The sequence below is a fragment of the Quercus robur genome, chromosome 12 (genome assembly GCF_932294415.1).
Source record: "Quercus robur chromosome 12, dhQueRobu3.1, whole genome shotgun sequence".
In the NCBI taxonomy this organism is placed as follows: Eukaryota; Viridiplantae; Streptophyta; class Magnoliopsida; order Fagales; family Fagaceae; genus Quercus; species Quercus robur.
The window spans coordinates 27,056,023-27,128,111 of NC_065545.1; the positions used below are offsets into that span (position 1 = coordinate 27,056,023).

Genomic DNA, 72,089 nt, shown 5'->3' on the forward strand with positions numbered 1-72,089 from the left:
TGTAAAATCATCTAAAAATTTCCATGAGCTACAGTAACCGTGCATATATACACGGTTACTGTAGCTCGTCTATACATTATTATAATAATTTCTAATTTCGCTCGTTTTTTTCTCTCTCTTCTCCATCTGCACAACCAACAGTACCATCATCATCAACTGCTTCTTCCTCTTATACACACTCCCACAGTCAAAATCAAAAATCAACCACAAAAATCAAAAATCGACCACAAAATCAACAACAAAATCACCCAGAAACACCACAAAACCAAACACACCCACACACAGACACACCAACAGAGACAGAGAGAGTGGATCGAAACTTGTGGCAAATCGGCGTGCTTGGATCGGCGTTCTTCTCGCCATGCTTGGATCGGAGTTCTTCTCGCCGTGCTTGGATCGGAGACAGAGAGCGTGGATCGGAGTTCTTCTCGGCACCGTGCTCCCTGCTTGGATCGAAAGTTCGGAATTTTTGGAATAGAGAGGAGTGACCGGGTATGGAGAGATAGATCGTGAGGGAGAGACCGAGTATGGAGAGATAGAAGAGAGAGAGAGAAATCAGAAAATATGATGGAGAAGGAGAGAGAGCGTGTATTAAAACCGGTGAGGTGAGAGAAATAATAAAATAATTAAGTAAATTGATTATTTAAATAAGAGGGGTGGTAGAATAGATGAACTGATATGGGTGTTTTGTAAAAGTGATAGTGTAAAATAGAAAAAGTAAGTTTTTGGTGTAAAATAGACGGAATCTTTTAAACGAGCTGGTGTGAATGCTCTAAGACCTGGTAGCCAAAATATTTTCGGTTAAAAAATTTAAATCATTGTGATAAACTAAAACTATCTCCACGTCAATCCTTTGTTTCATATTTTAAATTTTCTTACTTTTTTGGGTAAATTTCACTAACTACCCTTGAGTAGCTACCCCTGAGGTTTGGGGCAATTGGTAAAAACCAACCAATTTGGTCCCAAGTACCACTTATGGTTTGTTTGGAAGTTTAGAGAGGGAGGAGAGTAAAGGGGAGTAGAGGGGAGGAAAGTAGTGGAGAAGAGAGTAGAGGGGAATAGTTATCCTCCACCTTGTTTAGATGTTTTTAAAATTAATAAGGGAGAATGGAGTAATTAGCCATTCCTCTTGTTTGAATGTTTTAAAAATTAGGATGGAAATGAGGAGAAATGATTTAAATAGACAAATTTACCCCTATAATAGAATTAAAATCCGTAATTTGATAAGGAAAAGTTGAAAACGCTGTCCCATTAGGTTAAAATCCCAATTGAGACGGATTTGGCTGCTTTGATTTGATCCTTGCACTAAAAAATTTCCAATACCAAACAAAATCAAAACTGATAATCAAGCAATCATACATATATATGCATGAATAAAGAGAAAGAGAGACTCTTTGAGCCACAGCAGCGCTAGCGAGGGTGAGCTTGCTTTTGAGAACTGTGCAATACTCATCGGAATCAACAGAGCCATCAGAAATGGATTCGACAGTAGATGAAGGAGTTCGTCGAATTCGTCTGATTTCGACGAGGACGATTCCACCGGCGAAACCACGTCAACAGCGATTGCGGCAGGAGTCTCTGGAGGAGGAATCTCTGACTTCATGCGCTGCTCGACAAAGTTCATCAACGCCCACTCAGATTCACTCCGTATCATCGAACCCGAATTGATATTGTCGTTGGTGTCGGACCAGAAGGAATTGGTGATTTCGTCAACCGGAAAAACTCTATTCATTGCTCTCAATTCAATGAGAAACGAGTTATCGAAACTTGCTTTTTGATTCGCTTGCATTTCGAGCTCAAATTGTAATATATAAAAAGGCTCGCTGAGAAATTATCCAATGTTGTAAGAAACTGGTAATGTAGTGTAGACTCAACCAAATCACCATAGATTTTTTTTCATTCACTTTAAATTTTTTCAAGAAACAAACAAAAATTATTTATATAATTGGTTTGTAATTTTGTTAATTTAGAAAGAGTAAATTACAGAATTCATTTGATAAATAATTTATCTACTCTACTCTCCCTCCTAATCTCTCCAATTTAGGGGAATTAAAAATGAGGGGTTAGAGATAGTTGAAACCCCTCCAAACCCCCCCCCCCCCCCTTCATTCCTTAAAAAACTTCTAAACAAAGTAATTGAATTACTCTCCCTCCCTTTACTCTACTCCCCTCCTTTTTTTGAACTTCCAAACAGGCCATTAATCTCTAAACAAACTTAACAAACGTTATTTTTTAACTCTTCATTCTCTCTCTTCTCCTCTCTGACCCAAACTTCTCTTCTCTCTTCTCACTCTATCTCAGACATTTCTACTTTGATTTTGATTTTCTATTTTGTGTTTGAAACCAAAAACCTGTTCTTTAACTTTGATAAGAACCAAGTTGGTGTTATTTTTTCTTTGTTTGGTCTAATTAAATATTCTGAGTGTTTTGAAGGCATGGCAGCTACAATGGATTTCTATAGTAGTAGATCTCTTCAGTCATCAGTACCCTTTGGGGGTGAGCTAATGGAAGCACTTGAACCTTTTATGAAAAGTACTTCATTAACACCGACAACAAGCTCTCCCTCTGAAACTCAATCTCCATTTCTTTCTTCTTCTTCAACACCTGCTCTCTCTTCTCCTTCTTACAAAAATCTTTCTTTCTCTCCTTCAGTCCCAACCCAAACACAGCCCTCTTCTTCATACCCATATGGTTGCTCCACCTTGATGACCCACATGTTTTCAAACGGGTTCTCGACTAAAAACCTTATAGGTTTCGAGCAACCGGGTTCGATTGGGCTAAACCAACTAACCCCATCTTAGATCCACCAGATCCACCACCAAAACCAACACTTTTACCCACAAAATCAATAGCCACAACATGGTTCTTGTTCTTCAAATACCCTCAACTTTTTGAGTTCCAAACCTATCCCAATGAAGTAAGCGAGTTCCCCTCCAAAACCAACGAAGCTTTACAGAGGGGTCAAGCAGCGACATTGGGGCAAATGGGTAGCTGAGATTCAGCTCCCAAAGAACCGAACTCAGCTCTGGCTTGGTACCTTCGACACAACTAAGAAGAGAGAAGAGAAGTTTGGGTCAAAGAGGAGAAGAGAGAGAATGGAGAGTTAAAAAAATAACATCTGTTAAGTTTGTTTAGAGATTAAGTGGTACTTGGGACCAAATTGGTTAGTTTTGAGAAGTTGTGCACCTACTTAGCATTACTCCAAACCTTAGGGGTCGTTAGTGAAATTTACCTTACTTTTTTTGATTTGTCTAAGTCACCAATATTTTTTGTTTTGTTTTTTTAATGATGTAATTATCTTAGTCACCCACGGGCTATAGGCCCATAGTTCATTAACTTATCCAAAAAAATGACGAGAGTTTATTTAAACCTAAATCTTATTCCATGAAAATATCAAAATTTGGTAAAAGAAATGAAAAGAAAATTAATAAGATTTCATTCATTGTTTTTATGTATAACATTCAAGTCATCAAGAGTTGCCTATTAAAACAATCAATTTTAGATATTGTTCAACAATTTTGGGTTTTAATTAGTTGGTCGATTATGTATGGTCTTATCTTAAGTGAGTGAGAAAAAATCAAGAATTTTGTAACTTAGTGACACTTTTTTTTTTTTTTTTTTTAATGAGGAGAATTAGTGTTTGAATCACTCCTCTTATTGTAACAATTGGATAATTAAGTTATTAACAAACAAAAAAGAAAAGAGAATTTAAAAGAAGAAGAAGAAGAAGAAGAAGAGGAGGAGGAGAGAATGTATCTCTTGCAACAACTAAATGTATAGTTTAAGGATCCACACTACATACTGTAAGACACCCTATGTATATACAATTATAGATGGTAAAGATTATTTATCTGTATTTTTATTTATTTATTTTAAATCATGATCTTATTGGTAACAAAAGTTAGAGAACACATCTTAGGTCTAAAGATCATGCAGCAGAGTGTGGCGGTGAGAGGAGAGGCATTCGATAAAGTAGTCTATCATCACCAATAATGATGCGACTTCATGTATCCCATAGAAAACTGCCACCACTATGTTCCAACTGGATAATGGTGTAAAGCCAAGCTCCAAAATACTAGATGATAGCGGCGATTTTTTTTTTTTTTTTTTCTTTCAAATTTATCATTTGTTTAATCAATTTTATAATCTGAAAATTAAAATAATGCCAAAAGTTAATGATTTTATATATCTACTAGCATGTGAGCACGTGCTTAAAGACTCTTCTATTTTTACCCAGGTTTTTCTATTTTTTTGGATAAAAGTTAATAATTTGCATCTATTATAATTTCGAAATTTATTTTTGTATTTTTCAAACAAATAAAAATAATAAATTTTAGAGATGAACAGTAACTATAATTCTAAAAATAATTGTAACTCAGATTTTCTTTTAGATTAGAAATTCTAAAAATATCTTTAAACAACCAAATATCCAAAAATTGATAGCATATTTTGTGTTTCTTTTTTTATATTCTTTTATTTCATCTAATGTAGCAACTAACAACTTAAATAATGCTTAACTTATATTATTTTTTCTTGACATGCATATCCAATATAAGCTACTTCAAATAATTCACAGATACTATTTTACAAACTTAAGATAATTATTCCCCTAAAAAAAATCTTAAAGATAATTATTCAACCATATGCAATTATTTATGAGAGGTGTTACGTCCACAAAATTTTCACAACAAATTATAGGTGGTTAGTTGTTATTAATTCTAATGAGAAATGATATGTCCACAATATTTTCACAATATTTTTACAATAAATCCTAAGTGGCAGGTTATTACTGGTTGTTATTGTTGGGGCAAAAAAGTAATCTTAGTGTTAGGTTCAAATTTGAACCAATAACAACTAACCGCCTATGATTTATTGTGAAAATGTTGTAAAAATGTTGTGGACATAGCATCTCTCAATTCTAATTTCTACCCCACCAATAACAACTTGTAACAATTTGTCACATAGCATTTGTTGTGAAAATGTTGTGAACATATCATTTCTCATTATTTTAACTTGTAATCCCAATTCTATCCAAAAAAAAAAAACTTGTAAACCCATTGTCCAAATATTTATAATGAATCTTTATGGAATAAAAAAGATTATTATTTGTAATAAATTGAAGATATTTTTATCATTCAATTACTTTGACATGTAAAGTCTTTTATTGTCAAATAAAAATTTTGGGGTTCAAAGTTCAAACCTTGCCTATACCAAAAATCAATTAGTGTCTAAGAGCAATTATTATGAAGCGTATGCCATAGATTTAAATTCTACCATATTTATAATAAAAAGAATTATGTTGGCTTGTATGGGTTGTGATTCATCGGAAAACCCAATGATAATGGTATCTTTGGTTTCAAAAAAAAAAAATGATAATGGTATCTTTTGTAGTGTTTCAAAAACTATAAGCAAAACTTATATACAACATATTATGTTTTTCAATTAAATTCAAACGTATGATTCTATTCACCAATCAAACATAAATAAAATTTCATTTTCAAGAATAATTAAATTCTTTATAAATATATATATGTATATATATATATATGAATGATTAAAATTATAACAATTGATTTATTAAAAAAAATTTAAAACAATTGAAATAAATGAGGTGATGAAATTTTTTTAATGAAAATAAATGAGGTGATGAAATTTTTTTAATGAAAATAAATGAGTTGAATTAGTGAAGTAATTACCAAAAAAAAAAAATTATCTCAGAAAATAATTCAATACAACAAAATACTGTGTTCGTGGGCTCTCCGTGTTTATTTATATTGTAATGTATTAGTATATGTTTTTTTTTTTTTTTTTGATGCGAAGACTGAAAATTATATTAAGAGGAAAATGAACTTAGTACATCATGGATAAGAGCCTGCTCTAAGAAGCAAGGATTCTGTTCAATCCAAGCAGTGAAATCAGCAACATCAGAAGCATGTTTCGCTAGTTGGTGGGCCGGTCTATTACCCTGTTGCCTAACATGAGAAAACTCAACCCCAAGAAATTCCCTACAAATTTCTTGCATCCCTTGTACCGTTGCAGCTATAGATGAAGGTGGAGTTGAAACTCCGCATAAGGCCTGGTGGATAACGAGTGAGTCACCTTCAATAATAAAGTTTTGAATGCCTATGTCCTTTGCAAACATGAGCCCTGTTTCATAAGCCATAGCCTCTGCCTCAATCGCACCTAGAGGAGCATTTATCTTCTTACTCAGAGCAGCCTCAAGCCGGCCTTTATCATCCCGGATAATCACACCAACACCCGCTGATTTTTGACCCTTGAAAACTGCCCCGTCAACGTTCACTTTGAAACCGTGTACTGGTGGTGGGTTCCACGTGTCGCTACCCACATGCGACACTGTTGTTGGACCCAGGCACTCGTTGGCTGCCTTATATTCCTCCAAGTATTGGGAAACCCAACTCACTATCTCCTTGCCATTTCTTCTCTTCCCTCCGTTACAGGTTTCATTCTTGTTGTGCCAAATAGCCCATGCCATGCAAACTACCTTTGCAGACACGTCCACATCAAAACTTTCCCCAACTACCATGTCCCACAACAAGTCTTGGAATGAATGCACTCTTGCATGGCACGGCTTCACCACTACTTTGGAACAAGACCAAACCTCACGGGCTCTTGGGCACGACCAAAACAAATGGCCAGTCGACTTAACCTCCATCTTACACTCATCACAAAACGGATCTTTTACCACATTTCGACGCATGAGATTGACCTTGGTAGGAAGAATGTCTCTGCATGCCCGCCATGCAAAATGACGGACTTTGTGTGGCAACGGTAGGTTCCATATTCTCTTCCAAAACAGGCGTAATTGACTCCTATCTGAACTTATTCCTTTGTTGTCAGACTTGGACAGCCGCACTGCAACACCATAAGCACTCCTTACAATAAACTTTACATTGGGTGTCTCTGCCCATATCAACTTATTTGCAGGTAGGCGAGAGTTAAGTGGGATTCCTTTTATGACATCGGCTTCATGGGGTAGAAACAAAGGCATCAAGGACATTGACCTTCTAGCTTGCTGTTTCTTGATCAATCAGTTCACATACCTTAGTATCCTGGTGTAGAAATTGTCTGGGTGAGACAACTCTATGTGTGGATGAAGAGGGTAGCCATTTATCCCCCCAAATACAGATATTGGTACCGTTACCAACTCTCCACCGCAATCCCTCTTTAACCACCATTTGAGCAGACATGATGCTACACCAGGAAAAGGATGGGTTATTGCCAAGGGATGCCTCAACAAACTTACATCGAGGAAAATATTTCGCCTTGAGAACCCTGTAGACCAAAGAATCTTGCCTTGTTTGAAGCCTCCAACACTGCTTAGCAAGGAGAGCCAAATTAAACTGTTTAAGTTGCCTAAAACCCATACCTCCATTACTTTTTGGCTCACACATTTTCTTCCAGCTTAACCATGCTATCTTCTTGTCCTTTTCCTTCTGACCCCACCAAAAATTCCTTATCATGCTTGTCAAATCATCACATAGTGCATCCAGTAATTTGAAGCAGCTCATGGTGTATGTAGGAATAGCTTGGGCCACCGCCTTTATAAGCACCTCTTTACCCGCCTTAGACAACATCTTTTCCTTCCACCCTGCCAACTTTTTGCTAAGCTTTTCTTTAATCTCATTAAAAGTGTTTCGTTTTTTCCTTCCCACCAATGAAGGCAGACCCAAATATTTCTCATGTTGCTTTATGACTTGAGCACCAAATCTTTGCTTTATCTCTTCTTGGATCCCACTTGGTGTGTTGCTACTGAAAAATAATGAGGTCTTGGCCCTGTTTAATTGTTGGCCTGATGCTTGCTCATATACTTTCAAGATTCTTTGAAGAGCATCACAATCCGCCAAAGAGGCCTTACAAAAAATCAAACTATCATCCGCAAAGAAGAGATGTGATAATTTTGGGCCACTCCGACAAACCGCAATTCCCTCCATCACACCATTTGTCACTGCGGATTTTATCATTGATGAGAGTCCCTCTACACATAAAATAAACAAATAAGGTGATAAAGGGTCTCCTTGACGGATTCCCCTGGTTGGAACAATATTACCTATAGGACTCCCATTAATCTTTATTGAGTAAGTGACTGTAGTGACACATTGCATAATAAGATTCCTCCATCTTACATCAAAGCCCAATTTTTCCATTATTTTGTCTAGACACATCCATTCCACCCTATCATAGGCCTTACTCATATCAAGCTTCAGAGCCATCTCCCCTACCCTACCCCCTTTTTTCTGACTAATATGGTGCATAGTCTCAAATGCTACCAGTACATTATCAGTGATTAACCTACCATGCACAAAGGCACTTTGAGAATCACTAATAATGGACGGTAGAATTTTCTTTAGCCTATTTGCAGTGGTTTTTTATGCAATTTTATACACCACATTACACAAACTAATAGGCCTATAGTCAATAACCTTCTTTGGATTATTAACTTTAGGGATTAAAACAATGTGAGTTTTATTGAAGTCAGGAGGGCATATACCATGATTGAGGAAGTCCAATACAATTGTTGTGACCACCTCCCCACATGTCGTCCAAAATTGCTGGAAAAATAAAGGAGGCATGCCATCCAGACCTGGTGCCTTCAAAGGGTACATTTGCTTCAAAGCCACTTTGATCTCCGCTGCATTGAAGTCTCTGGTAAGATACTGGTTCGTAGAAGTAGTCACCTTTGGCTGGACTGCTTGGATCAGCTTTGAGAACTCTGTTGGGTGACTCGTAGTGAACAACTCCTTATAATACTCCACAACCACCTCCTCCACATTATCATCATCTTCATGCCACACCTTATTTGCATCCATGATACCCTCTATGGAGTTCTTCTTATGCCTGGCAGAGGCTTTCGCATGAAAAAAACCTGTGTTTCTATCCCCTGATTGGAGCCAGGTGATCCTTAACCGTTGCCTCCACATGTCAGCCTCTTTTTCTAACCAACAGTTTAGTTCAACACGAACTTGCTTCATCTCGTGGTTGATCTCCAGGGAAGAAGGTTGGAGTTTGATCCATTCAAGCTGTTTTTGCAACTCAGCTACCCTTCTCCCAACGTGCCCAAACTCTATCTTATTCCAAGCATCCAATCTGGTACGACACTTTTCTAAGCAACACCCCAGCATACTCCCTGTGCTTGACAACTTTCCTTCCTCCCATGCTTTTTGTATCACTTCTTCACACCTTTGGTCTCTCAACCGCATTGCTTCAAATCTGAAAGTTTTCCTTGCCCTCTTATTACTCCGTTTCTGCACCATTCGAAGAGCTAGAGGCGAATGGTTCGAGACCGAGGACGTAAGATGAAAAAGTCTGGCCTCAGGGAAACTATTAATCCACTCTGGGGTTGCCATTGCTCTATCCAACCTCTCCCGAATGAGCAACCCATCCGCACGTTGATAAGTCCACGTAAACTTTGGGCCAAAGAAGCCCAAGTCCCGTAGACCACAGTAGTTAATAGCTTCAACAAAATTCTTTAATTGCTGTCTTGGTCTATCACTGCCCCCCTCCTTCTCTAAAGCGGCCGTTATTTCGTTAAAATCACCAATTGTGAGCCAAGGTAGGGATGAGGTTCCTTTCAAATATTTAAGTTTTGCCCAAGACTCAGGCCGTTTTGCTGTATCTAGATTGCCGTAAAACCTCGTGAGGTGCCACCACCCTATTCCAGCTCCACCATCCACTAAAGCATCAACATGGGTTTGAGAGTACGTCTGGACGTCCATAGTTACCCCTTCCTTCCAAAGTAAAGCCAACCCACCACTCTTCCCTTCACTTGGTACAAACAGACCATGTTTCATTTTACACTTTTCCTTAATATTGTTCAACCAATCTCTGTTCGATGATTTCGTTTCCATGAGGAAAACGATAATGGGATCTTCTTTATTAATCACATTTTGCAAAGTTTTAACTGTCCGGAGGTTCCCAAGCCCCCGACAGTTCCAACTCACAAGACTCATTGGTCCCGACGGGACTGTTCAACAGCCTCCGCCGATCCCAAGTGTGTAGCCATAAGAATGCTTAAGCTCTTGGTTTCCTCGTCCAACCTCTGTTTCTTTACCATGCACGTATTCTCCAATACTATAACATCACATTTTCTCTTTAGGCCACCTTCCAACTCTACTAACTCCATCCTATCCGGAATATTTGGACCCGTATGTATTTTTTTTATTTGAAAAACACACGCGCATATATATATATATATATATATATATTTATAAAAGAAGAGAAATGAGATAAGAGAATTCACTCCTACACCAACATCAACACTGTATGTGCATTTAGTGTATTAATACATGTATTAGTTTAGCACTTTGCGGAGAGGCTTTTTCGAGGCTCCGATATTCACGCTAGAAATCAACTAATCATGTTACGTGCCCGCATTCTCAGCGCACGTTAGATTCACCACCATCCATTATTAGCCTAGCCTAGGCACTATTTTATCGCCAAAATACCATGATATGAGATGAAATGATACCACCCAAGCTAGTAGCCTAGTACAGTGAAAACTTTTTGTTCGTCAATGCCAAAATTCTATGATACGTACGTGGTCGTAGGTTGAATTGACACTCTCTTGCTCATTGATTTGCTCTCTGAAAATCAAATCTTCTCTCTGTTTTTTCTTTGATGTGATTTTTTCTTTCTTTTCTTTTCTGAATTTCTTTTATGTTGAAGCCATCTCATTTCTTAGTACAAGGGGCAAAGAAACAAAAGGTCGTTTGAACAACACACATCACTTTGAGCTTTTTGATGTTGTTTAATTAATGTTAGGTTACTTGGGCAAATAGTAATCTTTGAAAAAAAAAGGCTCTTTGAGCTTTTTGATGTTGTTTAATTAATGTTAGGTTTACTTGGGCAAATAGTAATCTTTGAAATAAAAGGGTTACCAAGCTAGACTTCCTTCTTAAGTTCCACTTATTACAGTTGTTCTCCATGAACACCAATAGATGTTTAACAAGTAACAACCACTACTTGCTTTTCTTTTCTTTTTCATTTTTTCTACTTTCTGCTTTTGGGTATTAAGAAAAAGACTAATACCTAAAAAAATGGCATGTATGATGCATCTTGGTAAGTTTTACCATAATGCATAATGCATATAATATATTGTCTTGTAGATTAGGTACAACAATAATAATAAAATATAGCACATGATGAAAGAGGCAAGTAATTAGTAGTAATTTTTAATTTAGTATTTAATGTTTTTGGGTTTGCCTTTTTCTGTTTTGGCTTGAGTAGAAATCTCTGTTTGTATAATTTTGGGGTGACAGAAGACATTGAAGATTGTTTAAGCATGAAGGGTCCTCACTGACAATGTCTCCAAGCAAGACCCTTTTAAAAGTAGGAGTAGTATATTTAAAGAGAGGAGCCCCATGATTTTCAATTAAGGCTGCCATGATCAGATGGACTCTAACTCAGTTGAACTTGGACAGATGTCAAAATATGATTGTTTCAAATAATAAAATGTCAAAGAAAACAAAATTTCTGGGACAATTTTGAACAATCTAGGCAATAGAATACTGACACTCCCTCTGATTTACAGGCTTGAATTTTTCCAATCTGAGATGGTGTTTCTGTTGCTTTTTAAAAGGCACATTCATATCTATGTTGGAAGGGGCCAAGAAGACCCCACAACCTTCCTCTCTTGCTTGCTATGAACATTAATTATGGACACTCCACATGTGTTATCATAGATAAGGACCGTTCATGTTTTTTAAATTAATGAAATGGTGTTGGCTAGAAGAGATAAGGACTCCTCTTTCTTTTTTCACCTTTTTGTTAGGTTTTGCATTTAATTGAGTTCCTCTATGCCCACCATATCTTCTTAGTTTGGTTTTCCTTTCATTTTCTATATTTCAAAGAATTATTAAAATGAAAAAAAAAAAAAAAAAATTAAGTACATATTCTTTAGTGCTTTACCTTAACTCCTTAAGTTAAATAGATTTCACTGGGGAATTTGGGCAAATGCTCTTTTCGCGCAAATTATACAGCCTTCTGCCCCATTTCTCAAACTAATTAGAGAAATACCCCTCTTTTGTAACTTGATTTTCTCAAAATCAAGTTTCAATATAAAACTCGATTTGTAGAAAATCAAGTATAAGGCGATCAAACTTATAAAAAAAAAAATGCATGGAACTCAAGTTCATGGAACTCGAGTTCCATAAAAAACACCACTATAGGCCTTCACAAAAAAATTGCATGGAACTTGAGTTCATGGAGCTCGAGTTCCATAAAAGACGCCTCTATAAGGCTTCCTAATGGAGCTATCAAATTTAAGAAAAAAACTTGCATGTTAAAATGCCACTATAGGGCTCCCTATGGAACGATCAGACTTAAGAAAAAAACTTGCATGTTTTAAAACGCCACTATAGGGCTTTAAAAAATTGCATGGAACTCGAGTTCATTGAGCTCGAGTTCCAACAAATTTTTTTTTTTATTTTAATTTTCAGTTTGTTATAACACGATTGTCCAAAAATCGAGTTTTAAGTTGAAACTCGATTTTTAGAAAATCGAGTTACAAAAGATGGGCATTTCTCTAATTAGTTTGGGAAAGGGAGCAGAAGGCTGTATAATTTGCGCGAAAAAGGCATTTGCTCATTTTGCCCAGATTTCACTAATCAATATAGTGTAAACAATGTTTTTTTTTTTTCCTAGAAACATTAAATCAAATAATGTGAATTAGTTAGAGAATTTAAGTATTTCCCTTAAGAAATTGAACTATACATAAGTTTGATCTAAAAAATAAAAAAGAGATTAGTTAGGTAAAGAAAATTTTCAATTGACACACTTATATATAAGTTGTAACTTATCCTAAAAAGTTCATTCAAAAAACTTTGAATCATGTAATATAAATAAGAAATTAAAACTATTAGCCCTTTGTGAAATTAAATATTTCCTCTATCATTTGATAGTTAATACTATGACCATGTTTATGAAACGTGTGCATAGATAGCGACAAAAAATGTGTCGGGGGACAATGCTTTTTGAAAAATTATTATTGCGTTAATTCCTGGCTTAATGTGGGTAGGTTAGATAATCTGTCTCCTTCACCATTAAAACAACTAAATTGAAGAGATAAAAAGAGAGATCAAACTCCCATTAAGGAAAAAAAATGTTTCCAATTTGTGGTTAAGCATTTATATAAGCTAAAACGTTGATGAAAGATGAGTGGAAATTTTACTGTTGAAGTCAAAGTAAAAGCAAAAGCAAAATTTACCTTGATTATAGAGACTAGAGTGGCCTTGGCATTAGCCTGATTTTCCACAAATGAAGTCCATGCTAAGCTCCATTCTCAAAAAAAGAAAAGGAAAGATAAGTCCAAGCTAAGCTCATAATTAATCTACTGACAATGGCAATATCTAGCCAATGGAATATTTTTAAAACCAACTTAGAGTGACCGCAAAGGAATAATCTTGTCATGTTTGAGGTCCACCAGTCCACCTAACACAATTTAAGTCTTCTAAGAGCATTCCCATAAGCTCTCTAAAAAAAAAAAAATACCATTTTGACACACTAAAAACTCACTTTATCATTTTAGCACATCATTTTACAACATACCATTTATCAGATGTTCTATACTTCAATTTTATACATTAAAATAATATTTCCTACACATTAAAATAATATATTTACCCAAAACCCAACAAATATACAAATGCATAGCGCAATTGCCACCAGGTCCAACAACCGCCGCTACAACCACCGCCACAACAACAACCACCGCTACAACCACCGCCACAAACTACAACCACAATCACTGGATCCTCCAACAAATTCCAAATCCAAAAACCTCAACCAAAAAAAAAAAAAAAAACTCAAAATCTTCAACAAAACCCCAACCCAACAGATCAATCAATGACCAAACTCAACCAACCATCGACGACAAGATCGGCAACGAGAGCTGTGGAGGACGACGAGCAAAGAACAGCGACTGTGGAGGACGACGAGCAAAGAACGGTGACTGTAGAGGACGACGAGCAAAGATCGGCGACTACCCCTAGGCGAGCAGAGCTTCAGATTGGTGAGCAGAGTGCGGTGGTGATGGCTGTTGCAGACGGAGAGAAGAAGAGATTGAGATAAAAAAAATGAAAGTGAGAAAGAAATAGGAGCAACGGAGACTAGAGAGGAGAGAGAAAAGTGAATAAAATAAGGAAAAAATTATAGCATTGATGTCTGTACCGTCTCATATTTGAGACGATACTGTAGCGGTGTGCCAAATTTTTTGGCATTTGGCACACCTCACGAGGGTCTATTTTTGATGTTTAGTGTGCCAAATGCCAAATATTTGGCATTTGGCATACCTGATGAGAGTGCTCTAATAATCACCTAGCAAAAAAAAAAGGTCTTCTAATAATCATTAATTCATGCCCATAAATAGTAATAATTAACATAATTAAAGTGAAAGCCATCTAGCCTTGCATGCCCAAATAATCTTGGCTTACATGCAAGCATAGTTTTGTCCCCACCCACTCAGTCGACGGTGGTTTTAAACAATAAGTGATTCAGTTGCGACTCTAGGAATTTTGTTCAGGATGTTCTTTAGGAAGCATAAATTACACGATCTTATTTCTTTTTAGCCTTTAAGTAATTAGGTTTGATTCAATGTTATTAATTCTATTCCATTCTGGCCGTAACGACTAGAAAATACCATGCCGGTAAACAAACTTGAATAGTAACCCACCCTATTCCACTTTGAAAATTTTTTTGGATCATTTCGGTTTATTTCAAGTGTTTCGATATATATCGGTTGAAATTCAAGATTCGGTTGGCATGAAGTTTGTGCTTAAAAAAAAAAAAAAAAGTTCTTAAAACCAAAACAAATTTGTATTTAGTAAACCAAAAAAACTCAAAAGGAAAAAAATGAAAAGAAAAGGAATGAACAAAGGTACCTGTATAGCTAAAAAAAATCGTATTGAGAAATTTGAGACTCAAAACTTGAGAAGAGGTAATGTTGCACTAGTACTAGTAGAAGACACAGAAGGCAAAACGTAGATGTAAAAGTGTAGATGAAGATGTGATAAAATTTAAAAGTATGAAGTGTAAAAATCGAGGAGACTGAAGACGTGTGTAATTAAGAATAAACAAGAAAAAACAATGAAAAATGAGAAGTAAGTAATATATGTTTAGTGAGGAAAAATAATACTGTAATAAAAAAAATAATAAAAAGTTGAAAATTATGTTGTATTGGATAGTGTGCTTAGTCGAAAGAATCAAGCCACTACCTAGCCTATAGTAGTTTTATTATTATTTTTATTTTTATTTTTATTTTTTCAGATTTTAGTTCAAAATTTTTTTTTGAGTTATTCCTTTTTGCTTGAATGACCCCAATATATTTTTAAGTTGTTCAAATTATGGACAAAAATTTAATTTTATTGGCATAAAAAAAAAATTCAAGGTGGTCAGGGTGGTCCTGGGACCACCTTGAATTTTATTGGCATAAAAAATTTAATTTTTTGGGACCACCTTGAATTTTTTAAAGATAAATAAATATAAAATTTTAAATTATTATATATATAAGGTACTGCCACCGCTGTAAGTGAAGGCTCGCCTTTTCATTTTACTTAAGTTTCATAGAACCAAATTTGCATTAAGATTACTTATAGAAAATCTGGGTAAATGGGTTCCTAAGTAGTGGCAGACCAACCAACATGGGATAAACATCTCTCCACTTTTTTTTTTGAGTAAACAGTAATACTTATTAGAACACACATAAAAATAGTAATATTAGTATTTAGTGTCCGCTGTTTATAACCCCAGTCTACAACTACAAAGGTTATATTCTTTTGTAGTTGTACTCTGGTTAGTAATTTATTATAAACCTGATTTAAAACACTAATATTACTATTTTTGTATGTATTCTAATAAGTATTCCTGTTTACTAAAAAAAACAAAGCAATGGTGGACCAAGAAACATATATAAAAAGTGGGTAAATAGGTTCCTAAGCAAGTGGCGGACCAAGAAATATATAAAAAAATTTGTTTTATTAGTGGATAGTTAATAACAATGTAATGATCTTTACCAAGACAACTTGATTACGATGTTTGACAGGAATCAATAATTTGTAAGATGATAAGTCGTTTGCAAATCGTTCTCTTGGCTACTCGAAATCTCTTAAAAGATTTGATGTAGTCTTTGTGTTTTCAACAGAGAATGTCTAACTCACACACAGTGCTTAAGTGTTTGGAACAATCGGGGAGGTTAGAAGACAAATGATTCTTGGATCTAGTTTTTCTTGTGAAGGTGTGGTTGTCTTCTTCTCTTGTGATTAGGGTTTAAATTTTGCCTATAAAGGTGTGGAGCTTAGGGTTAAGAAGGCTATAGAAGCTGCCGTGGAAAATTAAATTAATGCTTTTTTAACGTTTGCTCCGACAAGTTTCAAGCGAGTTTGAAATGAGACTTTTTTTCCAAATTCCAATTTCGCTTGATTGATTATGAATTCTCTCTCAATTGATATATCTGATCTTGCACAGTGAACTGGAACTTCGAACTTCAAGCCTTATACCACCCTTACATGTTACAATGTGCATAACCTAAAATTGCAGTATAAACTTTTTCATGGAAGTAGCCAATAATAAAAATCCTAATAAATTGATATTAGTCATATGGGTACTTCACTATGATAATTATGATGCGTGTTACACAAAACACAGATATTGCCAAATTTGAGCCACAATCACTATTATGGTGGTTCGAAATACGATTAAGAATCTTAAAAGTTTTTAAGATAATTCTTGTGCAGAGTTTTTAAAATCTTGTTTACCATTAAGAAGTTTAAAAAAAAAAAAAAAAGTTGATTTTTGTTATGTTATCAATAATTTAAATAAATAACAAGATAGTTTTAGATGTTCTGTTTAAATTATTAATGAGGCAATAAAATCCAAGATCACGTCATTTGTCCATTATTCCACTAAAGGACTTCCACTTGTTTAAAATTGTTAAGTCAAATCTCATTTGTTTAAAATTTCTGAGTCAGTAATCAATTTTTGTTTAAAAAAAATTTCTAACTTAGCAATTTTAAACAGGTGTGAGTCTTTTAGTGGAATAGTGGACCACGTCACTTGTCCACTATGTGGACCTTATAATTTCTCCCATTGGTGCACATCTAGGACTGCAAAATTGCATTGTTTGTGTATAAGTTCTTCATTAAGTGCAAAGTTATGGTAAGAGCATCCATAGCAGCTGTTGCAAAAATTATGTCATTTTACCACATCAAAAGCCTACTTTATTACTTTATCATATCATTTTACAATATCCCATTTATTAGATGTTCTATATTTTTACTACTTCATTTAAAATAATATATACAATACTTTAAAATAATATAAAAACAACCTCCACAAAATCTAACAACAACAGTCACAGCCACCTCCGCCACAGCACTACCAGCATCAACCTCCACTGTGGCAACCAAAATCCACCACATGAAAAAAAAAAAAAAAGGCCCAGCCACTACCTTCCTCTTCCAAATCACAAAACAACCACCATCTCACAATCACAAAACAGATCAGCGAGAAGAAAGAAGACAATCACAAAACCCAGATAGGTGAGAAGAAAGAAGAAAGACAGAGAGGCAAATCCATCACACCGGCGAGCAAAACACCAAGCAAAACACACACACACACACAAACCCACCACAACCTAGACCCACAACCCAGAGACCCACGCCGATCACAATCCGAAGTCATAAACCCACAACCCATCACGCTGGCGAGCAAAACACCAAGCAAAACACACACACACACACACAAACCCACCACAACCTAAAGACCAACACTGATCACAATCTGAAATCACAAACTCACAACCTAGAGACCTACACCCACGCCGATCACAATCGGAAATCACAAACCCACAACCAGACCCATGTCGATAGGTGACTCTGAGATAGATCAGAGAGGAGAGAGCGAACAAAAGGGGAACAAAAAAAAAAAAAAAAAACCGGCGAAGGAGATTTTATAGATTAGTGATGATGAAATTTGTGAGATGGTAGAGAGGAAATCGGTGGTGGCTCATGATTCATGAATGAGAAGAGAATAGAGCAAAAGGGAAGAGGGAAGAAGAAAGAGTATGGGAGAGTGGAGATGAGGCGGTGAATATATAGCTAAAGGAGAAGATAAAAGAGATATGAGAGAGAAAGAGGGATAAAAATAATAATAAATCCATATGCCACACCCATCTGTACCGTGGCAAATTTGTGACTCTACTGTAGCATGTTGCAAAAAATATAAGATTTGGAACATCTAATAAATGGAGGTTTTTTGGTGTTTGGTGTGCCAAATGTGTCAAATATTTAGCATTTGACACATATAGCACAGCTGCTACGGATGCCCTAATGGTTATTTATGTCAATTATCAGTCTGTTCATTTCTGTTCAGAGACAAGGACATGATGGTGGGGAAGTGTAAAGAAAAGAAATCCGAATCTTTTACCACCTACCAAATAGAAACTGAAACATCTACAACCCCAGGTATAGCTATCAATCCCATGGCATATAGAGCTTTCATTGGATTGGGTTTGAAGCATTCAGAACTCAACGGTAGATGGCCTCTTAATGTGATTTGAAGCATGTTCAGTAAGGCCGTGTCATACTTAATGTGACAACCTAGAATCTTCCAATTTACAAAAATGGTGTTAGACGTACTGTTAAAATTTCAAAGTTTCAAGCGACCCATATAACTAAAATTAATGTTTTTCTGACATCACAGTATTCATTAATTTACCCTATTATGTCGTATTGGTATGGTGAATGAATATTTGAAAGTTCATGCACTGATGCACCATTAATAAGATGAGAATCAGACAAACCAATATCTTCCATATGAAATGATGAACTTTGGCAAAATCCTATGACAGGTGAACTCGTTCCCATTTCTGGATCAATGGAAAGTGATGAGGTATCCGAATCTCAATGTTGCATAGGTTGGTTCATTTAATGGTTTGGTGCCAACCATCATAGAGTGCCTGGCAAGAGAGAAAATGACTGGCTATAGCCGATAAGGCTATCCTTTTTTTTTTACATGGGGATATATTCAATGATTGAACGAGAGACTAACCATATATTGGCTCTTTCACAAAATTCAGCTAATGGGGTTTAGATATCTTATATAATCTGCTCAAATTGAAAATCCAAGGACTCAATTGGCACTCAAAATCTAAGGGTGTTTTATTTTTGAAATAATTTTTTTTTGAGTCAAAAAGGGTATTTTAATAGTTACATTCTTATGTTTATTTATTTATTTTTAAATCGTAAAACTATTTTAATATATAATAAAATGATATTAGTCTTAGAGTTACATGTCACGGACCATGGTTATGATTACACAGTGGAATAATATGCTAATAATACAAAAATGACGTTTGGCTGAAAGGGATGGAGAGCTTGTTGCCCCCTAATCCTATTTGTAATTTGTTTGTGTTACTTTAATGGAAAGTATTATATTCAGCAAAAAAAAAAAAAAAAAAAAAAAAAGGATAGGGATAGGGAGCGGTACACAATTAAAGCACAAGACTTTGGCAACCAAGTTGGTTGAGAAAACTAGTACGTATGTTGTTATTGTGGCGAAATAATTTCATCTTCCAACTGATAAGAATCGTTATTTGAAAATCTGTGTTATGCATGAAACCTACTTATTTGTGTAGCAGATTAAAATAATTTTTATAAAATCCCAACTTAATTATGAAACTATACCATCACATAAATTACTTCAGTCTTTTATGTTTAAATTTGATAAAAAAAAAGTCATTGGTTAAATGTGCAATGACTTACAAAAAATTTGCCAGATGTTTTAGATATTGCAAAATAAATAAATAAACAAATAATTCAGATATAAAAACTTCCAAAATGTCAAAAAATATTAAAAAATCAAAAGATTCACTGTCTAGAAAAATATATATGTGACTGCATAATAGAGAAACTCAAGAGAAAGATGTGTTATCTTCAAAGAATAATCCATGGTTATAATTGTTGAAATCTACCTAATTGTTTCAGATATTACCAAAAAAAAAAAAAAAACCAAAAATATCGATGTTAAAACTTCCGAAAGGACAAAAAAATAAAGAATCAAAATAATCAAAACCTACAAATTATAGAAACAACATAAAATAATATTTGTAATGTGGAAATTTGTAAAATAGTTTCAATATTGTAAAATAATATCTCACAAATTCATATGTTAAAACTTCTGAAATGCCAAAAAATATTAAAGAATCAGAAGATTCATTATTTATAAATTATTGAAACAAAACAAAATGTATGTATAACTACACAATAGAGAAATATAAGAAAAAGATGGGTAGCCTTATAAATAAATAAATAAATAAATCCATGGCTATAAATTATAGAAAAAAAAAATGTGACTATATTATTATAAATCCAAACAAAAATTGAAGTTTGATAGATGTAAAAGCACCCACAACTAACATTGGATAGCACATGATCAAAAAACTTAAATTTGTAAACAATCTTAAAACCAAAGCAATAAAAATTGGAATTGCATATAGTCTTATTAGCCATAAACACCTATGAACTACAAAGATTCGTCATATGATATATCTAAAAATACCCACAACTAATATTGGATAGCACATGATCAAAGTCTTAAATCTGTAATTAAGCAAATCCTAAACCCAAAGCAATAAAATTATAACTGCATGTAGTCTTATTAACACCTACGAACTAAAAAGGTTTGTTATTTCTCAATTTGTTTCCTGATCTTACATGAAGTTAGCTCCGAAGAAGTTCATCATGTTGGGATCGTGAGCCATGAATTGGATCATCAATTGTTGCTTTTGGTTTACAATTTTGAAGAGACTAAGAGCATTTGCTTTTGATCAAACATCATCTTCTCCACAAATAGTTTTTGGTTTACAGTTTTGAAGAGACTAAGAAAAGAGGGAGAGCAATTCTTAAATAGGAGGGAGTAGAGATAGTGGGAGAGTGTTATTGTATTTGGCTAAAGTCTAACTTGGGTTAGGGTTTTTTTTTTTTTTTTTTTCATTAATTAATTATAATATTCGATAGGATAATTCCTTCGTCCATTTATATTGAAAGCTAGATGATGATGATGATGATGATGATAATGTTGAAGATTCCGTATCTAAGGTGAGGAAATTGCTACAAGAAAAAGTGATTTTGATTCACAAATTCCTATATCTTAAACAAACATTTACAGATAGTATTAACGTGTAACCATGATCCTTGTCTTTGTTGTTACTTACATGAAACAAACTCTTTTTACTTTATTATCAAGTGTCCACAACGTGTTAAAGTGAAATACTTCATAAACCCATTTCCTTAAACTTCCTTAAAATTTTAATTAAACATTAAATTAAAATAGCATAGAGTTGGCTTTGATTTGGTATTGTAGTAGGAAGTAGAGTTTTAATCATAGAACTTTTATGATATGGAGCTTTAACCAAAACGTTTCTTAATATTTTGATAATTATAATATTTATTTAAGTAATGCTGATGTGTAAAATTGTTGAGAGGTCAGAAGCTTCAGTTATATATATATATATATATAAATTAATTTATGATTTGACTAATTCTTTATATATTTTATTTTTAAAAAAATAAACATAATGATTACAATTTGATAAGATGGTTTGTGGTTCTTAAGTTCAATTTGACTCACTTTTCTTTCAAGCAAGCTTTCAATGAGTCAATGTTGAATTGCATTTGAATTAAAGCTTTGAATATTTAGGGGAAAGAACAAAAGTTCTACCGGCTCATTCTAAAATTTTGGGCCAAACTAAAGGCCCAGAGTTGGTTTATTTGTATAAACTACGCTTTCGTTTTATTTGACGTGTATATCTAAAAGCTACACTTGCTCAACAATTCATTGAGCTTCGTTCAACATGCAACTCTGTTGGGCCTCCTCATACGCCCAAACCTAAACCAAGAAAAGCACAGGCAAACTATTACGAAAGCTCCCAAAAAAGAAAAAAAAATCGTAATTTATTTTTTAAATGAGATTTATCAATTTAATGGAAATAACATTTGGCTCCAAATCGATTTTGAGCTATCATTTTCAACCCATTATATGATGATTGATAAGATTATCCATGTGTATTATTTAAATAAGTTACATGACCCATTAAAAAGAGTCATATAACTAAAAATACACGTAAATAATTTTTTCAATTATCACATAATGGATTAGAGGAAAATAACTCCAAGCAAGTTTGGATCACATATGATGGTGGAATAGTTGTGTATTGTAGTATACAAAAATGATATATACTTTCGTGGCATACAATCACGAACATTGTTCTCATTTTCTCTCATTTCTAGGAAGGAGGAAGCCCATTGTAAAGGGGACTCCTAAATAAGAAATCAAGTGCAGCTTTATCTTTAAAATTCCTTTCTTAAATAAGGTTTTAAGACAAATCATGGTTATATATATAACCCTTGAACCATGTCTTAAACCATAGTTGGTCAATGTGACCCTCCCATTTCTTGGAATATTTTTTTTAATAAATTGTTAGAACTAGTGAGAGAGAGATGTAAACCTTGATTCTTGTTAGAAATATTCAAGCTCGATAGTCAAGGCCTTAGCCAATCCTACGTGGTATACAAGTAAAGATTAAAGTAAGTGTGCATTTAATTCCAAATTAAAAGACTAGCTTATTTTACTATTCAGCTTATTTTTGCTACTATTCATGGGCCCCATTGAACTTTTTGGTACTATTCATGGGTCCTACTGTACTATTTCAGTTAAATTTTACCTTTATCTACAGTATTTTTAGCAAAGTAAGCGGATTCCAAACAGACCCTAAGATTGAACTTGGGCCTTAACTATCAATTTTGGATATCTTTAACAATTCTTATCTTAAAAGGAGATTAATAATGATTACAATGTGATAAGAGGTTAAGTTAAATTTGACTCTCATTAGGAGTTAATGTTGAATTGAATACTTGAATATTGAATATTTAATATTTATGGGAAAAAACAAAAGAGAAATGCTATGTTCACAATATTTTTATAATAAAGCTTAAGTAATGGGTTGTTATTGGTTGTTACGGGTGAGCAGGGATGGACCCAGGTAGAGGGCTAAAGGGGCCCGGGCCCAAAAAAAAAAAAAAAAAATTTAACAAGTAAAATTTTCCAAAAAAAAAAAAAGGGGCTTGGGTCCCCCTGAGTTTTTAGATTGGGCCCCCTCCCAAAAATCATGAACCCCTAGCCCATCATCTGGCTAGGAGCCCATGACTCATGTAAAAAAAGAAAAAAATAAAGGAAAGTGAGACTCTCATCGAGACAAAGAGATAGAGAGTACTCAGAGACAGAGAGACCTATCTTGATCGGAGACCCGTGTCGCTATGACGGAGAGAGACAGAGAGATAGAGAGTCGTGTCGATGAGGCCGTGGCCCATGATTCGTGAAGCTTGCGAGATCGGAGGCGGAGACCCATCTTTTGATCTTCATTTAATCATCTTGCTACCCAGACCCAGTCCTGTCTAGTACCCACGCCGGCGAAACCCACGCCACCATGTGAGACCCATTTCCCACCGCCGCTACCCACGGAGACTCATCACACTCACAGGTATTTACTCTTATCACAGAAACTGAGAATCTGTGCTTGATCTGAGAATCTGAGATTCACAGAAGAAACTATGCTTGTGCCTTGTTCATGTTTGTGTTTTTATTGAGAATTTGTGTTTTTTAGAATCTGAGAAACTATGCTTGTGATCTGAGAATCTATGTTTTTTTTTTTGGGCTTTTTGGCTTTGTGATTGTCACTCTGTGTTTGTGACTCTCTCTCTCTTGCATTATATAGACAAGAGAGATAGAGAGAGAGAGAGAGTAGAGTTTGTAGAGATAATTTTTTCTTTGTTGACTGATAGTTGGGCATAATAGGGACAAGTGGAGTTGACGGACAAGTGATAGAAAAAAAAAAAAAAAAAGAAAAGAAAGAAGGTAAAGTTAAGAAAAGTTTTTGTTAGCAGTGTCGGTAGTGGGATTCATTGGGTTAGTGGGTTAGAATTAGAAAGATGGAGACAACACAAAGACACAAAGATATAAATAAAGGTAGAGAGAAACAACACAAAGACATAAATAAATGTAGACCAACCAAACACAAAGACATAAATAAAGGCAGACCAAAGACAAAAAGAAAAAAACAAATCATATAATATAGAAAATTGTCACACAAATTTAAGAAAATAATGGTGATTCTTATATGATTTTTATTTTATTTGTAGATCATGAAAAAATCAACTACAATGCTTGATTTTTTTCAAAAGAAAAGGTTCAACTTCAAATTCTTCTGAAGTCAACGTGGAATTGCTAACAACTAATGTTGCTATTCCAATTCTGGAAAATGTCAATGTTCCAATCTCTCAAACACAATTTCAAAGAATTGACCTTGATTCTTTGGATTATGATCCTGGAACACGCAAACAAATATTGGAATATCATATTAATTAACGTGATGAAATTTGACGGGCTTATATTATAAAAGGTTTGCACCAACCTCCTCTAAAGACATTCAAAAAAAGTGGAAAGCACAATTGTAGCTTTCAAGCTTCTTGGTTTGGAAATTATTCAACATAGCTTGAATATTCTCCTACGACAGATGCAGCTTATTGTCTACCATGCTTTGTCTTTTATAATTTAAATGAGGTTATGGGACAAAATAAATTCATTGTTGGTGGATTTAGAAATTGGAGAAAGGTTGGGGGCAAAGATTGTTATTTTCAAGGTCATATAGGAAAAGATCATAACTCAGATCATAAAGTTGCCGAGCAAATGTGTAAGGATTTGATGAACCAATGGCAGCATTTATAAAAGGTAGTTGATCATTTCACTACTGAACAAATTGCAAATAATCGGTTGCAACTGAAGGCCACAGTTTTTATTGTCCGATATCTTGCCTTTCAAGCTAGAGGTCGAGATGAAAGTTTTAGTTCATTAAATCGTGGGAACTTTTTAGAATCATTGGGTATTGTGACTTTTGGAATGAGAAGGTTGCTGAAATAATAGAAAAAGCTCCCAAAAATGCAACCTACACATCACCTAGGATTGAAAAGGAAATTCTACATGTTTTCTCAATCAAAGTGAAGAAGGCCATTTGGGAAGAAATTGGTGATGCAAAGTGATGGGATAGTGAAAATTACATCTCATGTTCGTCCGTATGGTTCATCTATGAGCCTTGAGCTAAATGTTCAAATAAATCGTCTATGAGCAAAAGGGTCATCCATGGGCAAAGCACAAGGACAATCACATAACACTTGAGAAATCTTCAGGTGTAGACTTATTCACGTGTGTGGAGGATTTGAGCTACAATCTTGGAGCGGTTACCAAACCCAAGTCCATCGCCACAAATTCCTCATTAGTACTTAACTTCCACCAGCGGTTGTAACTCCTATAGCCGTTGAGGAAGTTATGTCTGGACTCATTGATTTCCACAAATCTTGGAGAAGTTACTAATCCAATAACCGCTCCAAGGTTCTCTATACAAGAACCGGTCTGAATCAAATCAAAGTAAGTGCATTATGAGATTTTACTCCTTAAAAAAGTTGGAACTCTATTCTTGTGAGAAACTAACTTAGTCATCAGAGGGTATTTGGCTGGTCCACTCCGATCCCCTTTGATAGTATATTCATTTTCGTAGGTCTTCACTACAACGAGTAGCCCTATTGAAGTTGGAACATTCAGCCTACTGATTCCGTGAAGTATCACAAAGTTTTGCATAATGGTTAATGAAGCTCGTGATGAGTCCATGAAAGAGCAAATGGCTGTGATTTTTAGATATGTTGATGCAGAAGGTTTTGTGAAAGAACATTTTTTTGGGCTTATTCATGTTGTTGACACTGTGGCTTTGACTCTAAAGAAGGGGATATATTCTTTGTTATCTCAACATTACTTAGATATACAAAATATTCGAGAGTAAGGATATCATGGAGCAAGCAACATGCGAGGTATGTGGAATGGATTACAAGTGTTGATTTTGAATGATTGCCCATATGCTTACTACATCCATTGTTTTGCACATCGCTTACAATTGGCATTAGTAAAAGTATCAAAACAAGTTGTTCCCATTAGTCATTTTTTTCTTAGATTGCTTTTTCCGATCAAAATTGTTAATGTTTCATGCAAGTGCAATGAGCAATTGAAAGTTGCCAATGCTAATGAAATAGCACGTTTGATTGATCTTGAAGAGCTTGAGACTGGAAGTGGACTTAAATCAAAGTGGCACTTTACAACGACTTGAAAAAACACATTGGAGTTCACATTTTAGATCAGTTTCTAGCTTATTAAGGATGTTTACTTCAACTGTTGAAGTTTTACAAAATATAATTGATGATGCAATTGATGGAGAACATTGGGCAGAATCAGAGTCGGCTTATGAGGGTTTAACTTCATTTGAATTTGTCTTCATCTTGCATCTTGAGAAAGAAACTATGAAGATCACTGATAAACTTTGTCAAACTTTGCAAAACCAATCTCAAGACATTTTAAATGCCATGCATTTAATTTCATCTACTAAAGCACTTATCCAAAAATTTAGAGATGATGGGTGGGATGGCTTACTCACCACTGTGATATCATTTTATGAGAAGTATTGCATTGATGTCCTGGATATGAATGCTTGTTATGTTGCGAGGCGAGGTCGAGCTCGTAATCAACAATGAAGATCACTGAGAAACTTTGTCAAACTTTGCAAAACCAATCTCAAGACATTTTAAATGCCATGCATTTAATTTCATCTACTAAAGCACTTATCCAAAAATTTAGAGATGATGGGTGGGATGGCTTACTCACCACTGTGATATCATTTTATGAGAAGCATTGCATTGATGTCCTGGATATGAATGCTTGTTATGTTGCGAGGCGAGGTCGAGCTCGTAATCAACAAGATAACGTTACAATTGAGCATCATTATTGAGTAAATATTTTTTATGCTACAATAGATTCTCAACTACAGGAACTAAATTATCGGTTTAATGAAGATGCAATGGAGTTACTTAGGCTTAGCTTAGCTTTAGAACCTCAAGAGACATTAAAATCTTTCAGAAGTAGTGATCTTTGTTTGTTGGTAAAGAATTTCTATCCACAAGATTTCACAAATTATGACAAACAAGTGTTGGAGAAGGAGCTTTATCATTTTGAGTATAATGTAGTCCAAGATCCAGAGTTCAAAAAATTGAAAAGTTTATCTGAGTTGTCTCAATGGTTAATGAGAACTGGAAATTCAGAACACTACAAACTTATTTATAGAATAGTGAGACTTATGCTTATTCTTCCAGTTTCTACTGCTACTACAGAACGAGAATTTTCAGTTATGAAAGTTGTCAAAACTAACCTTCAAAACAAAATGGAAAATGATTTTTTGATGGACTCTTTGATGTTATACATTGAAAAGGATATAGTTTCGACATTTAGTTTGGATTCAATCGTAGATGATTTTGAAAATTTAAAAGAGCGTTGAGTTCCCTTTTCATAGATGATTGTACAAAGAAATAATAGTATTTTGTGTCTTTTGTTTTTGTTAGTAGATGATTGTATCTTAATATATTAAGAAACAATGATTTTTGGGTATTGGTCTTGGTTGATAGTTTATTAATACTATATGGATACGTATTTGAATTTTTTTTTTCTCGCTTATCTTCGGCCCCTCCAACTAAAAATCCTGGGTTCGTCCCTGCAGGTGAGCAAAAAAGTAATTTAAAATTTTAATTCAAGTTAGAACCAATAATAACTTACTACTTATGACATTCTTTAAGAGTTGGACATTTTTTAATATACACCACCATCAGTTTTTTTAAGACATTCTCTTCTCTCCATGTGTATGTGCTAAAAATACTTAATATTCTCAAAAAAAAAAAAAATACTCATAATTTGTTGTGAAAATATTATAAACGTAGCATTTCTCAAAACAAAAATTCTTCTGGCTCATTCTCGAATTTTAGGCCAAGCTAGAGGCGCAGAGTTGGTTTATCTTTATAAACTAGGCTTTCGCTTTATTTGACGTGTATATCTAAATGCTACACTTTCTTTACAATTCACTGGGCTTCGTTCAACGTGAAACTCTGTTGGGCCTCCTCATACGCCTAAACCTAAATCAAGAAAAGCCCTGGCAAAAAGCTCAAAAAAAAAAAAAAAAAAAATTATATCACATCATATTGTAATTTTATATTATTATTATATAATAAAAGTTGTGTCCACTTTTACTCATTCAGATGAAATCTCCTTTTTCCTTTATGTACATATTTTCTCTTTGCATTTTGTTATATATACATTATCAAAAATTAAAATTAGTTTTCCTCTATTTTTTTTTATTTAAAATTAGGTAAAAAATACACAATTGCTATTAAAGGTTACCTATGAGTTATATTGGTTACTAAATTAAAAAAAATAGCATTTTTTGTCTTTAAATTTTAAATTGACCTTTATTAATTACTGTCAAAATCTTTTACTTTCTTGTTGTATAACATAATGATAATGCTTTTTAAATTTTTTTTTTTTTTTTTTTTAACTTTAACTTTAGATATATATAGCACTCATTTTTAAAACTTCAAAGACATATAGTGATCACTTGAAATTTCAAAGACTAAAAGCACTTATTTTTTGAACTTTATAAACCAATAGTACTAATATAAAATTAAATGTGCGTGGAGTTCTTATTATGGCTCAAGAGAGCATGTGTGTCACAATGTCTTTACATCAATTAGTGTCGTAGAAAAAAAGACTATATTTACCGCTAGGAGAAGTGATATTTTTCCACTATTTATTTTCCCACTTCTCCACTTGCCTAATTTGGGCAGGATTACGGAGGTCAAAAAATCCATCACCGAGCTTTTACATCATGAGGAGGTCTTCTGGAAACAGCGGTCTAGAGCTGTATGGCTTCCTGCTGGGGATAAGAACACAAAGTTCTTTCACCAGCGTGCAAGCCATAGACGACGCCTAAATCATATCAACGGTTTGCATGATGGGCAGGGAGTTTGGCAAACAGATGAGGGTAGGGTGGCCTTTATAGCTGAGGAGTATTACAAAGAATTGTTTACCTCCAATAATCCGATGCACATGGATGAGGTGTTAGACTCTATAGACCGGGTTGTCACAGACGGCATGAATGAAACTTTAGTGCAGCCGTACACTGAGGATGAGGTTCGTACAGCATTGTTCCAGATGCACCCCTCAAAAGCCCCGGGTCCGGATGGTATGTCTCCTTTTTTCTTTCAAAAGTACTGGCATGTTGTAGGGCAGGATGTTACCTCTGCTGTGCTCTCGGTTTTACATTCAGGGAGATGCCTCCGTAAAATGAACTTTACTCACATTGTGCTTGTCCCAAAAGTAAATGACCCCCAGCATATTACTGAATTCCGTCCGATCAGCTTGAGTAATGTGGTCTCTAGAATTGTATCTAAGGTGTTAGCAAACAGGTTGAAAACTATCCTCCCTAATGTCATCTCGGATTCACAAAGTGCATTTGTACCAGGTAGGCTTATTACTGATAATACGACAGTGGCATTTGAGATGTTGCATCGAATGCGAAATAGGAGGCGCGGACGTACTGGGCACATGGCTGTCAAGTTGGATATCAGTAAGGCATATGATCGAGTGGAATGGGCTTTCCTTAGAAGGATAATGCTCATGTTGGGGTTATCTGTGCAGTGGGTAGATTTGGCCATGGAAACTGTTTGCACAGCCTCCTACTCCATTCTTATAAATGGAGAGCCAAAAGGTTTCATCACCCCAACCCGAGGGATAAGGCAAGGGGACCCCCTATCCCCCTATTTATTCTTATTATGTGCTGAGGGTCTTTCATCTTTGCTTAGAAAAGCCACAGAAAGCAACCAGATCCATGGGTTAATGTCATGTCGTGGGGGTGTAAAGATATCTCATCTTCTCTTTGCTGATGATACTTTGCTCTTCTGTGAGGCTCGCACTAGGGAGTGTCAAAACCTTTTAACCATATTGGCACAATATGAAGCTGCTTCTGGCCAAGCTATCAATAGGCAAAAAACAACTCTCTTTTTTAGCCGGAACACTGCACCTGAGGTTAAGCAAGAGATCCAAGCCTTACTTGGTGCACAAGTGATGAATGACTGTGAGAAATATTTGGGGCTGCCAATGGTAGGGGGACAATCCAAGGTGTCTACTTTCAGGGGGTTGTTGGAACGTATAACGAATAAGGTGATGGGGTGGAAGGAGAAACATATTTCAAAAGCTGGAAGAGAGGTATTGATCAAGACCGTGGCACAGGCTATTCCGACTTATTCTATGAGTCTTTTCAAAATTCCCAAGGCCATTTGTGATGGTATAAATTCTGTCTTGGCTAAATATTGGTGGGGTCAATCTCGTAATGAGAGGAAAATTCATTGGATTAATTGGAATAAGCTTTGTTCCCCCAAGAATAAAGGTGGTATTGGATTCCGGGATATTCATGCTTTTAACCTGGCTATGCTTGCCAAACAAGCTTGGAGCCTTATTCAGGGGTCCCACTCTTTGTTTTATAGGGTGTATAAAGCTCGATACTTTCCTTCTTGCTCATTTATGGATGCTGAATTGGGTAGTAACCCCTCCTTTGTTTGGCGCAGCCTCCTTAAAGCAAGAGAGCTCATCACTGCGGGTTCTGCCTGGAAGATTGGTGATGGCGAAACTGTTGGCATAGAGAGTCATAAATGGCTCCCACGGCCTCCTAGTTTCAAGCCTGGAGCGGACCGATCACTTAAGGTTAGTCATCTGTTTGATGCTGATACCAGACAGTGGAATAGACCGTTGATTCAGTCACTGTTCCATGCTTCCACAAGGGATGATATCCTACGGATTAAGCTAGGGGATGCACGAACACGAGATAAGCTTCAATGGATTGAGACAAAGAGTCGAACATTCTCGGTCAAATCCGCCTACCATGTTGCACTTCGTCTTTCCAATGCAACCATTGGGGAGCATTCTCTTGCTAACCAGGATAAGGGATTGTGGAACAAGGTTTGGTCCCTTAATACTCCCCCGAAAGTTCGGAACTTCATTTGGCGTGCTTGCTCTGATATCCTGCCTACTAAGGTCAATCTTCAACGGCGGAAAGTACAAGTTGACCCCAAATGTGCCTTCTGTGGTCAACAGGATGAAACAACATGCCATGTCCTGTGGGAGTGTCCGTTTGCTCGGTGCACTTGGTCCCATGTCCGAGGCAAAATTCAGAAGTCCAACTCCGTAGCTTCATGTTTTCACCTACTGACTAGGCAGATGATGGGTAGACTTCCAAAGAAAGAGCTGGAAGCGTGGGCTATGATTTCCTGGTCCCTGTGGAATGCTCGCAATAAGGTCCACTTTGAGCAAGTTCGGCCTCACCCTGCTGGGATCCAACGGGGAGCGATTGCTTTCCTTGAGGAGTATCAACGGCACATGGCAGCTCTCCGTCCTGTGTAGTAGTAATCGTACACACATCTTGCTTTGGATCCTTTCATGTTTTGTTTTTTCTTTTTCTTTTTCTGAGCCCAGTAGCTATCATAGCCTCTGCGTAGGCTTTTTGCTTCTGTCACTCTTCTTACTAAGTAGTTTTGTAATTTTTTTGATTACTTAATAAAATTTTATCGCCTTTGGTCAAAAAAAAATTATATTCATATTCCTCCTATGAAGATTTCCAAGAACTCGGGGTTCATAAGGAGGAGGCATGGTGCATGGGCTTGTCACAGAAGGCCCCTTCACTAAGGATTCCATCATGAACTTCTTCTCTAATCCATTTGCACTACAGGCCATAGTCTCCGAGCACAGCTCCATAGCTCCTTCAGGAATTTTGGGCTCAAATTTCAAGAGCCTACCATATTCATTTAATAGATGAAACATATAGTCATACACATAGTCCATCTTCAGCTCTTCTTGAATGAAGTCACTTGCTGCTTTTCCAATTGCTTGTGCCTACAAAGTCCATAGGATCTTATAAATTTAATAAGCAACGAATTGTATAAGAGTGTAGTTGGATTATTTATTTATTATTTCGGTTTGCTTATTAGCTTATTTATTTAGGTACAATTTTTTAATATTTCATTTTTTTTGGGAGAATCGTATTTTTGCTAACTTTCAACATATAAGAAGTATAAGATTTTAGCAAAACACTGATCCAAACACACATCAAAGCGAAAAAGAAAAATCAAGTTATAGTGACTCACTTTTTGTTTGTGATTGTTTCCCCAATCTACAGCAAATTTAATGGATTTGCACTTGTCGTCATCCCTTATAGGCCAGTAGTGATGCACAGGTTTTAGACCTCTAGTGAAGAAATCATAGTATGTTGGTTTTACAAGCAGTGTGACAGAATCACAGGCTAGAATGTATTTTTCACTCACAGACCAGGACCATCCTTCAATATAGATCTTGTATCTATGTGAATCATAAACAAGTGAAAAGGAAAGTGTCTAAGATTAGCTAGATTCCAAAACAAGTGAATTCATAACATATATATTAATTTCTTGTTTGATGGGAAGGATGAGTTATTTAATTACCTGTGTGTGCATTGGCTTGCTAGGTCTGATTTCTTATATCCTTGCTGAGACTCAAGGATCCAGTCCTGCAAATTATACCCATTTTGTAATGCATATATTAATTGTAACAAAATTTTGCCTAAGAGGTCCATATAGCCAAATAAATAGAATGGCATAGGGGCCTTTGATTTTTAACACGTGCATGTTGAAGTTATCTAAGAAAAAAGTATAAGAAATTTCTCTGATCGAATGATCCAAATTAATAGCATGTACCATGTGATCTTAGTCCTAAAATCACAGAATTCATAATTACCTGGGCATATAAGCGAGCATTCCAGTCTTGTTTGTCAGAGATATTGCATTTGAGGAGGTCTCTTCTGGTTTCAGCTACAGCAGGGTTTCCCTTCCAGTAAGCATATGGTTCCCTTTTGATCCACTTGCTCCTCTTGTTACCTTCTTTAAGTTCTTTTAGCAAGCTTTCCCATGGCTTTATATTTATCTCAGACCTATATAAACCATGTAGCACTTTAGTGGGTAAGAACGATTTCCTTGCTTAGAGGCACAAAATAGAGGGTTTTTTTTTTTTTTTTTTTTTTTTTTGGGGAGGGGGTGATCCTAATCATGAAAGTTCCTATTAAAGGAATTCCAAAGAGGAATATGTATGACCATTTGTATTTAAATTGTTAAAGAATTGTTGATTCAGTCAAATGGGAATTGAAATTTTTTTTATTTAATGATCTAAGCCTTGGAAAAACATATATATATATATATATATATATATATGTGTGTGTGTGTGTGTGAATTTGGTGATCCGATCAAATAAATAAACAAGCTTCGGACCTAGCATCTTTATGTAGCCCATGGACGTGCTACTAATATAATAACTATAACCACTATTGTACTATATATTATATACTACATACCTTTTTTAGTATTTCAAAGAAGTTAGAATCCATTATTTGCCAATCAAAAAAAAAAAAAAAAAATCAATAGAATCCATTACTTGAGTAATTAATTTAATAACTTTGTAGCAGTAATCATTTTTTTTTTGCTGAATTTGTAGCAGTAATCATATGACTACCTTAAAAAACCTTTTTTATTTGCGTGAAAGAAAGAGGAGACTATGTCAAACTGTCAAAAAAAAAAAAAAAAAAACTAGGTAGGTGGGTAAATTTGATTCCTTGAAATAAATGAGAAGAGCCCCACTCTGTCACTGTTCAGGCTTGAACTGGTTTAGGTCTCATGTGGTATAGGTCATATGTTATTTTAGTGGCAACCCACGTTAAATATCCAGCTTTCATATTGGTCAGCTTCTCAAGTAGGACTCACAAACATTAGCCTAAATTGTAAATTCAGCTAAGAATAGACTACTCTAGCATGAATGGAACTTATTACCTACCATTCTTGCAACAAAACATGAAAACTAGGTTTTTATTTTTTATTTATTAATTTTGTTGTTGATAATTCGATGTTATAATAATAGGGATGAAAAATTAGAATCCTAATTATGCTAATAAAGGAGTGCTCTTGATCATAAAAATAGGTTGTTAACAATATATGAAAAATTCAGTAAAAGATATTTAAATATGACTCATGTTTATCTAATAAGTATTAAAAAATCAAATTAGATATTTCATAGAAAAGATTTTGTTGTCTAATGTATTTAAAATTTGTTTAGATAAATAAAAAAGAGAGGGTAAGTTCTAATTAATTTATACTAATATAATTTAACATTACCATATTTTATAAGGCTGACGTGAAATTACGCGAGTTTTGAAAAGTTTTTAGAAGTTAACCAACAATTATATAGCTAGGAAGAAGAGAAAAACCATTATCAACCTTACCAACCCCAGAAGGACCAATCAGGGAAGACAATATCCATCGTCCACCTGTCACCACAATACCGAAACAACGGCGGCGGAGCCAGCGTCATGTTGTAGCCGCCTGATAGGATGACCGGCCGGTCATTACAGTCAAACATGAGCTCCAAGTCCGGAATCCTACCAGGGTACAATCTTAGAAGCTGCAAAATACCCCATATAGTAAACACGTCCCTTGTCTGTATTGATTTCTTGTACTTCTTAATATAGGCCTTGCCCTTAACTATCACTAGCCGAAAATGTGCACTCCCCTTGGCTTTCTCAACTATATCCCTTGTGATTCCTGTGGCTTTCCATGGCCGTAGATCCTCGTGGATCCACCGGAAATATTCTGGGCATACGGGTCTTGGTGATGGGTCGAGATCATTGATGGGGTTGAAGGTTTTAGGGTAGTTTGTTGGACAGGTTTGTGTTTGGTTTCCAATGGAACAGTTCAATGGGAATTCAATTCTTTTGGTGGGTGTTTGATGCTTTTCAGAGATTGTTATAGTAAAGTTTGTTGAAATATAAGCAGAAACTTTAGACTGCAAGATTAAAAAAAGCAAAACGATGATACACTTTTAATTCTCTTTGCTAAAGCTCAAACTATTAGCTATACAAGTTAATTTTGACAAAAAATTAATGACCCAAGAAAAGAAAGTATGGAATATTAAAGCAAAGAACAAATATATGTATATATGGTACTAAATAATTATGGGCTACGAAGTATACTGAGACTTACAGTGTGAAGACGAATGGCAGAAATAAAGGTGAGGGTGATGAGAATGAGAAAGAAGAGGATGGTTGTAGCAGTAGTGGCTGTAGGTCCCTTTATCAATCGAGTCTGCCGTATTGTTGTGCCTGAGAATTGTCTAGCTAGCAGTTCAGAAACTCGCAACATCAGGAGATTCAGGAACCTTGTGTATTTTCTTATGTCTTTTGTTGCAGAGAGAAAATGATTCAACTTCGATTATGCAAAAATTTCTAGTCGTTACTTTTTTTCAGGTGCCCCTCTCACCAATAACTGTTGAAATTTTCTATTTTTTTATTATTTTTATTTAACATAAAAAATAGAAAGTCAAAGTAGATCAACTTTGATGTACTAATTAATTACTATTAAATTAGGCTTGTAGCTAAGCCCTGGCTAGATATGACAATATATGGGTCCAAAGGAGAACTTGGGTGAGGTTATTTATATATATAGTCAAATAGGGATCCAGGATCTCTCCAGAAAACCTTCACTCCAGGAGATTTATGAGGGTCTTGATGACATACAATTTGACTTGGAGATGTCATTCTTTTGCAAACACAATAAGGACATAATGGCACGAGGACAAGAAGGATCAGTACTACTCATGTTGCAATTTCTATGCGTACAATACAGGGGTGGAGTCAGGAATTTTTGTTTAGAGGGGCCAAGTTACGACACTATATATTTATCAACCCCCCATACACATATATATACACACGTTTTTTTATTATATATACACACATATATATACATACTTTTTTATTTGATAAGTTATATATATACACACCTAGCAAAAAAAAAAAAAAAATAGAGTTTAGTATTTTCAATCAAAATTATGTTTGATGGTGATCTTTTATAAAATAAAATTCATTTTTTCCATTTTCATAGTGAAATTTTTAGAAAATTTCATTTTAAATACAAATTATCAAATTTTATATTAAAGTAAGTAAAAAAATCTTTCAATTGAACTAATGAAATTTTCAAAAATATGAATGATTCAAAACTTGGAGGAATAAATTAGTTTCTAAACATATTTGAAGCTATCTTACTCTAACCTATTATGTGGCAACTGAAGGCACATTTCATGTATAGTTTTAATGACAAGATTTTTTTAATGAGTCAATGACTTGTTAATCGTCACATAACGGGTTAAAAAAGATAGATTCAAACATGTTTGATGCCAAACTTCATCAAATATTTAACAAATATAAGAGCACATTTTACAATAAAAAATAAAATTGCGAAAAATAAAGTTATATCTTTATTACTATTAGACCAATTTTTTTTTTTTTTAAGAGCATCATTGGACTAATTCAAATATTTGGGGGAGCCAACTCTTATTTTTATAGAGTAAATTTTAAAAACATTAAAATAATTTTATATATATATATATATATAGATATTTTTTTTTTAAATTTCAAAATTTTGGAGAGGCCATGCCCCCCCCCCCCCCCCCCCCTTCAACACAACTCCGCCCGTGGTACAATATAGTACACCTACCAAGCGGATTGGGTCCGTAGGTTTGAATTACATTGGCTTTGGGTCAAAAAATTATTGGACAAAAAATGAATTGTTATTTCTATGACCCTTAATTACTCAGACTTTCATGGATTTGGTCAACTTCAAATAGCCCGTATTTTTTAAATCCCATACAAAAAAAAAAAAAAAAAAATCTAAAATATTTTTTAATTTCATTTTTTTTAGTAATTAAATTTAGAGAAGTTTGCATGTGGGTGTCATTTTAGTCTTTTTACATAGAATGGGAAAAAAATGAATTGCAGCCCTCACATTTAGGATGTAACCTTATTATCTTCTAAAAAAAAAAGTCACCCTATTATTATTATTATTATTATTATTATTATTATTATAAAATTGAAGTCTCTGACCAATATTTACTCTTTTTTTTTTTACAGCTCCCATGTTTTTATACATCAGCTTTATTATTATTATTATTTTTTTAAAAAAAGAAGAACTATTTTTAACCCAAAAACAAAACCCGATTCTTCTTCTAAAAAAAAAGTAAAAACTAAACAAAACCCGATGCTTCCCTTTTCTTTTCAGATCCTCTCATGTGACCATCTCCTTCCCCCAAAATCAAAATCCTCTCCTTCCCCAGAATCAAAACCAAACCCCACCCCCCCCAAAAAAAAAAAAAAAAAAAAAAACTGAGATCCCCTCACAGCCACCACCAATGTCGTCAAGGAAGCTAGAAGCAATCCAAAAATCCTAATGCAACCTTTGAAGTAGGGCCTTTTATGGACACAAGGGGTCTTTTTGGAGTCGCCAACTAGTTTTCGCAATGGTTTAGGAACCATATATATAGCATCCTTTCGAGGAAGGACCTTTGATCTTACAACCAAAGTATGAGTTCGGAGTTTGGGTACACTCTTGAGAAGGTGTTAGGCACCGAAGATCCCCCAATCCTAAGGTTGGCCTCCCATCGTTGTGTCTTATGTCTTAACCTTATTAAAAACATGTTCAACACTTTGTATCCTAACTCATACACACACTAGCATGCATCTAACATACAACATGGCATCATTCATCCCAAAACGCATATCTATCCATAAAGCAATAAAGAGCCAAACACATATGAGAAACCCTAGCATGTGAAACTCCATCATACATCTCAAGGCAATGCAGCAACCCAAACATGGCAGCAAAGCAAACCATATCATAAATCAAAACAAGGCATTAACTTCATACACATATATTAAGGGAGGATTAAACAAACAACATACATGTACATGTGAATTAATGACCTGCCTTACTTACCTTGCAGCATCTCGGCAGCTATGGCATTGTGCATGGACATGTGAATGAATGATCATGGTGTTTAATCAAGACATAAACATAAAACCCTAATCTAAACATATTAAATATGAGCAAGCATGCAAGACAGAGACTCAGTTATGTATAAACATAAGAAAATGGTTTAAACAGAGACAAAACATGTGAAGCAAACAAAACAAACAACATAAGAAATCTGAATTAGGGTGTCTGGGCAAGTACCTGTGTACGTAGCCAAAGGCCTACGTACGCAAGATTTAACCTATGTACGTATGCTTACGGCATGTGTGCGTGGGACTTATTCAAAACCCTAACCCAGAAATACGAAATAGAAAAACAGATTATAAAAGAAAACCCTAATTCTAACAACCTAACATGCTCAGATCATGCAAGAAAAACATAAACCTACTCTAAACAAACAGGTTATAACAAAAACAAAGCAAGGAAAATAAATTAAATAGCAAAAGAAAGACAAAAAAAAAAAAAAGTTGAAGCTTGATACCTCAAAAAGGAGTTCCCAAACTTTGATTTTGACCGTTCCCCTTAGTCAAATTTATCACAAGTCATTAAACAAGTAATTAGCAATGTTAAACTAAAAAAATTAGGGCCAAAAAAGGTTTCAATCAAATAAAATTGACTTGAGAGTGTTTTGTGAAAAAACTCCCCTTTGATTCATTATTTTCTAGTGAATCTTAGGTTTTTCTGTGGGATTTATGTGTATTTTGAAAATATAACATATAAGGCTTTTTATAGTGGAAAAAAAATGGGATTTGGAACGACTCCCAGACGATGTGGGATTCATTCCAACCCTCAGCCATTATTGTAGAAAACTTGCATTTTCCATACTTCTGAAACCCTAGTTGTATACGCAGGAATGTGCCTACATACGCATGCTTTGGCCCACGTATGTAGGTCGTTACCCACGTATGCAGGCCGCTGCCCACATATGTGGGTCAAGGGCCATTTTGGTCATTTATTTCCAAAAATAGATTTTTGCTCACTTAAAAAGTTATATTTTCTATTTTAACACTTCTCAAGTCGATTTGATATTTGATTGGGCTTTAAACTAGCCTTGAGCCTTAGAGTTTAAGCATCATTAAGGAGCGGGGGCCCAAGTTGTAAGGGGTACAAAATGAGGTGTCTACAGATGTCCTTCTTTTAATTCGTGAGCTTCGTTAACAGAATCAAAAGAATAAGAAATAAAACATTTTGTTTCGACGTACAGCTCGGGCCCAACCTATGCACACAACACACATCACGTATACATGGGGCGGGATGCAACTCCGAAGAGTTGCGTGGGATTCGTATGTCTGAAGTCCCATCTTTGTTGCTCGAAAAGCGAGCAGTGACAAGTTCACTGTCCGAGAACCTGTTTTGCCACTTACAAGCAAATGGCGAGTGACTCGCTATCCTAGAGTCATTAAAAAAGAAAAAAGAAAAACAAATAAGGGTGCTTTTATGAACTAACCTAACAAACAACAAAAGGATATAGTCTCTGTGGTGTCCATCTGGGGCTCTTGCCTCAAACTTCTCCGAGTGACTTGTTTCTCTAGTCTTCTTCACTTCTTTCTCTACCTTTTTTGGTGAGACTCTTGCCTCAGGTTGACCTTGGTCTCTTTCTCTATCACTATCTCTACCATTTTCTACTGTGCCTACATGTTCAACTTTCGGAGGATATGTGCATGAGTAGTCTTGATTGTTAGATCCACTGGGAATGGTGAAAACTTGCTGAGGAGTAGATGTGCATGGGGAGAAATCTTCTGCCTCTCATAACTTGCTTGGGGATGAGAAACTCGTTGAGGAGTAGTAGGAATGGACTCGCTGAGGAGTAGTGTAGATGCATGATCCATTGGGGAAGAATCTTCTGCTTCCTTCATGGTTTGTTAAGGACTTTGAGGAAGAATCTTTTGCTTCCTTACTGGGGATTTTTTTATAGGTATATTGGACTCACTGGGAAGAATCTTCTGCTTCCTTACAGGGGATACTTTAGGTGTACCTGATTCACCGAGGATACTTTGGGGAAGAATATTCTGCTTCCTTATTGGGGATTGTTTAAATGTGCTTGGGTCCATCAGGGAAGAATCTTCTGCCTCCTCCATGGGAATGATGCTTGATGTGCTTGAACCATTGAGGAAGAGTCTTTTGCTTCCTTACTGTGGATAGTGTTCTTGATGTGCTTGATCCACTAGGGAAGAATGTTCTGCTTCTTTACTGGGGATAGTGTTCTTGATTTTGTGTGATCTGCTGGAAATGGTTTTGGAATGTACATGCTTCATTAGGGGAAGAGTCTTCTACTTCCTATACTGCTCACTGGGGAGTCCTTCGATGATTTTGTGTCTAATTGGGGCAATCTTGAGATGTTCTTTTTTTTTTTTAAAGAAGTATTTTTTTTTACTGTTTATGACTAAACTACACGTAGTTTAGCCATCTGGTGTGTTCTCGCCTTTTTATTTTTTTCTCCAACGATTACCAACCGTTTCTTTTTCTTCTTCATTCTCTTCATGTCCCTCATCTCTTCACATTCTTCATAACTCTTCTTTCTTTTTTTCTTCTCACTACAAAAATCTCCCTCTCCTCTCTTTTCCTCTCACTTTCTGACTCTCTAATTCTCTCAAACTCTCTCACTCTCTCATTTTCTCTCTAAACTCTCTTCATCCTCTCCAATGGCACTCAAGACCAAGAAGTCCTTGTGAAAAAAAACTCCCTTTTGATTCACTATTTTCTAGTGAATCTTAGATTTTTCCGTGGGATTTCTATGTGTTTTGAAAATGTACTATGTAAGGCTTTTTATAGTGAAAAAAATGGGGTTTGGAACGGCTCCTAGACAATGTGGGATTCATTCCAAACCTCAGCCATTATTGCAGAAAACTTACATTTTCCATGCTTCTGAAACCCTAACTGCATACGTAGTAATGTGCTTGCGTACGCATGCTTTGGCTCACATATGCAGGCCATTGCCCACGTAGGTGGGCCAAGGGCCACTTTGGTCATTTATTTCCAAAATTAGATTTTTGCTCATTTGAAAAATTATATTTTCCACTTTAACACTTCTTAAGTCAATTTGATATTTGATTGAGCTCTAAACTAGCCTTGGGCCTCCGAGTTTGAACATCATTAGGGAACGGGGACTCGAGTCGTAAGGGTACAAAATGTGGTGTCTACACCTCTTCAATCTCAATCCCATCCAAGCCTATCTTCCTTGCAGCATCAATGTAAGGCAAATTTCAAGGTGCAAAACGTGAATTTCATTTGATATTTGATGTTTACTATTAATTAAAGCCATTTTTTGTTTGTTTCTGAACTTTATGGTGTTGAACGGCAAGCCAAGTCCAAAGAAGAAGAAGAAATTGTCAATTCTTCCCCTTCATGTATCTCTTATTTGGTGTTTTTACTTTTCTATTGATTTCAATTTATGTTTTATATTGAAATATTAAGTGCCTTTTCTTTTTTCTTCTTCTATTGCCTCTTTTACTATGGATTGCCGCCTTCAATTTTGTTACTGAAAATAATTCCAATTTTTGTATCTTTATGTTTTCATATGTTTGACAAAATGCTAATGAGAAGGGTTAACAAGAAAAATGATGATGAACTAATAAAAATTGCTGTTAGGTTTTTTCTTTTGTTTTGGATTTAATTTTGTGGACTTTTATTTGGATTCATGTGGCTCCTCTTATAAACTTGATTTTTTGGCTTATTGGGAATTTTTTTATTCTGATTTTTTATTGGAAATTTGGAATTTATAGGTTCTAATTTGATCCAAGATGGAATCATAATGATCTTTGAGATTATGCATTTGAAATTTTTTTGGAAATCCCTAAACGTAACTTGGTAAGCCAAAACTCTCTCTCTCTCTCCAATCCACCATTTGGTACGATTTTAGAATTCCAACCCAAAGAACGATGGTTTTTTATTTAGTAAGTTATATAAATTTGTTTTATTTGAATTAGCAAAAAAAAAAAATGTTGAATTTGAAGGGTTTTTGTATGGTTTTGATGTTCTGGTGCCTTTATGTGATTTATGGTTTTGGGGCACTATTTTAACATTGGGTGGTTGCATATTCTGATTCTTTTTTGGTCTTTTATGAAGCAAAAAAAAAAAAAAAAAAAAATCCCAAGTTACAATCACTTTCAATATTCAAGCTAAAATTTTTATTTAGACTCATGTGATTTTTTTGTTTTCTTAAATAAAGCTGTGATTTTTGGTTGATTAAAATTGTTATTATGTGGGCTACTTCTTAAATACTTGATTTCAAATCTACCATTTAGTAGGTTTGCTTTGTAACTCTTATTTTTGAAGTCTACCCAATGGACACTGTTTGATACTAAAAAATAAAATTAACTTATAGGTTCATAAAAATAGAATTAAACAAGGAAAAAAGAAAAAAGAAAAAGAAAGAAGAGATGAGGTTGCAGAAGTAGTATTTTTGGCTCAGTTTTATCACTTACAAAGCCAGCTACATATCACACGTAGTCACTCTAGTGATCACGCTCCTTTTTCAAGTAGTTGCAAATAGAGACTCACTCATCAGACCATTGTTTTACTAGTGTTTTCATTGTTGTTTGTATGAGGGCAGAGTCCCTATTGTGCTGCATCTCTCTTTATTCCAGATTTGATTTGGTTGAATTTTGGATAGATTTTTCATTCTTTTACAAATTATTTGATGATGGACTTTTATTTGTTTGAGTCTATCTACTTCTCTTGAGTAAAGATAGTTATATTTCTTATATTTTTCTTTGTTCAGAGTCACTGTGTGTTTGTTTGTGCTTGCTTTTATTTTATATTTCAATAAGTTTCTAATTTCTAGATTACATTATTCTACCTATCAAAAAAAAGATTACATTATTCTAAATTTTGTTGGTACTGGAAATTTATGCTTCCCTCCCCCTATTTCAACACATGTAGATCAACAAAGTTCTATTTCTTGGCTATATTTGCTAGGTGTTCGATAAAATTCCTCCAAGAGTAACTGGTGTAACTCGACATTTTGCACCTATGGCTGCTATTTGGGAGCTCAAATTTGAAATCTTTTCTTCCTTCACAATAGTTTTCACTAAGTAATTTCTTTCTCTTTTACTACTTCTAGCAGAAGTTAGTCAACTTAGTTTTGTTAGCTTGATGAGTTTTTCCTTTTCACTAAAATTTTTAACAGGTTTGGGATTTGGCTAGAAGAAAGCATTTTTTGCAATTTTTTTTTTTTTTTTTGAGAACCAAGTCTTTTTTTTTTTGAATGGTCATGAAGCGCCTATCTTATTCTATTTGTCCCCACCACAAGAAAAATGTTCGGGTAAGAAGCATAATATGTTTTAAAGTTTGAATGACTACCATATCATACAAAGTCCAAGAAATAAGGTTTTATGGGATGAGCTTAATTATTTCTTCTTTTCAATAATAAATAATTTTACTGCAATATCGGCAATTGGTTGAGGAAATACAATATGTTCAAATGGCTATAGAGTAGAGAATAGTAGAAGCCAACTTTATTATAACCACTTAAACTAAATTGACTAAATTCCTTATTGTTCCAGACTTACAGGGAATAACATGAAAATAGTGGAATTAATTGTTGTAATTTTGATTTTATTCATGCCTTAAATTTTGTCTATATTATTATTACAAGACAGAGAAAGTAATATTACTACTCAATTGATGCGTCCCTCTCATGTCATGGTCTCTATCCGTATCTTTGTAGTCTATATTTGCAACTGTTATGAGAAAATTAAGGCTTGATTCTAAATATTATATAAATTACATTTTTGAGTTATGAATTGTGAATTACTTTTTAGGTTTCGATAATTATCCACTTGCATTGAGTTGTTGACAACATAAGCCCATATTTTTGGGATTAATAGTTTATAAATCCCTTACATGACAGCAACGAGATTTGTATAGCCAAGTGAACTTTTCAAAAGGCTACTTTAAATAACAAGTAAGTCAATACGTTTCTTGCTTTCAAAAAAAAAAAAAAAAAGTCAATACGTTTCTTGCATTTGGGTATTAGTTAGAATTATTTTCAAAATAAATATTTGTATCATAATTGTATTGAATTGATTGCATTTCTAAAACTGCTGCTCTGACCTATTTTTTGCAGAGTACTAAACATAAGTATTCTAAACTTTTGGTTAGTTGTGTCTGTTAAATTAATAATTAATCTATACAATTCCTCAGAGATCTTTTCCTAACCATTAAAAGTAGCACATTTTAATTGTTTTTAAGTGGTTTATCCTTCCTTGGTATATTATTTGCTCACAATTCTCATTATTATGAAGTTTATAGTTGCTTTTTGTTGTGAAATTATTTTTATCATGTAGGTACGACAAAGAGAAAGTAATACAACATTTGATGTGGATAGCTCATTATTTCTTGGGGATCAGGTTTCTTCAAGAAAATGATATGCTGTAACTATTTGAAATGATTTCTTCTTTATTTATTTATTTATTGGAACATGCTTGAACCATATCATTGTGGTTTTTAGATGACTGTTTTATATTTGACTAATCTATTTGTACATATTATCAATATTTATTTTGAAATAGAATTATAGAATTAGATTGGTTTCAAATGATTGTGCCGATAAAAGGGCATGTGCATAACTTTTGTTCAACTATCCCGTACATTGCATGGATCTAGTAGTTATTGTTAGTTTTTAGACCCCTTAAAACACAATTGGATTAACCTAGTTAATTAGCCAAGTTATTACTTAGTCCAAATTCCAGATCTAGGTTATCATAATCATATCATGCATAGTAGCAGAAATATAAATAACACAATGATATGATGACCCAGGAAACCACACCGGTAAAAACCTGTGAAGGATTTAATCTAGCTATCCTCAAGGTAAACTTAAATCCACTATGAAAGAATCAAAGTTTTACAATAGGACTTAGACCACTAACATCCTATTGCTACCCACTAGTAGAAACTTACTAACACGACCACATGCAAGCTCCGAGACCATGGACTCCTTTTTTCTTGGATTCTCCAGCAAGTACAAGCACACCCACTTGTGTTTCTTTAAGCTTCTTAGTGCAGCAACTGAATGATCATCAAGATCTCAATCAAATCTCCTTCTTGATAATCCTAAGCATGTGTGAAGGCAACCACCTCTAGATCTCACAAGAGATTTACACACACAGCAAAATAGAGCAACCAAAGACTTAGAGAGCTTTTGGGTACAAAACCCTAGATCAGCAAAAGAGGCACACAAGGCACTCTAATCTCTCTCTCTTAAAGTATTTTAAAAACGTGCTTAGGGCTTCCTTTATATACTGAGAAAATAAATATGAAACCCTAATCCTTAATGGGCTAGGGCTGAGTTGGAAAAATCTGCAGAAAAAACATTCTGCCTAAGATTCGATTGATCGAGCCTGTTCTTTGATCGATCGAGCTAGGTCGAAAGTCACTAATACTTCTACAACCACTCGATTCCAACTTTACATACAATGCACACACTTTGAGCAAGTCTAAACAACACTAACAATTGTTTTGATCATATTTTGCCAACATTACACATTAGAGTTATAAATAAATTAGTTCCTAAGTCTTTAGAACCTAACAGTTATTATTATTATTATTATTATTATCCAAATACATTTGATCAATACTGTGGGGACTATGGCCCAAAGTAACAGGTTGGGCCTTGGACTCGTCTGAGGACACCAGCCCATCCGAGGAGTTAACGTGGCTTAAGCAATCAATGTTAAACATATCACTGGAAACAAAGAAAACAGGTTCGAGGAGGAATTTCTCCTCGGACACTGAAAATTCGGAGTGAAAGGGCATCCAAGCCACTAAAACTCATCCCCTAAATACGTGAAAAGGAAGAAAACACAAAATATCTAAGCAAAAGCTGCCACCACCACATTGAATGTACTACAGCTACTTTCCTGGCCACATTAATGTGGAGAAGACCCCTGAACAGTGCTACCTTGGCTACCGCAACTCACAAAGAACTGAAAAAGGTGTCTGATGGAACAGATGCTCAAGTGGAGGTTTGGATGATCGACAAGTGTAAAGCCCAGATGATAAGAAAATACCTATATAATGTGTAGAAGCCCCCATAAGAGAGGGGAGGAGAAAAAGAGGAGAGAGTACTGTAGCATGCAAAGGAACCCCATTGCATTGATCTGTATACGCAAATTAAGTTTTTAGCCCTATCAGATCGTGTGATCTTTCAATATAATGGCTTTTGTTCTTGTTCATGTGTTACTTTATTCTATGCAATACCCCATTTAACTTATTAAAACCTAGTTCTTTGATCCATATTCTACAAAAAATTCATTGTGTTGGACTCTTTGGACCAAGACTTACAAAATAGGGGTTTGGGCTCCAAATTGTGCTCCTACAATTGGCACCGTCTGTGGGGAGAACTTGAGTGTTAGTAAGTACAACGGTTAAGCATGGCAGGATTAGTTCCACGCCAAGAGAATTCACGCCAACCTAACCCTCAGCAGACAGAACTTATTGGGCTTCAGCGGCAAAATAATCCTCCTAACCCAGGGCTAAATCTTGGCAATGGAAGAAACCGAGAGGGAAGCGTACATACTACTTAGACGAGCCAAAGCCACTCTCAAGTAGGTAGTCGCATATCCTAGAGGCGAAACAACTATCAGGCCATGCAGCGAGAGATAGACGACCTAAAAAGGAAGTTGTGCTGTGCACAGCGAAGGTAGTCCCGTTCCAGCTCAAATACATCATCTAATGAGGAGGAGGATGTCAGTTACAGGTGGAGGTCAAGAACTCCCCCAAGTGAAACAATTTCTTACGAGAAGGAGTCGCACCCTGAACGGAGATGTAAGAGCCCATTTGGTAAAGGTTTGGGTAATGATGCCATGAACAAGGCACTGGATCAGGTCTCTAAATCACCCTTCGCGCACAAGATAGAGGGGGCTAAATTGCCTCGGCGTTTCAATCAACCTACGTTCACCATCTATAACGGCTGAGCAGACCTCGTGGAGCACGTGAGCTAGTTTAACCAAAGAATGGCTATCCATTCCCAGAATGAGGCTCTGATGTGCAGAGTTTTTCCGTCCAACCTGGGACCAGTGACAATGAGATGGTTCAATAGCTTGAAGACGAACTCCATAGATTCCTATAGGAATCTATGGAATCACCTGGATCAGTTGGTCCGAGAAGGAAAGTTACGTCACCTTTTACACCCCTCTAGCGGTCATCTGGGCCAAGCAGTACAAGAGCCTCGGAAAGATGTATCTTTGAGACCTTCCACGGGGACGATACACGTCATCCTCGCCGCCCCAGGAAGAACCGGCTCTTTTCCTTCTAGGGTGCTGTCCGTGGCTCGGCTCCCCGCCGAGGATGGTGAGAGGGAGTCCAAAAGATCTAAAAAGGGAAACTCATTAATATTGGGGTTCTCGGACGAGGATAAAGGGGGAACTATCCAACCTCACGACGATGCTTTAGTGGTTACATTGAGGATTGGAGGTTTCGACGTGAAGAGGGTACTAGTAGGTCCGGGCAGTGCAGTGGAAGTAATGTACCCTGATCTATACAAGGGGCTGAACTTAAGGCCTGAGGACTTAACGGCTTATGACTCTCCTCTTATAAGTTTCGAAGGGAAGATTGTCGCACCAAAAGGGCAGATCAAATTACCCATACAGAACGGATCAGAGGTGGTGGAGGTGGATTTTATTGTGGTCGATGCCTATTCACCCTACACGGCCATAGTAGCCAGACCTTAGCTCCATGCCCTAGGAGCTGTGTCTTCTACGCTTCACCAGAAGGTAAAATACCCGTCAGGGGGCCAAGTGGAAGAAATTCGTGGAGATCAGGCCATGACTAGGCAATGTATGGTGGCCACCATCTCACGTCGATCCAATGTTGAGTCCTCAGCTCCTATGAAGAGCTTATAGCAATCAACCACCTCGGCAGCACAAGTCAACGAACTAGCTGAGGAGATAAAATGTGAAAGTTTAGAAAGGGTTGCCGTTGACAATAATCCAGAAAGATTCTTCCAAGTCGGCTCAGAATTACCTCTTCAAGAAAAAGAGGAACTGGTAGGGTTTCTGAGGAGGAATGTTGATGTGTTTGCATGGGACGCCTACGATGCCCCAGGGGTTGACCCTAGTCTCATTTGTCATTACCTGAACGTTAACCCATCCTCTATTCCAAAGAAGCAGCCACCCCGGCGCCCGTCGAAAGAATATGTCGACGCTATTAGGGATGAAGTGATGAAGCTGAAAAAGGCAGGGGCTATCAAAGAGGTCTTTTACCCCGAATGGTTGGCAAATACGGTGGTGGTAAAAAAGAAGACAAGAAAATGGCGAGTCTGCGTAGACTTCATAGACTTAAACAAGGCGTGCCCGAAGGACCCGTTCCCGTTGCCTCGAATAGACCGATTGGTAGATGCGACTGTAGGCCACCCTCGAATGAGCTTCCTGGATGCCTTCCAGGGTTATCATCAGATACCACTAGCTCTAGAAGATCAGGAGAAAACGGCGTTCATGACACCCGTCGGAAATTACCACTATAAGGTGATGCCTTTCAGTTTAAAGAATGCAGGGTCAACCTACCAAAGGATGATGACCAGAATGTTCGAACCACAGCTAGGCAAGGTTATTGAAGTCTACATAGACGATATGGTAATAAAAAGTAAAGTGGTGTCCGAGCACGTGAAAGACCTCGAAGTCATTTTTGGCATCTTAAGGGAGCACAAATTGCGCCTCAATGCTTTTAAGTGTTCATTTAGGGTCGGGTCTGGGAAATTTCTGGGCTATATGGTAACTCACAGAGGAATAGAGGTAAGCCCGGACCAAATCAAAGCGATTAATAGCCTATAAGCTCCTCGAAATCCAAGAGAAGTACAGAAACTCACTGGAATGATCCCAGCATTGAATCGATTCATCTCCCGATTTGCGGACCGATGCCGACCTTTTTATCTTTTGATGAATAAGTAGAAAGGATTTGAATGGTCCGAGGACTGTGTTCTAGCCTTCCAGCAATTTAAAGAATACCTATCACGGCCACCCATCATGTCTAGCCTTGAGGTCGACGAGATTCTGTTCGCATACATAGCATTGGCCTCTCATGCTATAAGCTTGGTATTGATACGGGTTGACAATGGGATATAACGACCCGTATATTACGTAAGTAAATCGTTGCATGAAGCTGAAGTGCGCTACTTACCACTGGAAAAGGCAATTCTTGCAGTAGTGCATGCCACACGAAAACTTCCCCACAACTTTCAGGCACACACAATCATTGTCCTGACTCAACTCCCCCTCCGATCGGTGCTACGAAGCGCCGATTACACAGGAAGAATCGCCATGTGGAGTACGCTTCTAGGGGCTTTTGATATTAAATACATGCTTAGGACCTCTGTTAAGGGCCAATTCCTCACGGATCTAGTCGTTGAATTTGCTGAGCCCGCTGTGAAAGCAGTGGCCGAGGAGGAAAACATGTATGGAAAATCGGTTGGCATAATCTATGCGCAAGGAGCCTCACGATGGAAAGTCTATGTGGATGGCGCGGCAAACCAAAAAGGATCTGGGGTAGGGCTAGTTCTAATATCGCCCGAAAAGATTATCATTGAAAAGTCATTAAGACTTGGGATCTCGGCTACAAATAATGAAGCCGAGTATGAGGCTTTGCTGTAAGGAATGATCATGGTGCAAAAAATGGGCGGAAAAGCAATAGAAGCATTCTCGGACTCCAGACTGGTCGTAGGCCAGGTGAGGGGCGAGTTGGAGGCTAGAAATACGAGAATGCAGGAATATCTTGATCAAGTCAAACGCCTGCAATCAGACTTTGAATTTTTTAATTTGACGCATGTCTTTAGAAACGGGAATACACATGTGGATTCGCTGGCCACTCTTGCCACATCTTCTACATAAGATTTACCATGAATGATCCTTGTTGAGGATTTGTGCAAAACAGGTACCATCAAAACGGATACAGTTCGGATTTGTCAAGTCAGAAGGAATCCGAGTTGGATGGATCCCATAGTAAACTTCCTCAAAGATGATGTATTACCCGAAGAAAAATTGGAGGCTGAGAAGATACGGAGGAATGCTCCTTGGTTTTGGTTGTCAGAGGATCACAAGCTGTACAAGCACTCCTACTCTGGGCCATACTTACTGTGCATATACCTAGAGGCATCAGAATCATTGCTTGAAGAACTGCATGAGGGAGTATGTGGGAGCCATACGGGAGGAAGGTCGCTAGCACACAGAGCACTCACCCAAGGGTACTGGTGGCCGAACATGTAGAGAGACGCCCAAGAATATTCAAAAAAGTGTGATCAATACTAGAGATTCGCCCTAAATATCCACCAGCCGGGAGGAGTCCTTAACCCCCTCTCCAGTCCTTGGCTGTTCGCTCAGTAGGGTCTGGATATTGTCGGCCCTTTCCCAAAAGTAGCGGGGAACAAGTGATACTTAATAGTCGGCACTGATTATTTCACCAAGTGGGTAGAGGCTGAGCCTTTAGCCAACATCAGGGACGTGGATGCCAAGAAGTTCATTTGGAAAACATCATTACGCGCTTCGGAACTCCTCACACCCTCATCTCGGACAACGGCCTTCAATTTGATAGTAAAACCTTCAGGAAATACTGCTACGACTTTGGAATCACAAACCGATATTCCACTCCATCCTATCCCTAGGGAAACAGGCAAGCCGAAGCTGTGAATAAGGTCATAGTGAGCGGGTTGAAAAGAAGACTAGATGATGCAAAGGGAAGATGGGTGGAAGAACTACCACACGTCTTATGGACCTACCGAACCACGCCGCGACGGTCAACAGGAGAAACTCCTTTTTCCATGACTTATGGATCCAATTGGCTTATTACCATAAAAAGTTAAAGCGAGGGTACGATGCTAATGTGAAGCTAAGGCCGCTAGGGCCAGGCGACCTCGTGATGAGAAAATTTTTTGGCAGTGCCAAGAACCCTTCTTGGGGTAAGCTGGGACCCAACTGGGAAGGACCATATCGCATCACCTCAGTGGTAGGAATAGGTGCTTATTATCTGGAAGATCTAGACAAGAAAACTATACCTTGTCCATGGAATGTAAATAATTTGAAAAGATATTATTAATAATGAAAACAACTATACCTGTATTGTATCCCGTGATCATCGCGCATTTGTCAACTCACTTCTATCTATGCAAGTTTTAAACAAAACCTAAGTCCTGAATGGCTCCTCGGATCACAGACTTAGGGGAAATTAACAACTTATGACATCTATACAAGTTTTAAACAGAACTTAAGTCCTGCATGGCTCCTCGGACCACAGACTTAGGGGAAATTAACAACTTATGACATCTATTTAAGTTTTAAACAGAACCTAAGTCCTGCATGGCTCCTCGGACCACAGACTTAGGGGAAATTAATAACTTATGGCATCTACGCAAGTTTTAAACAGAACCTAAGTCCTGCATGGCTCCTCGGACCACAGACTTAGGGGAAATTAACAACTTATGGAATCTATTTAAGTTTTAAACAGAACCTAAGTCCTGCATGGCTCCTCGGATCACAGACTTAGGGGAAATTAACAACTTATGCCATCTATGCAAGTTTTAAACAGAACCTAAGTCCTGCATGGCTCCCCGGATCACAGACTTAGGGGAAATTAACAACTTATAACATCTATGCAAGTTTTAAACAGAACCTAAGTCCTGCATGGCTCCCCGGATCACAGACTTAGGGGAAATTAACAACTTATGGCATCTATTCAAGTTTTAAACAGAACCTAAGTTCTGCATGGCTCCTCGGATCACAGACTTAGGGAAATTAACATCTTATGGCATCGACACAAGTTTTAAACAGAGCCTAAGTCCTGCATGGCTCCTCGGACCACAGACTTAGAGGAAATTAACAACTTATGGCATCTATCCAAGTTTTAAACAGAACCTATGTCCTGCATGGCTCCTCAGACCACAGACTTAGGGGAAATTAACAACTTATGACGTCTATTTAAGTTTTAAACAGAACCTAAGTCCTGTATGGCTTCTCGGACCACAGACTTAGGGGAAATTACAACTTATAGCATTTATTTAAGTTTTAAACAGAACCTAAGTCCTGTATGGCTCCTCGGACCACAGATTTAGGGGAAATTAACAACTTATTCCAACCATAGACTTGGGAGAAACTGATAACTCAGGGCTCCTACGCAGTTCTAAGGTATGTTAAGCCTGGCCTAATAACATTTATTTTTCAAAATTCATTGCACCGTTCTATTTCTTCTCATTTTTCTATATTGATATGGCTATTGCAAACATCAATTAAAGAAACAGTTACGTTAACTCGGAACAATGTAATAAAATTCCATCAGCATCAATCATAAGACAAAAAAAAAAAAAAAAAAAAAAAGAGAAAAAGAGCGTTTGTATTGATAAACCAAAATAATACAATGAGAGATCTTGGCAAAAGAACAAAATACAATATAGCTTTCGTCCCAAAGTAAATAAAAAAAAATTTTTTCCTTCTATATAGCAATAATAAAAAGAGCCCTAGGAGCTAAGCTTCAGCAGGAGGATCTTCTTTCTGCTCTGGCTGAAGAGGAGGGATGTCCTTGACTTGGGGACCTGCTCTAGGATCCTCAGCCTCATTAATTGCATCCTTAGCAAGATCCTTGGCCTTGGAGGAGGTTTTCTTTCCCTTACCCTTGCATTTACCCTTCTCTTCCTCCACATCCGCAGCCCGGGCGGTGACCTGACCAGAGCCCCCGGTAATCTCAGCAAAGGGGATGGCATCAGGAATAGCTGTGGGCTGCTCGGAAACTTCGGTGGCATTGGCAGGGATCTCCCGGATCTTGGGAGGGAAGAAAATGTTCTGAGACAGTCTCAAGGCAGAGTCTGCAGGGATCCCTGCTACATCAAGGGCCTGAGCCCATGAAGTACTGCAGTAATCCTTGCATACCTCCGATAGCTCCTCGGAGAGTCTTGCCTCAGTCTCCTCCGCCCCTAGCTGGTAGGCAGCCTTTTTCTCGGCCTCAGCTACTTCCTTGGCTAACTGAGCTGCTTCCTTAGCAAGCCGGGCCTCTTCTTGAGCTTTTTGCAACGCGGCCTTGAGATCCAATACGGCTTGCATTTCAGTAGCAAGGTTGGTCTCAGTCACGTACAGTTTTTGGCGTTGATCTTCGGCTTGCCTTTCAACATCTTCAAGCCAACCTCAGCACTCTTAAGGCTTGACTCAGCATCCTTGAGCTTCTTAGACAGCTCACAGTGCTCCTGCTTGAGGGCTCCCAGATCCTTCTCCACCTCGGCACGAGAGAAGGCTTTAGCTTCAGCTAACTTACGGTTGTCGCGACACCACTCCTCGGCCACAAATACTTGTTGAGTGATCTGCCCAAGGAGTGAAAAAATGACAAGTTAGAATAAGACATGACCCAATAATCTTACCGATGAGAGGAGGAATTGCCTTACCATCGCAAGATCTCTCTTCAAGGATAAGAAGAGTTCAGGCTGTGAAAATCGCCTGTAAGCCTCCATATCCCTCGGGAGGAGAACGGGTTGCTCCAGGGCTTCCACAATGTAGCCCGCTCGACCCCGATTATATTCTCGGATGGAGGCATTGTAAGGAATGGATGCTCCGTCCACTTCGAGTCAAGGGCTCCAAGTGCGCGGAGTCGTGCGCACCTCAGCCCGCTTAATTTCCTCTCGGCTCTCCACAGATGGAGCCCTTCTGTCCCTATGCTCCCGAGTAGTTTTTGTTGTTTGCCTCCCTGCCGAGGACCCACCTCGCCTTCCTTAAGGGACTCAACCGACCTTTTCTTCTTTAGGTCGGGATTATTTTTCAGGCTGAGGTCGGCAAGGACTTGAGGAGCAACAGGAGGGAGGGAAGAAGTCTGAGACTTGGCTGGCGCCTTCGATGATTGCCCCTTGCCTCGAGCAGCCATCAACTCTCGTAAACTTTTTCCTTTATTGGAGGCCATATTGTCCACCTCCTTGTTTGAAGAGTCGTCTGAGCAGGCGATAATAAAAGGAGCGCCAATCACGGAGTTTCTGTCCTACTCTTCCTTAATGTCCGAGAGCTCGATCAGCGAAGCTTTTGGAATATCCTCTTCGAAATAAAACTTGTCTATCTCCTCCTCAAGAGAAAGACGAGATGATTCGGTCTCTTCTTCAACAGGCACTGCAGCTTCGGGACTGTCTTGTGGAAGTGGTTGTGCAACTGGCTGAAGATTCTGAACAGCAGGCAAAACAACCGGCCTAAGATCGTTTCGAGCTAAAAACCTGGCTTTGACACGTCGATCCTAGCCAACCTTGGACTACCGGCTCTTATGGATTGGCCGATGTCTTGGAAAGTGTGGGACAAGGGTTCATAACCCAAAATCAGATGAGCCGTTCGTAATTGTCTGTCCTCGTTGACGTAGATCTCTGACCTCAAAAGGTAGTTCAGGGCCTGAACGTTTACGTGGCTGAGCCAAGGAGTGACATGTGATCTATCTGCAAAATAGCCGAGAAGGAAATTTTAGTTAAGTTACAAAAATTTTGAATCTTCGACCAAAAGAAAATAAAACTAAAGGGCTGAACCCCCCTTCCCAGAGGATTGATCCTAAAGGCACCGTACCTGAATCTCCTGCTCGAGTTGGACAATGAAGACTGTCGCTCCACTCTCCTGAAGCAATAAGGAAGTCATTTTTCATACCCTTATTGGATTTAGGAAGACAGAAGATTAGCCTAACGATCTTGGACCGAGATTTAAGATAGTATCCCGCCTTGTCAAAGTGGTGGCATTCGTACATGTGAACTGCGTCATGCCATGTAAGGCCTAGACCCATCCGCTCGTTCAGGACATCTATGCTGCCTAAGACCCTAAACATGTTGGGAGCGCACTGATGCGGTGTCAACCTATGGTTAAACAAGTAGTCCCAAGTAATCCTATGCATGGGAAGCGCCATTCCTCCTTCTATAAAAGCGATTATAGGAATGATGACTTGACCCACTTCCCTATCAGTTAGCACTCCTTCCGGAGGACAATACTCCAAAACCACCCCTTGCAGGATGCGATATTTTTCCTTAAAGGCCTCCATGGCGCCGGAGTATCTACTAGATACTTGAATCTACCCATCTAGTCAAACCGGTGGGCCGAGAAGGAAGGCCGAGGTGAAAATTAAGGGCCAAGGTGAAAATTGAGGCTACAAAGAGGAGGTAGAACTTACGAGTATCCTTACGACAATCTCTAAAACTCTTAGAGATTTCCTCAGGGAAAAGTTTCTCACTGAAGTAATCACAGAAATTTGAAAGCCTGGAACGTTAATGAAGGACTGGGCGCTGAAAGTCTCTGGCAAACTGGAGCATTAGTATAAAAGAAAAGCAAAAAGAGCTTCTTCAAGACCTTATATAGCAAGAGAGAGAAGGGAAGGCCATTCCTGCTCAAAATTCTATGAAGAATGTCAGCCGTTAGATCTGCACCTCACCATTAGATGAGGGAGACATAAAGCCGCCTGGAGTAATAAGCCGCGCCTCGTAAATTGTAACGCGTCAGAAGCAACTGCCCCCACACGTGCGAACCGGAAACTAATTGATCTTATCCCTTGAAAAGTCAAAACCCCGCTTTTCTCCTCGGAAGGAGATAAAAACTGGAGTTTTGAAGGACTATTGTGGGGACTATGGATCAAAGTAACAGGTTGGGCCTTGGACCCGTCCAAGGCCACCAGCCCATTCGAGGAGTTAACGTGGCTTAAGCAATCCATGTTAAACATATCACTGGAAACAAAGAAAACAGGTTCGAGGAGGAATTTCTCCTCGGACACTGAAAATTCGGAGCGAAAGGACATCCAAGCCACTAAAGCCCATCCCCTAAATACGTGAAAAGGAAGGAAACACAAAATATCTAATCAAAAACTGCCACCACCACATTGAATGCACTACAGCTACTTTCCTGGCCGCATTAATGTGGAGAAGACCCCTGAATAGTACTACCTTGGCTACCGCAACTCACAAAGAACTGAAAGAGGTGTTTGATGGGACAGATGCTCAAGTGAAGATTTGGATGATCGATAAGTGTAAAGCCCAGATGATAAGAAAAAGGCCTATATAATGTGTAGAAGCCCCCATAAGAGGGGGGGGGGGGGGGGGAGAAAAGGAGGAGAGAGTATTGTAGCATGCAAAGGAACCCCACTGCATTGATCCGTATACGCAAATTAAGTTTTTAGCCCTATCAGATCGTGTGATCTTTCAATATAATGGCTTTTGTTCTTGATCATGTGTTATTTTATTCCATGCAATACCCCGTTTAACTTATTAAAACCTAGTTCTTTGATCCATACTCTACAAAAAATTCATTGTGTTGGGCTCTTTGGACCAAGACTTACAAAATAGGGGTTTGGGCTCCAAATTGTGCTCCTACAATAAGTATTTTAAACTTGGTAGTTTGATAAATATTTATTTATTTATTTATTTTGAGACTGATTTGTTAATTTGATTTATTTTGGTATTTTGAGATTTATTTTTTTTATAATGATAGAATATTATGCTATGTTTTTTTTTTTTGATTGAATCTGAATAGAATATTATTCTAGTTGTGTAAAGTGCAATTATTTATTGAATAATGGATTTAATTAAAAGAATGAAAATCAGATCTTGTTTTATTAGTTTGACAAAATATCCCAAATTTGTTGGCCCAATCGAAACCAACACTGATTCAGTGATTCCTATAAGTTGGATTTGGTTACTCTTGAAAGCTATCGTGAATCGGTTCGTGGAATTTTTTATTTTTTGAGGAATTGGATCGTGGATTTCTCAAATCTCAACCCCAAGATGTCTGTTTAAAGTGGAAAATTATCCAAAATTTAATCCAGCCTTACTCACACACACCCCTTGACATATATTTCTTCATTATTTCTTCCATTTTTTTTCTTGGTCTAACATGATGCCACCAAATCAGCTTGCATTGCTGGGTCATGACTCATGACTCTACAGAGCTCCCATGAGATACCGAAACTCTAATCGGTAGTGTTGTTGCTCCTACTCCTCCTGCTAGGGGATTAAGTACCTAAGAAGGTAAATCTTCCAAGGTCTATTCTAGTCTCTAAACTGTTGCCACTTGGCGCACAGCAAATAATACAAAAATTAAGATTGTCAAAATCTTTTGGAACCGATAATTAGGGCTTCTTTCGTAAAAAATTTATGGTAACGTTGCTTAAGTGTTGTAAAAATACATGTGGGTGAAAAAATGTTGTAGAAATACGTATTTTGGTGTTTAAATAACAAAAAATTGTTGTTTATGGATTATGTTAACAGGTATTCTTAAGACAATTGTTAATAAACTATATTAGGAAAGTTTTGACACAACTTTTATTGGAAATATAAAAAACTATTAAAAAAAATTAATTATTTAATTATTTTTTTCATAAAATATTTCTAAAAATAATTTTTAAATTAATGCCTTAAAGCATCCTTTAACATTTCCTATTGTTTATAGTTGTTTAGCCATGCTTGAAGATGCATTACAGCATTAGATTAAAGAAGTATATAAAATTAGGGAAATGTTAATGAATGTTCTAAAGGTATTGGTTTATGAACTATTTTTAGAAATATTTTATGAGAAAATGACAAAGCAATTAATTTTGTTGATAGGTTTTAATATTTCTCATAAAAATAATGTTAAAACTTTTTAAATATAGGTTATTAACATTTGCTCTAAGGGCACACAATCGCATGACTTATATAAAATTATGCTTAAGAAAATGACTAGATGTGTATTATAATCAAACAATGTTTTTTGGATACAGAGGAAGAAAAGGTTATCAACTAAGTGGGATCTTTTTCCTCCATCATGAATTGAGGGCAGAATCTAATTAATGGAAACAAGAAAAAGACACCAATTTGAAGTAGTGGCCAATACAGCGTTAATTACATAAGCCACTACGACTGCTATATAAATATGGACCCTTACCACTCATCATGACCTGCAATGCAAGTGTTACAAATTAAGTCTCTTGTGTTCCTTTTTGAATTTCTTATTAACGACTTCTTCTAATGGCTCAGGCAATGTCAATCAAGTCTTTGATCTTCTTCCAAATTTTGCTGTTATGTTTTATTTGCTGTTACTGCAGTTCTGATATGTTGTTCAATTGCATTTAAATTTTGTAGAAGATAGTTTTCAAAATCATGACTATGAATGATGAGAAGACAAAGAAGAAAGCCATGCAGGCTGTAGCTGATGTTTATGGTAGTCAAAACCTCTTCTTGTAGCATTTATTTGCTTCAAGTCCCTTAATGATATTTGTAGAATATATTTACTTCAATTTATTCAATCATATGAGTGTGAGCAAATGCTAAAAACACAAATTATTTTACAAACTTTATAACGTCAAATTTTATTAGTTGAGCTAACTAAAATCCACAATCAAACAAAAACTAAATATATGAATATTGTTCAAATTTATCACGGCATCCATATTAATAATAGAAATAGCTAGTTGGGTGGAGTTCAACCTTAAGAAATGATGCTAGAGTTGAACCATTTAGAGGATAAATTGTAAAATTTAATCTAGTTCTTGGTATAGGTGATTTCTTATAGTATTTGCTTAATGAAGGTTGTATTAATGTTGATCGTTACATTGTGAAACTCTAATATCAGCATCATTGTTCTAATTTACTAACATATTTGCAACTGGGTTTCATGGTCCACAGGAGTAAATTCGATAGAAGCTAATCTAAATGAGCAGTTGCTGACCATTACAGGGGAGACGGACGCAATTGCAATAGCTAAAAAACTGAAGAAGATAGGAAAAATAGAATTAGTATCTGTTGGTCCTGATAAAGAAGAGGAGAAAGAGGAAGAGAAAGAAGAAAACAAAGATCAAAAGAAATAAAAGAGCCAATTACAGAGTTCACTTTTTTTTTAATCAGTGCAGACTACAGAGTTCACTTATTGAGTAATATTTATAATTTTTTTTTCCAGTATTTAACCTTCTTTCTTCTTCTCTCATCTAGGATGCCTAAGCACTTTATCAACACAATAACTTACTATGTCTCCAACTTAGTGACAATTTTTGATGGATGATTTTGGGATTGTTCATTTGGTTGGAAGAGATGTAGATTCTAGAACATAATGTCAATGTTACTTGGCAAGAAAATGGCCTTTCATATCCTCATCTAAAAATTAATTTGATGATTATGAAATTAATAATTAGTGTATCCCCTCCAACTTAGCCCTCATTTGGAAGGAGAGGATGGAATAGAAAAGAATAAAACGAGTAATTTTTAGAATATTCTTTTCTTCCATTATTTGGGATTTTTAATGAAGGAAATGGAAAATTAATTTAAGTAGGAAAGAACACTCATTCCTCTCTATTATCTTAAAACCTCAAATTTTCATTCTTCCAAAAATTGAGAGGAATTGGAGGAAATCGAATCATATTTATTGAATTTTTTACTAAAACCCTAAAAATTACCCCTATATATTCAAGCTTTTATTTTAAAATATTGTCATGAAATTATTCTATTCATTTCTCTCTGCGGTACTCCTAGATAAGGTTATTTATATTCTATTCATTCATTTCCCTTACGTAAATGCACTGCATTCTATTCCATTCATTTCCATTCCTTCATGATTATACCTTTCAAATTCTTTATGAACTTCCAAATGAAGCCTTAGGGCACGTTTGGTACACTGAATGAGGATTATAACAGGAATTGTAATCTTTATTACTAAGAATAAAATGTGATATAATGAAATAACTAAACTTATTCATAAGTTTGGTTATAAGTTGTAACATTAGAATAAAACTTAAAATTTATTTTAAGAAATATCTTACTCATACAATTATATTTCCTTAGAAATAATATTTCATAAATTTGAAAGAGAGATGAGTTATTTTTTATGATTTTTATTTTAATAATTGTTACATATATATGGAAAATTTGTTTATTTGGAAATACATTAATTTTAGAAATTATTGTACCTACTAATGAATAGTTATTACAACCTATTAGAGAAGAATAATTATTCCTTATTTTGAAGAATAACTATTCATAAAGAATGACTATTCTTTATAATAAAAACATTACCAAACGATTAAATTATATGAATAATTATTATATTACAAGGTTTATTACAATCTACCAAACAAGCCCTTAGAATAATAATCTTCCGGTCGTTTTTTTTTTTTTTTCCTCAATTCTTAATCCAGTTCTAGACGATTCTTTGATAGCAGCTAGGCAAGGTTAACATAATAAATACTAATCACACTTTTTCTTTTTCTTTTTTCCTGAAAAACAATATGACTACCGACAAAAAACGAAAAAGAAAAAAGATAGACAACATGACTTAACAATTCATACTGAAACCACAACAAAAAAATTAAATAAAAAACATGGAAACTAATTGGTTTGGAAAGAATGCAATAATCTCTGCAAGCATGAGCCTGTTAGAGTGATCGAATATGAGAATTGGAGGTGTTCATATGCACTATCATATTTTATGTGGGTTTTATAAACTATGAAGTATCTAATATTTAAGCGAGGGATCTCACATGATGTCATGAATTATTAATTTATTGGGTTAATTAATAAATTCAAACGTAGTTATATATCAAGGTCCACAGTGATGGCAATGCGAAACTGACTGGGATTGAGCCATATTTTCCAAAAGTAAGTGAATTCAATTGTCAGTGTGTCACTGATCTAGAAAAGCTCCAATGAATTGCCATTGCCAAGCATAGAAGAGTTAGATAGTGATGACAAACATAGAATCCAATTGTCAAGCACTAGTAAAGGTCCCTTGTATACGGTAATTATAATATATAACCATCTTTTTAGAAAATTAATATTTGGTAAACTTTGTTACTCTTTTGTCAAATGAACCACAGGCCAAACTCTGCTTTCCGCGTCAAAGTTTCTAGGAGTCTTAATCAGGTGATTGTGATTCCTAAAAAAATAGGATTATACACGAAAGTTCAGCGGAAAAGACAAGGAAAATTCATAGTCTTTCACAAGAATAGAAAATTAATGTCCTCAATGGTATTGGTATGGTTGTTGAGAAAAACCTTTGAAAAATCTTTTGCACCATTTTATAGACAAACTTCACCAAAATTCTTCCATATGGAACCGGAAAGAAACATCATGATGAGATTGAGGGGTATGATCATCTCCTTTTCGATCACCCTTTCTCATGGCTCAATTTATCCAGAAAAGCCAATATTCTTTGGATGAGAAGAGCATGGCAGAATACTCTGATACTATCTAATGGATTATTAAAAACCAAATAGGGAAAATTTTCAAATTGATAAAATGGAATGGATAATCTACGACATTAACATCAACTGTTTTAAAAAATCCTATTTTATCATTACAAAAAGTTACTTTATGTATTTAATATAACATTACATCATATGATGTGTGGGTTTCTGTTAGCTCAACTGGTAAAATCTCTAATGGTTAAATAAGAGATTTGTGATTCAATCCTCGTCTATACCAAAAACCGATTAAGAGTGGACGCCAAATATTAAAATTCTCTCTAAAAAAAAAAAAAAAAAAATCATACGATGTAATTTAACATCATACATCTCTGGCTTTTACATTAACACATCACCCATTAAAATAACCTAAAATAAAACACTATTTTTTTTTTTTAAGTAAAACCAAAAATAAAGAGAGAGAGAGAGAGAGAGAGGCGAGAGGTATAAATGAGAGAGAAAGAGAGATAATTAATAAAGAGGAGAGAGAAATTATTTTAAAATTTTAGCACATCTATTGGAGATTAAATTTGGGTGTTTGGTGTTCTAAATTCTAATTTAGCACATCTAATGCTATCTCTTTAAATGATTGAAATGAATATTTTTCAGTTAGTGTGTTTAGGAGTAGGGGTGTTCGCGGTGCGATGCAGTACGGTTTTGAGCCATTTTTAGTACCGCACTTTGCGGTGCGGTTTAGCTAAAATCATAATTGCATCGCACCTTATTTTTGCGGTCACATATGCGGTGCGGTGTGGTACGATTTAGAGTTTAATCAAAACCATAACTGCATTGCACCTCATTTTTGCAGTCACTTGTGCGATACTATGTATAAGATACGGTTTGAAGTCTATATATTTTTCAAATTTTGGGCTTTTCTTACTTAGTCCAAAACTAATTTTTCCCTTTTTTCGGACCAAGTTTTAAATTATTGAGCTAGTTTTTCTTTATTTTGGGTTGGCTTTTCTAGTCAACACTTGCTAGGGTTATTAAACATTTTTATTTTTGAAAATTAGGGTTATTAAACTATTAATAATATATTTAATATTAAAAATAAATAAATATATTAATATATAGAGAGGGTGTGGTTTGTGCAGTTTCTTATTATAAAACCGCAAACCGTATTGCACCATGCAATGTGGTGCGGTGCGGTGCACTATTACTTGTGGTGCAGTGCGGTTATGCCATTTTACGGGTGGTTTTGGTTTGGTTTTTGCGGTTTATGCGGTTTGGTGAACACCCTTATTTAAGAGTTTACAAAAGAGGAAAAAAAAAATAGACATTTGCTATCATAGCTATTATTTTATTTGTGCTTTAAAAAGAAAATCATGTAATTTTCCTAAATTAAAGACGAAAATGAATTGTTCATTCAACTTTTAGGAGAAATGCACATAGTCATAGTTGTCAAAATTGCAATCTGGATTGTAGGATCGCGCGATTTTACGGTTCAACCTCACCAAAATGTTTAGGATCGTAAAAATGGTGGGATCGTGTAGGATCATATGAAATCCTACCGATCCTACCAAAACATCAGTTTTTGGGATATATATATATATATTTTTTTTAAATGGGATAATTTTTTTATATGGAACTTTAAGGGTTTTTATTTTTCTATGTTGTGATGGTATGACTTTTTATTTATTTTTAAATATAATTATGTTAACCTAAACAAATGTTTTCTAGTTTCTATTTTCTAGTTCACTTATAATCAAATTGAAAGAATGCTTCATCATTTTTAAATGAGGAATTTATATTGGCTTTGCTACTTTTTAAGCTATAATGTTGTTAAATTTGTTTGATCAATATACTAATTTGTGTTCTAATATTACTAAAATGTTTTTCTTATAAATAATTTTATTAGTATGCTTGTATTATATATTGATTGATAGATTTTTTTGAGTATGCTTTATAATTGTTGGTATAACTTGAATAGTTGAATGTGAAGTTATACCTTGATTTCTTTTGCAGCTCTAATATACAAATATATAATGTCTACATAGATGATGAACTGGATGATGATGATGATTAAGATGACGGTTATAAGAATCCTAGAATGAGAATAATTAAATGTTCACTTCACCTTAATATTCATCTTGCTTTTGGATTTCATATTTTAGTTAGCTAGTTTCCATATGGTGACTTATTTTGGATTTTAAACTTGGAACTTGGAAAATATTTCCATATGTGTTGATAAATATTTTGGTATTTGGTTGCTAATTAAACATTTATTGAATTTTTTAGATACATTGGGTCAAAATTTAAATATATTTGTTTCGTTAGTATAGACGTAGCAATGTATGACATGCAAATTGCATCATATGATGCAAATCTTTCTTTTTTTATGGATAAAATCACAATTTACGTGATTATTCAATATACAAAGTCAGTATCAATGTGTTTTTTGCTTTAAATATGAAAATATGTAAGATTTTACGATTCACGATCTGATCCTACAATTCACGATTCCACCTTATCTTCCATGATCTTACGTAAGATCCCGATCCTTACACATAGTGCATTGAATGGAATGAATTCTCTCTCTTAATAATTCCATTCATTCCCACACAACTATTAAACAAGGATATGAGATATCTCTTAAAAATGCATTTCAATTTCCCCTTCCAAACTAATTTTTGGAAGGGATTTGACTCCAATTTTTTTTTGGAACCAATAAATCACTTAAATCTCCCAAGTCCCTCTTTTATATATATATATATATATATATATATATATACATAAATAAATAAATAAATAAATAACCCTCCCAAGTCTCAACTTTGGTGTGAGTGGGCACAACAATAAGGCTGAACTTGGCCCATTGTGGAGGAGCACTGAAGCTAAAATTAAAATTGGCCCACATTATGTCTAACAAAAGGTCATGAGCCCATGAAGCTGAGCCGCCCCAGGCAACCACCACAAAAATTCTTTGTGATCTGGGTTGGAAAGCTTCAGAATTGTGAAACTTTACAAGTTTTGGGCCTATAACCTATTTAACTTAGGGGGTGTTTCTTAGAGCATCCGTAGCAGCTGTTGTAAAAATTATGTTATTTTACCACATCAAAAGCCTACTTTATTATTTTACCACATCATTTTACAATATCTCATTTATCAGATGTTCTATATTTTTATCACTTCATTTAAATATTATTTCTTAATTCTTATTTTAAAACCTGGGACTGTAGCCACTGATGGGGATTGGGGACTGTAGCCACAGATGTCACAAAATTAAAAGCTTAGAACATGGGGACTGACCGACTGATAGAGAAAAAGGAATAAAAAAATAAAAAAATCATATGCCACAGATTTCCGTACCGTGCCAAATATATGATGACACTATAGCATGTTGTAAAAATTATGAGATTTAGAATATCTGATATTTGGTGTTTTTTGGTGTTTGGTGTGTTAAATGTGCCAAATATTTGGCATTTGGCACATTTAGCACATCTAGTGTGGGTGCTCTTAGCCCCAATATTTGGATGGAGGAGAGAAAACTTTTCGCTATTTTCTACCGCTTATTAAAGAGTTTAGCATAAGGCTCTTCAAAATTACATTGAGCCAAAATTTTAATCAAACTCATCCAAAGACCTCATGTATTAGGCTCAAATATATTGTCAAAAAATTTTAACTATTATGAATAGTGGGCTCAAAACACTGATTAACATTTTTCACTCAATACATAAGAAAGAATAAGGTTTTTTTTTTTTTTTTTTCATATTTAAATAGAATAATGGTAGAATATTGAGGCTAATGTAGTCGTTTGTGAATATATAGTAGAAAGTAACAAATGTGAGTTTTTTATTATAAAATTTGACTAAAAGTTCACTGAGCTTGATGTGAATATTAATATTCACATCAAGCTCAGTGCACTTTTACTATGTATCCAATCACAAGTTATGTAGGTACTCGGTAGTAATGATTTTTTATTTTTTATTTTTAATTTTGTATTTCTAAACTTTTAATGATTTGGATTTTGGCACCTGCGCCAATCCTCCTACCCTTAATGCCACCTCCCCTTGCCCTTCCCATAAATCCATATAGCCAATATTTTCTTAAAATGGTCACAACAGTAGGGCTTGGGAAGGGCACAAAAAAAAAAAAAAAAGGGGTCACAAACATATGATCATCGTTTTATTGGCTGAATACATGATTATCGATCTAAACGTAGAAATAAGCCAGCCCAACACAAACATAGATGTGTAATCATATATAAGGTCAATTTTTCTAAGGTGTTCTGGAGGGTCAATAAAAGTACGTGAGGTACTCAGGTACATGCCTATTTTCTGGGCTGACGGAAGAACTTTCAGCATCCAAAGCATGACCATGGACTTTTTAACCCAAATAGAAAAAATATCCCAATTTATAATGATTAGGAGGAGGCCGCCGACATTGACCCTTGTAAGATACTACTTATATTTCCGGTCAAAATGCCCCAGGAATTCCTCTAAAATTCAGATTTGTCTAAAATCTAAATATTTTCAAAAGAATCTACGTATAAAGTGTGAATTTAAGTAGAGTCGTAGAATTAAGGGAAATATTAATATATTACTCTTTTTTTCTGAAGTTTAGAAAGGATATTGTAACCGATCGACTGGACTAGTTAGCCCAAGTGGTAACTCTCTATACTCTAATGCTATGTTTGGAAGTTTGGAGGGAGAGGAGAGTAGGGGGAGTAGATGGAAGGGGAGTAGTGAGGAAGAGAGTAAAGGGAATGGTTATCCTTCACCTTGTTTGGATGTTTTTAAAATTAAGTAAGGGGAAGAGAAATAATTAGCCTTTTCATAATTTGTAATTTGCTAATATGGTAAAAGTAATTTTGGTAATTTATTTGGTCAAACATTTCTATGCTCTATTCTCCTTCCAAATCTCTCCAATTTAGGGGAATTAAAAATGAGGGGTTAGAAGTAGTTAGATCCCCTCTAAACCCCTCCAAATCCCTCCCCCTCCTCTCTTAAAAAACATCCAAATAAGGTAATTTAACTTACTCTCCCTCCATCCAAACAAACTATAAGTGCATAGGGGTTTAGGGAGAGTTGGGTTGAGAAGCTAGCAAGAACTACATTATCATAGTTTAATTGTAGTTGCACCGTAATTATAAAGGAAAGTACAATTTAGTTGAGGTGGTATATCCATGTGGCACCAACAAAATTCAATAAATTTCAAAAGTGTCGAGGTGGTAAGTTATGATTAGTGTGCAGTAAAAGTGATGTCAATAATAGTCCCATGTGAAAATGACATTTTAATAATTACAATTTACCATCTCAACAAATCGGGAAAAAAAATTTGTGAAATTTATTGCGTATGTGGCATCAATTGTTGGATAAAATTATTCTTACACTATCTTATTTACTTCTTCTTCTTGATGATTAGTTTTTGGGGTAGATTGGATTCAAAACCAAATTCTTTATTAGATGACCAAAAACTTTATAAATCCAAAATATAATTGTATCCATTACAATAAGGACAAATTTTGACTTCAAATATGTTTGAAGTCTTAGGTTTTAACCCATATATACTAGAAAGATAATGTGTCCTTATTATATGCAATACATATGACTCATTTAAAATAATTATATACAATTACTTTTTTTTTTTTTTGCTAGGTAATTATGAGGGATAGAATCCCCGAGCTCATGGATACACATGATACCGGGTACCACCAGACTACAAGGCCCGGTGGTATTATATACAATTACTTAAATGTGGTTAAATGATTTATGTGCATTACACATAATAAAGTCACATACTATTTTCTTTAAAAAAAGCTTACATAGTGCTTTGGGCACTCACAAAGGGAGTGAGCCCCACACATGGGACCAACCATGAGGCCCACCCTCTTTGTGAGAATTCAAAACACTCTTCTAAAAGTATATAAGTATTGCCCTTATTTTCTTAGTGTGTGTTGAAGTCTAAGACTCCAAACATATCAAGAGCTTTGCCCTTTAGTTTGTATATGTATAATAAATACCAATTAGGATCTAAGTACATATTAGCCGGTTTAGAGTCCTATAGGGACAATATTTTATTTTATTACTTGTACAAATACAGATGCAACATTGGCGATATATTCATGTTCGTGCTCATTATCCCAAAAAAAAAAAAAATTTTTGTGCCCATTTCTTTTTTTCCCTTCTTCTTTGAAGCTTTGCCATAAGTAGAGGCATAACTAGAAATTTTTGTTTGGAGGGGGCCAACTTATGATACTAATTTATTAGCTTATACAAACTTTCATAAATATGCACAAATACGTACATCTATACACACATATAATTTAGCATCCTTTATGATGAATTATTAAAGATTTCATTTTTAATATAAGTTACCAAATTTCTACCAAAGTGAGTAAAAATTTTTCAATTGAACTAATGAAGTATTTAAAGACATAAATGATCCAAAACTTTAATAGACACAAGAACTCATTTTACAATAAAAAATAAATGTGAAAAAAAAAAAAAAAAAAAAAAAACATTCTCTATAACTACTAGATCAATTGGAAAATTTTTCTAAAAGCATCATTGGATAAGCTCAAATATTGGGGGAGTCCCATTTTTGTAGGCTAATAATTAAAATATTAAATATTTATATATAGTATTAAAATTTTAAAAAAAATTTTCATACATGTAGCTCCACCCTGACTATGAGCATATAGACAAACAACTCATGCCTGCTGCCTCTATTCTGTATGACATCATCAATATTTTAAATTTTCCACACACAAAAAATCACATAATATATTGTTATTATTATTTTAAAATAAGTTGTTTTGAGATAAATACTGATTACGTAAATAATAAAGTCTAGCGACACAAAAAAAAAAATCAATATTGTTGAGGATTTGAAATAACATTTTGTAATTTTGCATGAAAGTAAAATTAGTGGTGAGTCAAGTATCGCTCTACTGATCATAACTTTATTAAATTGTAAAAAAAAAAAAAAAAAATGGTATCCCTAATATTAGCAGTGAAGACCATTAAAAAAAAATAAAAAATAAAAAATTTCTAGAGGCTGCTGTCCGGAGAATAAATTACACATTGTCCAAAGAAACATGCCTAACACATGCATGCATTTAGTAAACTATATAGAAACTCTTGTAGAGTTGACCCACTTCTTTGCATCACTTGTGCCACCTCATGGTTACCGAGAGACATACTATAGTTTTGCTGGAGGGCTTAACTAAATCAAGATCAAAGTGCTCCTCCACACACAGTAATGAGGTACCTATATAGCTAGGTCAAGGTGCAAATGAACCAATCACATAAAGGGAGAAAAAAAAAAAAAAAAATCCAGATGGTTTTAATGACTTATTATTAGACTTGCCTCCATGACTCTGACGTTACTGTATTTTATTAGTTTGGAAGTCAGCTAGCAAATATCTGGAAACTAAAATTATCTCTTCCAGAGTTCAGACATGATCTCATCTCAAAATTAAATCCCAAAAAACAAATATGTTCCTATTAATGGCTAGGATCTATCCTCATATTCTCACTGGTTCTCCCTACATGACTTCAGAAGGAGAAACATTTACTATATGGATGAAATCGCTTTTATACCATGCATATGGTTGCACTGTCTTTAATTCCAAGGGTGAGATTGTTTATCGCGTTGATAACTATGACAACAAGTGTAGCAACGAAGTTCATCTCATGGATCTACGGGGGAAAATCCTCTTTACTATACATCAAAAGGTAAGCATAATCAACTTCTTTCTTTTTTTGATGATTGGTAAGCATATAGAATTAACTTAAATAATGAGTATAATGATTTTTATTTAGTTTGTTTTTGTGCTAGGTTGGTAAGATTTGAATTGAGTGTTGAGACTGTATGCCCCTATAGCTAGCCAACTCCTTGAGTAATTAAGTTTTAGCTTCTGCTTCTTTTGGATTGGTTTGGTTTTGCTTTTATTTTTGTGTTTTTTAAAAATTTATTGGACTTTATATTAAGTGGGAGTTTTTGTTGTTGATTCTAATAGTTAGAACTTTGTGCACTAGCTAGGTACGGTTGTTTTTATTTTTATTTTTATTTTTATTATTATTATTTTTTAAGCTAGTATACTTAATAGTGCTTTTCAAATTTTGACAAATTTTGCAGAAATTACTAGCTTTTGGATGTTGGAATGGTTATAGATGGAGCGGTTCTAGCATAAACAAGGAGAAGCCGTGGTTTCAAGTCAAAAAGTATTGCAGAATGCTCATGAGAGATGTAGCTTGTCGAATTACTGTGGGGTATGATAAATATTGGATAGTTAGATTTGCTAACAAAGCAGCATTTAGAATAGTAGACGTCAATGGAGATGTTGTTGCCGAGGTGAGTATTTGATTTATTTGCTAAGTTATTTCTCTGTTCATGTGTTGGTGTATAAAATGAATTTTTATATTTTAAAACAATTAATAACCATCATGCTAATACACCGAGAAACTGCAATTACAAGCACACAGAGAGCTAAAAAACCCATACTTGCCGGGGATTCACTTTATATTTTGTTAATTTTGGTTTTGGGCAGGCAAAGCGAAAGTATTCATCTTCTGGAGTAGTGCTGGGAGAGGATGTGTTGGCTTTGGAGGTGGTGCCTCATATGGATCATTCACTTATCATGGCTTTCGTGGTAGTGTACGGATTAATTCGTCGTAGAATGTGAATAATCTCCATCATTGACTAGAGGTCGTCTGCAGCATGCAAGCTTAGGGCCTCTTTGACTTGGCTTTGATTTTTCTCTTTCCAGATATATACAAATTTTTGTCTTGTTGAGAAAAAGTAAGGGGCCGTAGAAAAACCCTATTTGGGTGTGTCTAAAAGAAAATTATCTAGTTTTAGCAGGTCTCTCACAGGCACATGATCCTCATAGGCATGTGATCAACATTCTTGTGACAAGCCCACTTCATAGAGCAGACACGAGATACTTTCTAGTGTTTGAGGAGCCTAAATATGAATTATAATTAGGACTTTCTCTCATGTGGATTCAGTTATAATTTAGCATCAAGCTTCAACTCTATTAAGATCCTCATAGGATCAACTAGTGAACGTCTTACAAACTATCTTCGTGCTTCCAATATTGGGTTGGTTTTCTTGATACATGTAATTAATGAAATTTTTGTAGTCAATATTGGGTTGTTTTTGAAAAGGTGATGCAAAGCTGAGAAGAACGTAGAAGGGTATTATCAATTTTTGAATTTTTTCCTGAGATATGTAGATTAGTTTATATAAAAGCTCCCAAAAAAGGGGCTTAAGTATTTAGCAGTCACATTTTCTGTAATACCTACAATTATAAATTGTACATTTGTACTCTCTATTATCATTCCAAAACTAAAAATGATGGTAGATAGAATGTCATTGCAAAAGAATAGTGACAATTTGGATTGAGTTATACCTCGCTTGTATCAATCCTAGCTACTTGGTTGTTCATGAATAGCTCTAAGTCGCAGCGTAAGACGTTCGTTTGATGCATGACCTAAGTTTTAGACCCAAGTTTATGTACGTGACAGCCACGCTTTATATAGAATATTATCGAACTAATTACAGCTAAATATATATATACTAGGGATTGGCAACCATGTTCTCAATTTAATGTGCGAGGGTTGGAGAAAAATCTTAAGCTTCAACCCTTATCAACCTGATCATCAATTATTTTCCGTATCTGTTCTGATATAGTTGTTAGTCAATTAGGATGAATTAGCTGATTAATTAACCCCTAGAACCAGACCACGGTGTGAGCTATAGCTATAAGCCCTGCTGCCATATTCTGATTTGCCTGAGCCTGAGCCTGAGCCTAATGCAAAAATTAACTCCCCCAGTACTCCTCGCCTTATGGAGGCCTATATGAGATTAAATTTGAAGGTCATCATGGATATAAGACAATGATATGACAGTTATAATACCCTTGCCGTAAATATGTAAGTAGCCAATGACCTTATGCCATTCTAAACTATATATAATGAAACACATGATTCAATTCTCATTTTTCTTTATGAAAAATTAGTGTCTTGATGGTTGCTTAATATTTTTTTTTTAAGATCTTTCTTATCTGATTCGCATAATTAATATAAGAAATCGGGAGTTTTATATTATTGTGCTACTCAATTATTCAAATATAGAGCGATTCATCTTCTGTCTAATTATTGCTTAATGTTTGATTAAACATTTTTTTGAAGGCAATAAACTGTATATATATTGCTTACTGATTGTTACATTTGTTGACAGACCAACGCCAGCCTTGTGTTACTATAATGATGTGTGTACGTAGTTTAGCAATCTTATAAAATTTTAGGGAGGTATTATTTTGACTTCCCTTGAGATTAATGAATTGAATTGTACTATATTTTCCTTTTTTTGATTTAAATTGTTGGAGATTTCACCAAATCAAAAAGTAATAATGAAAGAACAAAATGAATATATCAAGTAAATAGAAATTAGTGATTGACTTGGAGGCACAATTGAATGTTATCTTTAGACAATATTTGCCCCCATATGCAAGTTGCTAAAGGGTTTTTACAAACTTATCTATAAGATACAACCAAATTTGTTGGGTTCTACAAATAGCAATTTTGGAAAATACTCACAGGATTTTTTGTGTTTCTTTTAATTTACTATTTTTGGGGAATACCTAAAGGATTTCTTGTCTACAAGTGAACATTAACCTCTATTTATACCCATAGGTTTATAACCCTTCAAAAGGTATAGAGAGTTATGATGCCTCATAAAATCGTTCGCAAGGATTGAAACATTTTCAAACGTTCAAAATAGTTATCAGAAAATTCTGCAGAAATTCAGTTTTTCACAAGTCTCGTTCGACTGAAAAGAATCGAACATCAAACAAAGGCTCTTTTTGATCAATCGAACATGAACGAGCATCAATCAAGTCAGGTAGAAGCTATAGATCAATTTTCTTGATCAATTCGATCGATCGAGCAAAAGTTTTGACTGATCGAACATCCTGAAACTTGAATTTTCACAAAGAAAATCCACATCTCGAAATTTCATTTTATTCATTTTACAAATGAATACTCTCCAACCTTATATCATTATTACAACTTATTCTTGTATATACCTATATATACAACATAAACAACCTCCTTAAATTTAAGGATATCATACACACCCTTAAGGTAGTTACTTTTATGAAATAAA

General features: G+C 35.5%; 5 protein-coding genes and 1 pseudogene across 5 annotated transcripts; 4 read left to right on the top strand and 2 right to left on the bottom strand.

Moving 5' to 3' along the window:
* Positions 1 to 2,262: 2,262 nt before the first annotated feature.
* Positions 2,263 to 3,114, top strand: LOC126709484 (ethylene-responsive transcription factor RAP2-4-like; annotated as a pseudogene).
* A 2,719-nt stretch (positions 3,115 to 5,833) lies between these two features.
* Positions 5,834 to 7,018, bottom strand: LOC126708327 (uncharacterized). The gene has a single exon (XM_050408122.1). The coding sequence runs from the start codon at positions 7,016 to 7,018 to the stop codon at positions 5,834 to 5,836; it is 1,185 nt and encodes a 394-aa protein (XP_050264079.1).
* Positions 7,019 to 25,699: 18,681 nt separating this feature from the next.
* On the top strand, positions 25,700 to 31,383 carry LOC126708328 (uncharacterized). The gene is made up of 5 exons (XM_050408124.1): positions 25,700 to 25,893; positions 26,065 to 26,180; positions 26,290 to 26,625; positions 26,919 to 27,180; positions 28,773 to 31,383. Exons 1-5 carry the CDS (start codon positions 25,700 to 25,702, stop codon positions 31,381 to 31,383), a joined length of 3,519 nt encoding a protein of 1,172 aa, XP_050264081.1.
* Positions 31,384 to 31,532: 149 nt separating this feature from the next.
* LOC126709871 (uncharacterized) lies at positions 31,533 to 35,313 on the bottom strand. The gene is made up of 6 exons (XM_050410236.1): positions 35,037 to 35,313; positions 34,280 to 34,839; positions 32,749 to 32,941; positions 32,457 to 32,521; positions 32,124 to 32,334; positions 31,533 to 31,872 (listed from the first exon to the last, which is right to left on the bottom strand). The coding sequence occupies exons 1-6, from the start codon at positions 35,193 to 35,195 to the stop codon at positions 31,558 to 31,560; spliced, it is 1,503 nt and encodes a 500-aa protein (XP_050266193.1). The 5' UTR covers positions 35,196 to 35,313; the 3' UTR covers positions 31,533 to 31,557.
* A 22,587-nt stretch (positions 35,314 to 57,900) lies between these two features.
* Positions 57,901 to 58,832, top strand: LOC126709984 (heavy metal-associated isoprenylated plant protein 12-like). Its single transcript, XM_050410365.1, has 2 exons — positions 57,901 to 57,964; positions 58,429 to 58,832. The coding sequence occupies exons 1-2, from the start codon at positions 57,904 to 57,906 to the stop codon at positions 58,608 to 58,610; spliced, it is 243 nt and encodes an 80-aa protein (XP_050266322.1). The 5' UTR covers positions 57,901 to 57,903; the 3' UTR covers positions 58,611 to 58,832.
* Positions 58,833 to 68,380: 9,548 nt separating this feature from the next.
* LOC126709319 (protein LURP-one-related 4) lies at positions 68,381 to 69,913 on the top strand. Its single transcript, XM_050409518.1, has 3 exons — positions 68,381 to 68,653; positions 69,057 to 69,272; positions 69,469 to 69,913. The coding sequence occupies exons 1-3, from the start codon at positions 68,414 to 68,416 to the stop codon at positions 69,601 to 69,603; spliced, it is 591 nt and encodes a 196-aa protein (XP_050265475.1). The 5' UTR covers positions 68,381 to 68,413; the 3' UTR covers positions 69,604 to 69,913.
* Positions 69,914 to 72,089: the final 2,176 nt, after the last annotated feature.

Bases quoted from the DNA above. Each gene is read 5' to 3' on its own strand.
- LOC126708327 (XM_050408122.1), bottom strand. From the start codon at position 7,018: ATGTCCTTGATGCCTTTGTTTCTACCCCATGAAGCCGATGTCATAAAA.
- LOC126708328 (XM_050408124.1), top strand. From the start codon at position 25,700: ATGGTTAATGAAGCTCGTGATGAGTCCATGAAAGAGCAAATGGCTGTG. The intron at 26,181-26,289 runs GTGGACTTAAAT...CAACTGTTGAAG, and splicing joins TGAAGAGCTTGAGACTGGAA to TTTTACAAAATATAATTGAT. The intron at 26,626-26,918 runs GTAATCAACAAT...ATGCTACAATAG, and splicing joins TGCGAGGCGAGGTCGAGCTC to ATTCTCAACTACAGGAACTA.
- LOC126709871 (XM_050410236.1), bottom strand. From the start codon at position 35,195: ATGTTGCGAGTTTCTGAACTGCTAGCTAGACAATTCTCAGGCACAACA. The intron at 32,522-32,748 runs GTAATTATGAAT...TATAATTTGCAG, and splicing joins ATGCTCGCTTATATGCCCAG to GACTGGATCCTTGAGTCTCA. The intron at 31,873-32,123 runs GTGAGTCACTAT...TGGACTTTGTAG, and splicing joins GAAACAATCACAAACAAAAA to GCACAAGCAATTGGAAAAGC.
- LOC126709984 (XM_050410365.1), top strand. From the start codon at position 57,904: ATGACTATGAATGATGAGAAGACAAAGAAGAAAGCCATGCAGGCTGTA. The intron at 57,965-58,428 runs GTAGTCAAAACC...CATGGTCCACAG, and splicing joins GGCTGTAGCTGATGTTTATG to GAGTAAATTCGATAGAAGCT.
- LOC126709319 (XM_050409518.1), top strand. From the start codon at position 68,414: ATGTTCCTATTAATGGCTAGGATCTATCCTCATATTCTCACTGGTTCT. The intron at 68,654-69,056 runs GTAAGCATAATC...CAAATTTTGCAG, and splicing joins TCTTTACTATACATCAAAAG to AAATTACTAGCTTTTGGATG. The intron at 69,273-69,468 runs GTGAGTATTTGA...GGTTTTGGGCAG, and splicing joins ATGGAGATGTTGTTGCCGAG to GCAAAGCGAAAGTATTCATC.